Genomic DNA, 72,089 nt, shown 5'->3' with positions numbered 1-72,089 from the left:
TGAATAATGATAGAAAGAATGATGTATTATGATATTAGAAGTATGTATGTACGTAGAATATGTTATGATTGGGTGAGGCGTACCTTTCTCCTGAGGGCTTGTTGAGTAAGGCGAGTGCACTAGTAGCTACAGATGTGGCAATAGTCGCATAACGTACTAGGGCAGAGAGAACCTACTTGTATGAGTGGGTAGATTTCCCTATCCTTTGGGCCTTTGCCGGTAAGCTATTGTTGAACGGTGTGAGTACGAGATTAATTTATCACTTGAGGGCTTACTAAGTAAGGTGACTGCCCTGGTATGCTTTAACTGCGACCTTTGGGTTGCCTAAGTATCAGAGCAGAGGGGTGCTACTTGTATGGGCGGGTAATCACCCCTATCCTCGAGAAATCTTGTGGGTTAAACATTTGCATGTGTTTGATTAGGATCAGGGAATGATTTCGAAAATTATGTTAAAGATTTTCAAATGTTAATAATTATGTTATATATAAACTTATGATGGCCACACACTGCTTTAATATATGGTTTCTTCCCTTATTGAGATGTGTCTCACGCGAATATGAATTTATCTTTTTTTCAGGATTTCATCGAGATCGAGCTTAGAGAGCTCGAGATTCTATAACATTATTGGGAAATAGTAAAAGAAAATGGTATATTTTTTTTTAATTATGGGATGCAAATATTTATGTTTTACGTCCTTATATTTTAAGTCTGTGGAGAAAAGAAAGTTGTGAACATACTAAAATGTTTTGGAGATATATGTAATTATGGAAATGCAGGTGTTGGATGATTTATTATAGATTATAGTTAGAATTAGTAAACTCTAGCATTATGTTATATGGAGATTATCATCATGTTTTCCGCTACGTATGTTATGGAATATGATTTATGATGATATGATCAGGTATAATGCACGGGACCCGAGTTTAAGGGTTCAGGGCGTTACAAACGGTACTATATTAGCAGAGCTTTACCCGCTCTCCTATCAGGGGCTCCTGAAATGTTTATGAAATTCGGGGTGAGACACCTCTCTGTAAGGGAAATAAACTAATACTAGTGTGTGGCAACATGAACATTTTTGTGTTATACATATAATCATATACATAAATATAACTAGTAAAACTGTATGTATCATATCTGGGAAAACATATATACTCATTCAAAAGGAGACCATAAAGGATTTCTGATGGCATAGATCATCTCATATAATAAAAATGCAAAAGCACCCTGGTAGGTTAGCTGACTGTTGTCATGTATTACCCCCACATGACTGGGTTGTGTGGCCCAAAGGTTAGACCTAACAATGGTTGGTCGACCACTGCCAAGTCAAGAGTACAATCTGTAAGTCCGATGGGTCTGCCAGACCTAGTCCGTACACAAGGGGCGCTCACACTTTTTAAAACCACACTGACCATCCAACCTCACGCCACTCCATACAGAAACGTTGACACAAATATCATGATAAATAATGAACACATAACATCGGTACCGTGCAAGTGCTAACCTAAACCAAGCCAACTAGGTTCTAATAGCATATAACATATAATGAAACCGTGATACATGGATATTTCATACTATTAATTATCAAATCAATATCATCATGTCGTTTTGCATATATAAGTATATCATGAAAGTTATAGGCCCGTACGCCGGCAAATCATATCCATAGCTTAGCCCGTATGCTGGTAAATCATATCCATAACTCGGCTCGTATGCCGGAAAATCATATACATAGCATGGCCCGTACGTCGACAAATCATACACATAGCACGACCCGTACACCGATAAAACATATCTATAGCTCCGCCCGTACGCCGGCAAATCATACACATAGCACGGCCCATACGCCGGCAAACATATAAAAATCTCGGCCCATACGCCGGTTTTTCATTTTAAAAATCCATATCCTTATCATATTCCCAGAAAACAGTATTTCATTATAATTTCCACTCATGCCACACAAAATAGGTTTTTTGTATATTTAACATACCATCATTTTCAGCAGTATTTCCCAAATATAAAACATGTATAAATATATTTATTTTCCTGAAATCAGATGTTGTAATAACACACATACATTTTCATAAAATAACTAGCTTAGTTTATCCCCTAACCCGATTCCTGAAAAGCACCTAAGAGAAATACTCCTGCACCCGCACGATTCCCTGCTCAACACCCTGAAAATGATATTCCGCAGAATTAAACTTCAGTATTTCTACGCATACTACGCTTTCTACAACCGACAAGAAGTCAAATATTGAGTAGAAAGCCTTACCCTGGATTTGGGATGAATTCTGAACTTAACCCACCGACGATCCACTCCAGCAGATATGCAAAGAACTTTCCCAAGAGTGTTGTGGTGGCTTTGGATCGTCGATCCGGCGAAGAATGGACCCAGAAAACTAGAGAGAAGGTTAGGGAACCGAAGGGAGAGAGAAGGGAGGTTTCTATGCTGAAATTCTATCAAAAAATAGCGTTTAGAACTATTTATACTGCGGCCTTCATCGACGAGCCACGTCAGTTCGTCGACGAGGTCATGAAGGAAGTTCGTCGATGAACTCTGTTTCTCATCGACGAAATTCAGGGATGTTTGCTCTTCGATATTTTCTCATCGACAAAATGTACACTCGTCGACGAGGCCTGCTGCCTCTTTCTTTATCCCTTCCAATTTCTATTTCCTCCCTCTCTAATATTATTTAATTATTATAATTATTCGGGTCACTACATTCTCTCCTCCTTATAAAATTTCGTCCTCGAAATTTATTGTTCATGTAACTTATCATCCCTTAAAAGAAAAAGGGTTTACTTATTTTATTACTTACCCTCACTTATGGCGGAGAAATACCATGGTTACATTCCAAGTTCTGGGAGATTACATATACAAAAGAAAATTTCCCTCAAAACTAAAATACCACTTACTAACTAAAGTATTACATGTACCTGCAAAAGAAATATCACACTTTTACTTACATTTCTAGTTACATTTGAACTTCTTGGAACAATTGCAGGTATTTCTGTCTAATCTGTTCTTCGAGCTCCCAAGAAGCCTCTTCTACTGCATGATTCCTCCATAGAACCTTTATTAGAGGAATCTTCTTATTACGTAGTTCACGTTCTCTTCTGTCCAAAATCTGCACAGGTACCTCCTCATAGACTAGTGAATCACTGAGCTCTAACTCACCATAACTGATAATATGAGAAGGGACTGAGACGTATTTCCTCAATATAGATACGTGGAATATGTCGTGCATCCTGGATAGTGTAGGTGGCAACACTAGCCTATAGGCCACCGGCCCCACTTTATCTAGAATCTCAAATGGACCGATAAACCTAGGACTAAGTTTACCCTTCTTTCCAAATCACATAACCCCTTTCAACGGAACTATTTTCAAAAATACATGATTACCCACATCAAATTCCAGATTCCTGCGGCGATTATCAGCATAACTCTTCTGTCGACTCTGAGCTGCACTGATTCTACCTCTAATAAGTCGAACCTTATCACACGCTTGCTAAACAAGCTCTGGTCCCACAACTCTCCGCTCACCCACCTCATCCCAAAAGAAAGGAGAACGACATCTCCTACCATATAGAGCCTTAAACGGTGTCATACCAATGCTGGTTTGATAACTGTTATTATACACAAACTTTACCAACGGCATAAACTGAGTCCAATTACCTCCAAAATCCAATACGCATGCTTGAAGCATATCTTCTAATATCTGTATCGTCCTCTCAGTCTGCTCGTTTGACTGAGGATGGAATGTCATACTAAATGATACTTGAGACCCTAGAACTTCTTGTAAATTTCTCTAGAACCGAGATGTGAAATACGGGTCTCGATCTGACACAATAGATACTGGCACCCCATGAGAATGAACTATCTCCTTAACATAAATCTCCGCCAAACAATTAAGGGAATAATTGATCTTGATAGGGAGAAATTGGGCGGTCTTAGTCAATCGATCTACTCTCACCCAAATTGTATTCTGGCCACGCGATGTCGACATCAGTCCTGAGACAAAATCCATAGATATATGATCCCATTTCCACTTTGGGATAAATAGCGACAACAATTGACCCGTTGGCCTCTGGTGCTTAGCTTTTACTTGCTGGCACATCAGACACTGCGCTACATGCTCGGTAATTTCTCTCTTCATACCACTCCACCAGTAAAACTCTTGCAGATCCCCATATATTTTTGTACTGCCGGGATGAACCGTATACAAAGATCTGTGAGCCTCCTCCAAAATAGTCTTCCTAATGTCAGCATCAGCAGGAACACATAATCTGAAACAAAATCGCAAAGCTCCGTCATTTGATAAACAGAATTTTTCCCTCTAACCAGTCTGCACTCTATCTATCACCTCTGCTAATTCTAGGTCTTCCTTCTAAGCGGCTTTAATTCTTTCTTGTAGAGTAGGCTGTACCACTAGGCTGGCGATACATACTTAAGGATTATTCTTGAACAATTCTATGCCGAGTCTCTCCAGATCCATCATAATCAGATACTGGATCTCCATAACTGCTAACACTAATCTTGCAGACTTCCTACTCAATGCATCAGCTATCACATTTGCTTTCCTTAAGTGGTATTGATAGTACAATCAAAATCTTTAATTAGTTCCAACCATCTTCTCTGTCTCATATTCAATTCCTTTTGAGTGAAGAAATACTTTAAACTCTTGTGGTCGGAGAAAATCTCACACCGCTCGCCATACAGGTAATGCCTCCAAATCTTCAATGCATGTACCACTGCAGCCAGTTCAAGATCGTGGGTAGGGTAGTTCCTTTCGTATTCTTTGAACTGTCTGGACGTATACACCACTACCCTACCATGTTGCATCAATACACAGTCAAGTCTTTTCAAGGAGGCATCACTGTAAATAGTATAACCCTCACCCCTTGACGAGATGATCAGCACTGGTGCTGTGACTAGCCTCTACTTCAATTCCTGAAAACTCTGCTCATAGTTGTCATCCCATTCAAATATGGCATTCTTCCTAGTTAGTCGTGTTAGAGGCCCTGATAAAGTTGAGAACCCCTCGACAAAACGACGATAATATCCAGCTAACCCCAAGAAACTCCTGATCTCCTGGATATTCCTTGATCTAGACCAATTCACAGCCGCATCAATCTTACTAGGATCCACAAAAAATTCGTCTCCTGAGATAACATGACCCAAAAACACCACTTTCTCGAGCCAGAAGTCGCATTTACTGACCTTGGCATACAACTTCTTCTCCCTGAGCATCAACAAAACCTACCTCAAATGTATCTCGTGCTTCTCATAGCTCCTCGGATAGACCAGTACATCATCAATAAAAACAATAACGAACTGGTCTAGGTATTGGTGGAAGACTTTGTTCATCAAGTCCATAAATACCGCAGGAGCATTCGTAAAACCAAACGGCATAACAAGAAATTCATAATGCCCGTACCTGGTCTTGAAGGTCGTCTTCGAGACGTCTTCTGCTTTCACTTTTACTTGATAATAGCCAGATCTAAGGTCAATCTTCGAATACACCCATATACCCTGGAGCTGGTCAAACAAATCATCTATATGGGGTAGAGGATATTTGTTCTTGATCTTCACTTTATTAATCTCTCTATAATCTATACACATCCTCATCGACCCATTTTTCTTCTTTACAAATAGAACTGGAGCTCCCCACGGAGATACACTAGGCTGTATAAAGCCCTTATCAAGCAGATCTTGCAACTAATCCTTCAATTCTACCAATTCTACTGGCGCCATTCGGTAAAGTACTTTAGAAATCGGCGTTGTACCTGGAAGTAGATCAATAGGGAAATCTACCTCACAATCGGGTGGCAAGTCTGGTAACTCATCTAGAAAAACATCTATAAATTCTTTTACTATAGGCGTGCTAGTGAGTTTCAATTCATTCTCCGACATTTCCTTTACAATAGTCACACACCCCTAACAACCACTTAGCAGTAGTCTCCTAACCTGAATAGCTGTAACTAGCTGAGGCGGGGATTACACTTGAGACCCTACAAACCTAAATTCCTCTCTTCCTGGAGGTTTGAATATCACTTCTCGTAAATGACAATCTATGCTGGCAAAATTAGCTGCTAGCTAATCCATGCCGAAGATTACATGAAATCCATGCATGTCTAGCACTATCAGATCAGCAGACAAAATTTCCCCTTGAATATCAACTGAACAATCCCGGAGTACCTTACTACATCTCACTACAAACTCAGTCGATGTAGACACTAATAATTCAGTATTCAATAACTTTACTTCTATCTCATACAACTTAATATACCTCAAAGACACGAACGAGTATGTGGCACGTGAATCAAATAATGCAATAACTTTAAAATAAGCATACTAATCATACCTGTCACCATGTCGTCTGCCGTCTCAGCATCACCCAGCATCAACGCAAACACTCTAGCTGAAGTCGTATTCCTCTGCTGGCCTCCATGTGGCGCTTGATAACCTCCTTGGTATGGTTTGGGAGTTGGAGCTACATCTGGTGGTATAGGGCAGTCTCGCACCATGTGCCCTAGTCTACCACAGCGATAGCAGACCACCCCACCTGCTCGACACTCTCCTTAGTGTCTCCTACCACACGTCTGACATATTGGAGGACCCTGCCCTGTCTGCACCTCGTGTCCTCCCGTATCTTGCCTTCACCCTCTATCATGGTTTCCTCTCCTCCACTGATCCTGTCTAGGACCCTGTTGGTAGCTCGAAGATGCAGATCTCTTCCTCTATCCCTACTTCTCTACATCCAAACGCTCACCAACCTCTGCCAAAGCTGCTCTGTCGACTAACTCAACAAAATCTTAGATCCGTAACACTACCACCTCCTTGAATATACTCCGCCTCAAGCCTCTTTCAAACTACCTCGCATTTTCCTCCTTATCAGGGACAATGTATGGAGCGAAATGAGAAAGCTTGATAAAACACGCTGCATACTGCTGGATTGATAACTGTCTTTGCTTCAGACTCAAGAACTCTTCTACTTTAGCATCCTTGATAGTAGTTGGAAAATATCTATTAAAGAACAATTCCCTAAATCGTTCCCAAGTCATGGCTATCGGCGTAGTCCTCTGCTACTCCAAAAGCCTTACAACAATCCACCACCTCTCAGCCTCCTCTTCCAATTTATAGGTGGCGAAGAGGATCCTCTGCTCTTCTGTGCACTGCAACACAACCAGAACCTTCTCGATCTCCTGCATCCAGTTCTCAGCGGCTGCAGGATCAACTCCTCCTTAAAAGGTCGTAGGATTCATCTTTGTAAACTTCTCGATAGTGCATCCATGGCCTACCGATGAACCACCTTGCTTCCTCGAGCTCTTAGCAATCTCAGCCATAACTTGCTGAACCACGCTACGTAATACTGCGTCAGAGTCAGTCCCGCCTACACCTGATGGCCTTGCTCCATCACTGCCACTCGCATAGGCACTACCTCCTCCTAGATCCATCCTGAAAAATAACAAACGTAACTTAGAAATCCTATCCTTATAATTTACCCACCTAACCTCACTATTTTTCCTAACAATTTCAGCTTATTTCTAACCCCAGTCCTACATTCTAGGAACATAACCCGACAATAGTTTACTATGGTTTTCCTGAAATCATCACCCCAGGAAAAACACAGAAACCACCACGGAAGTCCAGCCTCTAGACTATAGAACAAAACCTTAAATCATTTCCTATAATCTGATATCGTTTCCGCTACACTCTAAAGTCTATAGAACCTAACAAACTTAGCTCTAATACAAAACTGTAACGACCTGCTTAATTTCCATAGTTTTTTTTTCATAATATAATAAAAACATAATCCACCTGAACCCGGGGGTACCAGGGATATAACAGAAATATAAAACGGAAGCCTACGCAGTAGGAAACACAAAAAAAATCATAATAACTCATAACACCATACACAATACCATTCATTATAATACCAGAGTTACTACATCCATTATATACACATACCAAATAAGAAAGACCTAAGGAAATTTCCCACAAAATCCAACCGTCCCCACCAAAACTTACCCTTCAAAGAGGGCAGATCAACGGTACTATATCAGCGGAGCGTTACCTGCTCTCCTATTAGGGGCTCCTAAAATGTTTATGAAATTCGGGATGAGACACCTCTCTGTAAGGGAGATAAACTAATACTAAAATGTGGCAACATAAGCATTTCTGTGTTATACATATAATCATATACATAAACATAACCAGTAAAACTGTATGTATCATATCTGAGAAAACATATATACTCATTCAAAAGTAGAACATAAAGGATTTCTAATGACATAGATCATCTCATATAATAATAATACAAAACCACCCTGGTAGGTTAGCTGGTTATTGTCATGTATTACCCCCATATGACTGGGTTGTGTGGCCTGAAGGTGGGACCTGACAACGATTGGCCGACCACTACCAAGTCAAGAGTACAGTCTGTAAGTTCGATGGGTCTACCTGACTTGGTCCATACACTAGGAGCGCTCACACTTCTTAAAACCACATCGACCATCAAACCTTACGCCACTCCGTACAACAGCGTTAACACAAATATCATGATAAATCATGAACATATAGCATCGGTAACGTGCAAGTGCTAGCCTAAACCAAGCCAACCAGGTTTTAATAGTATATAACATATAATGAAACTGTGATACATGGATATTTCATACTATTAATTGCCAAATCAATATCATCATGTCATTTTGCATATATACCTATATCATGAAAATCATCAGCTTGTACGCCGGTATTTTACATTTTTCCATAGCTCGGTCCGTACGCCGGCAAATCATATCCATAGCTTAACCCGTATGCTGGAAAATCATATCCCTAGCTCGGCCTATACACCGAAAAATCATATACATAGCACGACCCATACGCTGGCAAAACATATCCATAGCTCGCCCAGTACGCCAGCAAATCATACACATAGCACGACCCGTACGCCGGTAAAACATATCCATAGCTCGTCCCGTACGTCGGCAAATCATACACATAACACGGCTCGTACACTGGCAAACATATAAAAATCTTGGCCCGTATGCCGGTTTTTCATTTTAAAAATCAATATCCTTATCATATTCCCATAAAACAGTATTTCATTATAATTTCCACTCATGCCACACGAAATAGGTTTTTCGTATATTTAACATACCATCATTTTTAGCAGTATTTATCAAATATAAAACATATATAAATATATTTATTTTTCTAAAATTAGATATTGTAATAACATATATACATTTTTATAAAATAACTAGCTTAGTTTATCCCCTTACTTGATTCCTGAAAAGTTCCTAAGAGAAATACTCCTGCACCCGTAGGGTTCCCCGCTCAATACCCTGAAAATGATATTCCCCAAAACTAAACTTTAGTATTTCTACGCGTACTGCACTTTTTACAACTGACAAGAAGTCAAATATTGAATAGAAAGTCTTATCCTGGATTTGGGATGAATTCCAAACTCGACCCACCGACGATCCACTCCAGCAGATATGTAAAGAACTTTCCTAAGAGTGTCGTGGTGGCTTTGGATCGTCGATCCGACAAAGAATGGACCCAGAAAACTAGAGAGAAGGTTGGAGAACCGAAGGGAGAGAGAAGGGAGGTTTCTACGCCGAAATTCTATCAAAAAATCGCATTTAGAACTATTTATATCGTGGCCTTCATCGACAAGCCACGTCACCTCGTCGATGAGGTTATGAAGGAAGTTTGTTGACGAACTCTGTTTCTTGTCGATAAAATTTAGGGATGAGAGGTTTACTCTTCTGTATTTTCTTGTCGACAAAACGTACACTCGTCGACGAGCCTAATTGTAACTTCGTCGATCCTCTTTCTTTATCCCTTCCAATTTCTATTTCCTCTCTCTCTAATATTATTTAATTATTATAATTATTCGGGTCACTACATAACAAGTTTCTGACTTAGGACACATTAAATAGACCCAACTACGTCGAGTGTAATCATTAAAAATGGTCAAGAAAAATTGTGCCCCAGTGAGTGATGGAACACTGTAACTCCCCCCAAATGTCAACATGTATTAATTGAAAAGATACAGTAGAAGAAATATAACTTGAAGGAAATTCAAGACGAGTTTGTTTAGCCAATGGGCAAATGGAACATATATCTAAATTAGAACAAATGCCTAAAATATGTTGTGAAAGTGAATACAAGACTTTATTGGATAAATGACCGAGTTGGTGATGCCATAGTTGGGAATTCGATGTAGCTACTTAGCAACGTGCAGGAGATGGCTTGCAGAAGTAGTACAACCCATTGTTCTCAGTGCCTTGTCCAATCATCCTCATCGAGTGTAAGTCCTGAATAAAACATAGGTGAGTAGAAAAAACGATTAAGGAATTGAGATTTTGACATAACAGGCGAACATAAATGAGGTTGAAATGAAAGGAAGGAACACAGAGAACATTTTTCCAAAATAAGGGAAGGAGAGAAAACAATGGATCCAATATGTGTTACCACAACATAAGAACCATCAGGGAGAATATAATAGGTTAAGTCAGTGGGAGAATGCACCATGTGATCGGTGGCTCCACTGTTAAGAATCCAAAGATTTTCAGAAGAATGATGGGAGAATATACCTGAAAAAGACTCAGTAGTACCTATATGGTTTGCCATAGGCGACGACTGGGAGTGGAGTAGTGCTGAAAGCTGTTGGCATTGATCCGGAGTAAAAGGAAGACTGCTAGTGGGCGAATTATTGTCAGTGGAAGAGACCTGGTATGCACGTGGCTTGGAACCCGAGCTAGCTTTGTGGGGTTTAGATGGGAACCCATGGATGAAATAGCAGCGATCCATAGTATGACCTTCTTTGTGACAGTGAGTACACTTTGGTCTGGGCTTGTGGAATGACTTATCATCTTTTGGTGTGGGGAGAATACCTTTTGCAACTAATGCAACCCCATCAACAGGGGAAGTAGTTTGGATGTTCCGGTGAGAATCTTCTTGAAGAACTAAACTGTAGATGCGGTTGATCATGGGCAAAGGATCCATCAAGAGAATTTGACCGCGAATCGCACCATAGGAGTCATTAAGTCCCTTAAGAAACTTCATGGTGTACTGGTATTGTTGGTATGAAGCAACATCTCCTTAAAGAGATTAGACTGACAATAGTTCATCCCATAACAATTTCAGCCTTGTAAAATAGGTGGCCACAGATGTATTTCCTTGAACAAGATTATGGATTTCTTATTCAAGATGGTACATCCTAGAACCATTAACTTGAGAAAACCACTCCTTCAAATCTATCCATATATCTTGAGCAAGATCACAAAAGATAACACTAGGAGAAATTTCTTTTGAAAGGGAGTTAAGAAGCCATGTTTTTACCATGTTATTGCAACGATTTCATTGTCGATACTCGGCAGAAGATGTCTTGGAGGGTTTGGATATGGTACCATCAATGAAGCCGACTTTGTTTTTGATGTTGAGTGTAATGATTATTGATGGACTCCATGTATTGTAATTGGTTTTAGTCAAGAGATTGGAAACCAAGACAATGTCAGGATTTTCGAATTACTGAGATAAAATACATGACTTGGATCATCAAAATTGTCAGTGCTTGTAGTATTGACAGCCATGGAGACAAATAGGAAATGTTTGATTTTTTTTTTTTGATTTTTTTTATTTATTATTATTATTTTTTTTGTTTTTATCTCAAGAGGTGCTTCAGTAAAAATTGGTACACCCACGAGTGATATTAGCATTTGCACAAGTAAAAGGAAATTTGAGAAATGGAAAATGGTGGGAGACAAAATTGTCTGGCCTCAAGATTTTGCGGTCTTGGTCTTTGCTCTCCTCTGTGGGTTACTGTTGTGGGAATCTGATATCTCTCACTTGCAAGATCAGATTGGAGACGTAGACGAGCGCCGAAGAACTCTACAGAGAAGACCCGAACGATGCTCCGATTTGCATTTCTGGATCGTGGATTCGTGAGGGAGATTGATTACAGGGATGTGAGAGAGGTGGTGTTCGTCGGGGACGAAGCAGATCTACTACCGGTAATTAGTCTGGTGCGAGGAAGGAGGGTGGCGAGCTCGTCGGCGGGGAACAGGATCATAGAGACACCGTTCCGAACGCCTATTTGCCGAGGATGGGGAAGCCGAGCTTGCTGGCGGTGATGGCAAACTTCTTGAACTTCGATGTGTATGATCTGGGGTTGACGGATCTCCAGTGCAATTTCGATACGAGGAAATTGTTGATTTCAATGGCAAATCAGAGATCGGGAAGGGGTGTTGGGCGGAGAAATTGAAGGCCAGAAAAAAGAAGAAGGAATTTTTTGGTTGGTGAGACAGCGTGGATTGGAGAAGAAAAAAAGGAGAGGGCAATCGCTTCGTCGATTTCAGAAATAGGCACGCTTTGATACCATGTGAATATTTTGAGAAACCACTGCACTACAACGTGGCGTGGATTGTTATATTTATATTTACAAGAAATAATTACAATTAAATAAGATTATAAATATAATAAAAACTAATTTTTTAAAATAAATATAATTATCTATAATTATGAGGGTGAATGCAACTATATTTGGGAAGTTTCGATTGAATGAGTTGTGCAATCCTCAACATTTTTTAGTTTTATAAATATTAATCAAAGATGTTGTTGGTTTTTGGTTTTGGGTTTTCATTTTTAGTTTTTCAATTTTTTTTATAATTTTTGACCGTGATACCAAACAATTCCTTGAAGTCTTGTTATCTTCTTAGCAATAAATTTACGAATTTGAACTTAGTGTTTTTTTTTTAACACTTGCAATACTATAAACCCTAAGGTCACAAGTTTGTTGTCTCATATGTGGTTTACTTGGTGATTTATGAGAGATGTGTTCATAGGCGAACGACAATGTTTTTATTTCCTGATTTGGTGGCACTTGGGCATGTATGGAAGACTGTACAAGTTGGAGTTTCAGTCATAAAAAAAAATGAACCATCAAGATTATTATTGTTTTTATTTACCTTTTAAAAATAGTTAGGCTACATTTTGTCTGTGGAATTTCTATTTTTAGGAATAAATTACTTTTAATAGGTTAATTACAATAAATTATATTGTTACTACAAAATAAATAATAAATAAAATATTTTATGAGTCCATAATAAAAAATAAACAAGGAATAACTATTTCCTCATTTCATCATTAGCACACTCTTAGTGTAAGTTGAATGAAATAATTAAAAATATTTAAGGAATAACTATTTTCTTAATTTTTAAAATTTAAATTATATTTTACGTTATTTTAATAAATAATTATTCTGTCGTTTATAATATTTTTAAAACATCTTTTATGCAAAAACTTTGTTTAAATAAATATCAAGGGATGGAGATTTTGAACCGCATTAGTTTGGAAAATATTTCTCCAGCTGTCAGTCAGTTTGGGAAATGGTGCATTAGGAAAAATATTGTTTCCGGGAAAATAACTCAAATAATTTGCTTAGGAAGCAGCATCCAAAAGAGTGTCTGCAGGGCGCACGTGCGATCGAAAAGCCATAATGTTGCCATTCGACAACTGACGATGTTACGGGTCGAAACCCCTGTTACCCAAATGTTGTCCGTCAGGGCTAGTCGTCGTATGGCAAATCACATTGGTTTCAGACGGCGCCGTTTCATGCCTTCGTAGCGCGACGGAGAAGGAAACTTGTACAGGCGCGCGTTCCAAACCGAGTCGTATTGTTCCAGACTTCCAGTGGAGGCCCCCTTTCCTTTCCAGTCAACCAGTAGTAGTTAAACAACTGTAAACCCTAATGTTTTAAATACCTCTCCTCTCCATAGCTGTCTCCCTCCGCCCTCCCCTCCCCTTCCCCCTCTCCCCTCCCTCCTCCCCTGCGCCTCTTCTCGCTCTCTGCCCTTCATCCCCGTGCGTGATTATCTCAGTTTGATTGAGCTAGGGTTTATAAAATCAGATTCGAACATTCAACCGGATCATCCCGTACTCCATTCTCATTCTTAATACATGGATCTTCCTAGCCTCGCTGTTATCCTCCAGGCTGCACTCAGTCCCAACCCCGACGAGCGAAAAGCCGCCGAGGAAAGCCTCAACCAGGTATTGTTTTTTTTATTTTTTATCCACTTACTATTTTAGTTTCCGCAGAATCTTAGGTTGATTGTACATTAAGAAAGTTAAATTCACTACTATGCTTGCGCGCTTGATCTGTCTGGTCAATTTAGTGACGTCGTGTTTGTTTCTATGGAGATTAATTCCCTTTATTTCTGATCCTTACTATATTTATTTCTTCTGTTCGAGCATCCAGCGTTATCTTATTGATTTGCTGATTCGTTGGAGCTCCATTTGTTCCGGTCGAACATTCTTAATTTCAACTGGGGAAAGATTTTATTAGTCCGGCCAACCGAAAAGAATTGATGATTCCACTAATGCCTTGTGGCGAAATAAGTAATCACATATATTTTTTTTTTATCAGCAAGGCCATAAATTATGAATTTTCAAAAAATATTTTATCAAAAAAATAACTTTCACGTGTAATTGATAAATTTATTGGAGTATGAAAATAAAATGTATATCAAGTTAAATGGATTTTGAGCGACAAATATTTTTCTTGGCTGTCATTGGTGTTGAAACAAGTGGAGCTTGAGTTATGGAATTTGGATCAAGGTCCAATGGGTTTGGTCTTCTTTTGTAGTCCTTAGGTACTTCATGCGTGTTTTATCAGTCCAAATTTATGTTCCCTGAATGTTTGTTTTTGCAGTTTCAGTACACCCCTCAGCATCTGGTGAGGTTGCTCCAGATCATTGTGGATGGCAATTGTGACATGGCAGTGCGTCAGGTGGCTAGTATTCATTTCAAAAACTTTATTGCAAAAAACTGGTCACCCCATGAGCCTGGTATGTATACTTATGTGCAATATGATGCTGATTATATATGCCATGTCTAATTGATGTTGCCTGTTCTTTTACGTAGATGAGCAACCAAAGATCTCGCAGGGTGATAAAGACATGGTGAGACAGAATATTCTTGTGTTTGTTACACAAGTTCCGCCATTGTTGAGGTATAACTGTTGCATCTGTTATTGATAAAACTTCTGTTTGATTTAGTTTGTTATTCCTTTTGTATCAAGTGCTTATTTATGGAGTAATATTTAATCTAGTGCCAGTTGGATTGTTTTTCTCTGGCAGGTATATATTTGGTGCATGTTCTAATTTTGTAACAGTTTTTAAGCTGCCTTCAAGCAATTATCAATTGGAATTCTATTGCTGCATTCATTACTTGTTAAGGAAAAGGAATAAATGATCAAGTGGATATGAAATGCAAAATCATTGAATTTAAGATATCTGTATTGATTTGTTGCTGTAATGGTGGTAAACTGAATTCCACCATAAATAATTTGCATATTGTCCTGTAGTTACATATTGTTTTCAAACTTCTTTTAGTGTCTAAATTTTTTTGGGCATAAGTTTAATCTGCCTTACATGCAGCCAATTCTTTAATAGGATCTTCCCATTAAAAAAGTTGTAAATTGCTGCACTGCAATAAAACTTATAATGGTTAGTTCAGCAATATTTGTGTTGTCCCAATATGGCATGTTTTACAGGGCTCAACTTGGTGAGTGCCTCAAGACAATTATCCATGCTGATTATCCTGAGCAATGGCCAAATCTACTGCACTGGGTGAAGCATAACTTACAAGATCAGCAAGTCTATGGAGCTCTGTTCGTTCTGAGGATTCTTTCTAGAAAATACGAGTATGTACATCGTCTTAAACAATACATACATTAGTCAACATACAGATTCATTTATGTGCAATCATTCTATTTCATAAAATTTGCGAATTTTTTGAAATAAATTGGTAGGTGGTGTGAAATAAGTTTATTTGATATTTTTGGCAAGCTTACAGTGGGGGTTTTTGGGTTTTTTTTTTAATAAATATTAATGCGCATAGGATTTTTGAGGCTTTGAAATAATTGAGGAGTGAGGAAAGATGATCTATTGGCAATTTGCTTGCTCTGCTATTTTTTTTGGCTGTTGTGGAACTCGTGAAATGAGACAGTTTTTTAAGATCAATTTGCCTCAGCTACTCACGATTTTCTTTGCATTGTTTTAGTTTTTAGGCCTTACTCTTTTGTGTTCAAAATGGTCTATGATCGCATAAATTAGCCGAAAAGGATTCATATAGCCGACCCCACTTAGTGGGACTAAGGCTCGGTTTTGTTGTTGTTGTACTCTTCTGTGTTCAAAGTAATCTCCTTGAATTATATGCTCAGGAATCGGGGGGCTATTTTGGTATAATTCCCCTCCTCTCCCCCATATATTTTGTCGGTCTACTTACATTCTTTCTTTTTGTTAAGTCTACTTGCAACTTTTTGGTTCTCTATTTTCTTTTATGATTTTCCCTCTTTTTAAAGTTTTATATTCCATCTAACAAAAATCCTTTCGATTTTTTAGTTCATATTAGCTCCTTTACTTTTTTTCTACTTATTTCTACTTTCTGTTGAACTGCGTTTTCTACCCACAAAATTTTTGGCTGTTGTTCATCTTGAACCATATTTTCCCTTTAAACCTATGTATATTAGAGTTGGTGTTTGATGTGGGTAAATGTTAAAATGAGTTGTGTTTGGGGCATTAGTTTTGGTGCTTGAATTAGTATCATCATTCGTGCTGCCGTAGCAAAAGTGGAAGTATGCTCGGCCTTGTTCACTTGTGGAGAACTGTTTGATTTTCTATCTCCAAAATTTCATATTATTACAAAAATGCCACCTTATTTTCTTGTTCTCAAAATTTTTGTAGGGAAGATGGTAAACATTTTTTATTGTTTTCTTAATTTAATCTATAAATCTTGAAGAAGTAGAAAACAAGGTGGCATTTTTGTAATTATTCGAAAATTTGGAACAAAAACTGTTCCCCCCAACTAAAAGGCCCTTATATTATTATTATTATTATTGTTTGAAAGGTATGATGCTGTTTTTGGAGGAAAAGCTAAGCTGCCTTGCTTTTGAAGGTTATGGCTGCGATCCTGTGAATACATGGGGTTCTCTGTCATCCTTTCTTGAGTTTTTTTAGTAAGGACTTTAGAACTTGTTTTTAGTTCTAAAGTGACATCCAATCTGGCTCACATTTCCATATGCGGATGAAATGATCTTGAACGTTTGTTTTAATAACTTTTTTTTATAGATGAAATGAACATTCGTTTTAATGACGTTTCTGTTTTTGATGAACTATTAATCTTGCTTTTTGAGCTGACATTGTTCGTGAGAAAATCTTCAAATTCTTTCTTTTTCTGCTTAATCAGAGACTGCAAAAAATAGTTTTTAATCAACTTGGGAAAAAATATTTAGTTCTATTTAATATTTTAGTGATTCTATTGCTTTGTTATTTTTTTTGTCAGTTAGCATTGTCTTAATTTTCTGCTGGAATTAATTATACATCAATTAAGATCTTATTCACTGGGTTTTTGCGACTTTTTTCCTGTTGTCTCAGGTTCAAGTCAGATGAGGAGAGGATGCCAGTCTTTCACATTGTTGAGGAGACTTTTCCTCATTTGCTTAGTATATTTACCAGGCTTGTGCAGATTGGCAACCCTTCGCTTGAAGTAGCTGATTTGATCAAGCTTATTTGTAAAATATTCTGGTCATCCATATATGTATGTTCCTAAACAGAAAGAGCTTACATACCTTTTATTTGAGAGATCTACATATGGTGCTTTATGTTCAGCAAGGCGGATTTCTCCTATCAACAATTATAGTTAAAAGTATTGATGGAAACAGATGTTCCTTTCTGAGTTAATAGTCCAAGGCTAATTTTTAGGGTGAAATGTGTTTCTCTTCAGTTCCTTGTCTTTGAGAAGGCATTTTAGAGGAGGCAGATAGACAAGTTGCAAACAATAGCAGTGGAGAAAAGAAGGAATTTATCTTTCTAAAGAAATCATTTTTATTTCTTTGTTTTTTTGCCCATGGTGTTTTATAGATGAAAAATAAATGTTTTCATGTGCATGGAAATAAAAGGAATCTGCTGCCACTGGGAAAACTAGCTCAGATGGGCCATGCATGTTCCAAAAACCACCATTTTTTATTTTTACTCTTAAGAAATTATGACTACAAGATTTTTTCTTTCCTTCTTTTTCTTATTTTTATGAGACTTCAAACTTTTTGTGCAGTATATATTTTCTTGACTAATTGTTCCAAAAATTTTAATTTTGCATAGTTTATGCTTCACCATTCATTTTTGCCTTTTTCAGTTGGAGATTCCAAAGCAACTATATGATCCAAATGTTTTCAATACCTGGATGGTTCTTTTCTTAAATATATTAGAGAGGCCTGTCCCAGTGGAAGGTCAACCTGTGGATCCAGAGCTCAGGAAATCATGGGGATGGTGGAAGGTCAAAAAATGGACTGTTCACATTTTAAACAGGCTGTATACGCGGTGAGATATACTTTTTGTAGTTGTATTTCAGACATCTTGCCACCTCTTGGATATTTTTGAATTTCTCTGAGTCATTGTCTTGACTACAACCTCATGCTACAGGTTTGGAGATATGAAAATTCAGAATCCAGAGAACAGAGCATTTGCTCAAATGTTCCAGAAGAACTATGCAGGCAAAATTTTGGAGTGCCACTTAAATTTATTGAATGTGATTCGTGTTGGAGGTTACTTACCTGACAGAGTTACCAACCTTGTTTTGCAATATCTTAGCAACAGGTTTGTGTTGTATTCCTCCATTTTATTTCATCATGTGAGAATGGGCTGGGCCTGCTGAAGCCTAGCCTAAACCAACACAAAAGTTTATTTTGGGTTTGAGCTTATGCCTGAAATAGGCCTAAGAGATACAGGCACTGAATTTGCATTCAGTCATCAATCTTCGTACACTTTTAAACATCTATTTGTTCCAATGGGGAATCACAAGTTGGTGGATTATGAAAAAAAATACTTTTAGTTCTTTACTTAAATTAGGTTTGATGTTTTAATTATTTTTTAGCTGTCCATTTAACTCATTGGTTCTTATCCCCATGCACTGTAGGTAATCTTTAATAGCTACTAATAGTCATTAGTGAATAATTGTGAAGTAGCATGTAGAAGCATTATGTTACTTCGGTTTAATGCTGACCAAAATTAGTTGTCTGAACTTAGGTGGTAAATTTCAATTTTGACCAAAATTTCGAAGCTTGTAAGTATGAAATTTTTGATTTTGATTTCTATAATGATTTTGATTTAAGAGCGATGGAAATTAGTAGTAAAGCATGGAATTTTTTCATCAAACTTTAGAAATGGTTAATAGACATAATAATGTAACTTTTAGAACTAATATATTACAATTTAAATATATCTACGTTGTGTATGAAGTGTAGTAATTATAATATAATCTGTGTATTGAACATATTCGCAATATAATGTGTTTTAACCATATTCATAATATAATAAGTGTATTAAACATATTTAGTTAATATAAATGAAATTCAAAAATCATTTAAATGTTATTTATTATATAAATAAAGAAAATTTATACATGAATGGTTAAATAAAATGTTGTTGTAAGTTTAATTTTTTTATGCAATTTCAAAAGCCCTTGTAATAATTTTTTGTTTCAATAAAAAAATAAGATAAATTAAGAGAGAAATGTCACTTTGTGTCTAAATCTCACATTTGAATTCTTAGGGAAATTTATTCTATTGTTAGAATTTTTGTCAAGTTTTGCAAAAATTTTGAGATTTTAATAAATTTCGGATGATTTGTTGAAATTTGGATGGAAATTGTGCAAAATGGAAATCGACTGCCATTTTATTTTCGAGGGTGATAAAAAGCAGAAATTTCGATATTTTCATTGAAATTTAAGAACATGGTCTTAGGTGGCCTAAGTTTCACTCTTGGCTTTGAAATATGGCTGTCTATATACAACTGGATCACACCAGCCAAGTTACGGTTTGGGCCTAATCCGTTTGGGCAGCTTAAAATATACTATCCTGTCCGTAATTTATTGCTATGGTTCTGCAAATCATTATTAGCAATTTAAACCTATTTGCATATATATACACTTTTTTTTTTAACAAATTCTTTCAAAAGATTATCTTGAGTATATATAGCATTGTATTGTTGAAGTATATACCAATCTAAGATGGGTTGTTGACTGCACTTAAGGATTTCAATTTTTAGCGGTACTAGGATTAGCTGTAGGAATGCAGGTCATACAAGGGCCTTTTAGTTTTTCGAAGAAAATGTTATTTAAATCAGTGTCGCTCATGGCTGGTCAGTGATAAAAGAAGATGTCTATCCTGGCTGGTCATGGTTAGTTTAGTGTTATCTTACTCTGTTGATGATGTTGGGGAAAAACAGCATAATGAGGAAACTATAGTCATGTTATTTAGATGAAGTATCTTTATGAAGATAATAGCGTTATGTTTGGGAGCATGAATTTTGGACCTTGGATTTGGATTTGAGTGGATTTGGACAAATTTCAGTACAATTTTATATTACATCTTATCCAAATGCAACACAAAATTCAAATCCAAGACCTCTTCAAACATAAGGTAATGGTATTTGTTCTTATTGAAGCTATGTATAATCACCAAAATAAGCCTCGTAAGCGAAGTTTAGATAATGGTAATTCATTATGAAGGAAAATGAATTGCTTAAGATTGAATTGAAGGTTTATTTTCATATTTTTCATCTGTGCCTCTCCCCTCCTACCTTCCCCTCTGTTATGTGGTGGAAGCTTGAGGCATTACCATAAATACAAGAAGTGACCATTGGTTCTTCTTTATAATACTCCAAAAATGGGTAGTTGCTCTAGATTTTGAACTGATTTTTGGACAATTACTGTTAATGTGTGTACAGGTGCCTAAGACATTATGAAAATTGAATAAATCTTGTGCTGGCATAGCTTATAAGTTGAAGCACCATTTCTTATACTTTCGCAAATTCACAGAATTTGATGTTGGACAATAAGGAGAATGAGGAGAGAGAGAAAGAAGAGAATATAGAAAGAACAGCTTGAAGTTTGAAGAAGAGAAGGGGTCTTCACAGGAGTGAGAGAGAGGATGAAACGTGTGAGTAATACAGTTGAATTCAATGTCTGTAGAGTATACAAGCATAGTATTATAAGAATCTAACTCCAGCTCAAAATTCAAAATTAAAAAATTACAAAATAGCCCAAAAATAAATGAAACACCTAAAATGACCCTAAGTAGACAAAAAATCCTCAAATATCCAAAAATAGGTACTTGCTCTAGATTTTGATCTGATTTTTGGACAATTACTGTTAATGTGCGTACAAGTGCCTAAGACATTATGAAAATTGAATAAATCTTGTGCTGGCATAGCTTATAAGTTGAGGCACCATTTCTTATACTTACACAAATTCACGGAATTTGATGTTGGACAATAAGGAGAATGAGGAGAGAGAGAGAAGAGAATATAGAAAAAACAGCTTGAAGTTTGAAGAAGAGAAGGATGAAACGCGTGAGTAATACAGTTGAATTCAATGTATGTAGAGTATACAAGCATAGTATTGTAAGAATCTAACTCCAGCGCAAAAGTCAAAATTAAAAAATTACAAAATATCCCAAAAGTAAATGAAACACCTAAAACGACCCTAAGTAGACAAAAAATCCTCAAATATCCAAATTTCCAAGCAAAAAGTTCCTAATTTTTAAATCTTAAGTAGAATATGGTTGTCTGGAAGCATCCGTCAAACTCCCTCAGCTTCATAAAAGTTGTCCCTGAGTTTTGAAATGATGCAGTAGCGACAATTGGACGATGTGAACAAGAAAGCCATTGAAAAATTGGCATGAACTGTATCATACTTTATCAACATAGGAAAGTAGCAAATAGATTCTCCAACAAAAAATCCATCACTAAAAAGCTCCGCATAATCCATATCATGGTTTAAATGAAACACCACCAGTAGCAATGACACGAGATCGACCATTAGAAGCACTAGGTGATGTAGTGAAATCATTAGCAAGCATGGAAGGCTTTAGTGCCCTTTTATAAAAAGTAACAAATTCTCAAATGAGAAATTAATTTAATATCTACTTTGATGCAAATACATCAAACTAGCATGCCCAGTAACCCATGTGTGGTATTTCAAACTTCTTTCTAGTTATATTGTGAATCTAATGGCAAATCAACTACATATGGTTAAGGAATATGTGGAGGGGAAAGAAACTAGTGATGGTGGCATTTGTTCAATGGATGGAGGTGAAATAATGTGAAGTGTCAAGGAATTTTCACCAGCGGGCCCAATAATAGAGTAATCTTTAAGAAAGAAAGGCAGAAAATTGTGCTTCATGTTGGGTGAAAAATGAGAAATTATGGTTTGGGAATTGAGTCATAGACTAGCATTTCGATCCTTGCAATTGGTTGGCAAATGGCAATTCAACTTGAATTTCAGTGCAAGCCTCGGCGACCAAGTTTGGGAACAAGCCAGCATAAAAGAAGCATCAAATGTGTCTAGGGTCACTAAACACTAGTCCAGGGCTTGACTTGATGAGAAGACTCATGACTTGTGCTCTCCTAACGGTCAAGAAATTGTTTACTAAAAACGTGCAAGTCATTAATGTAACCATGATAATTGCACAATAATTCACTTATGGACTTGAAATCGTGGCTTACTGATCTTCAATAAGTTCGGAGTCCTTTCTTGAACATTCCAAACAAAGATCATGGCTTCTTCTTGACCACTTAAAACATTTTCCAGGGTTATGAAAATCTCTGACATGTGCATCAATGTTCTTGTGAGTAGAAAGTTGGAGAAATTGCTTAGCTTACACATTCGTTTGATAAACCTCGACAAATTGGTTGGGTTCTTTGCATTTGGGGTGGAATTTGACCCCTAATTTCTTGTCTTAAACACTCTTTGTCCATGCTGATAGTCAATCTTCTTTGATCCATTTAATACCTAATGTAAGATAATTAAATTTAGCAAAATTTTCAGGCACTCTAGACATTTTTTTTTTTTCACTAAAAGAGGGCGGCACCTTCATTTATTTATTAATAAACCCTCACTTTTGGCGGAGAAATACCGTGATTACAAGATAAGAAAAATGGAGATTATAGAAAAATAAAATAAAACCCTCCCAGAAACAACACCAGCAACCAACCAAACCAAGACAACAAAACTAAACAAAACTAGCAAAGAAGATAGAGACACAAAAACAACCATAAACAAATTAAAATTCACCAAACAAAACTTGAGGGTTGAACTAACGACGAACGGAAGTGATACCCCACCTATCCATTCGAAGAATACGTTTCAGATAACGTGGTAGAGGGTGTTGTTCTTCATAGATTACGTTGTTTCCCATTTCTCCTTCTTTAACAAGAAAATCAGCCGCACTATTGCCTTCCTTATATTGATGTGTCACCATGACGTTCATTCCTTCTAGGTCCACCATGAGCTCCTCCCAAAAATCCCAAAGATACCACAAAGTACATCTACCTTTCCGAAGCCAATCAACTACAATTCGCAAGTCACTTTCAATGATCACATTAAATAAATGCAATCGTTTGCACAAGCAATGCTTTCCCTGATTGCTTTTAATTCTACACTATTATTCGTATCATTGTCAAAATATCTTGAAAAAACCGCTTTTGCCATGCCATGGCAATCCTGAATAATTCCTCCACTTCCTGAAGTACCCGTATTGCCTCTACAGCTCCCATCACAATTAAGTTTTAACCACCCTGCTGGAGGTTTAACCCAAAAAATAATTTTTCTAGGCCTATTGCAAACTCCCTGATGCTTAATTTGAAACTCGTTCAAAATCATAATGTTCGACTTCTTCAATTTTTGAAAAGAATTGGTGCTCTCAGCTGTAAAACTAACCCATAATCGAACACTTCTCCACATCTGATCTGCACTTTGATAAACTCCTTCCATTCTCGCTTTACATCTTTGATTCCAGAGGCACCATGTAATCAAACACGGAATCAGCCCGATTAAAATACCTTTAATAGACGATTTTCAAGCATAGTGGAACCAATTTTCCATTTTGTTTTTCCCAGGGATCGTTGGAAAGGAATCCCCAACACCACACTAGCCTGACGCCAAATCTTTGAAACTCCAGACATATTTGTTAGAATCTTACGATTCACGATTTGATTCATATGAATCGTATCAATTCTGCACCAAATTGATTCGAATCTTACTAGCCAATCTAAAATCAACTTAACCGTTTCCGAATCTCTCAAATCACCTTGTGAATCTATCAAATCGATATGAAACCCGACTAGTTTGAAACCCCCAAAGCAACATTTCTTTCTTTGTTATTGCTTTTATTTTAACATGATTACCTTCCATTTATGCCAGTTTTGCATTTAAAACGGGAGAAAATATAACTTTGGACCTTATGTTGCCTTCACAAAGCCATTCTTCGCAATAGGAGTATAGTGCTCTTCCATTGAGAAGAAGGGGCGGAACACTCACCGGCTAAGGTGTACTCATGTTTCGTTGTGTTTAGATGTTTTCAATTATTATCAGTTTGTCCTCTACAATTTTTCTTTTAATTGTTGATAAACATCAAAAGTTCAATTTTTTTCCTTGATTCCTTCCCTTAAATAGCATAAAATTCATTGTTTTATTAATATTTCCTAACTTGTACTCTTACTTTTCGTCTGTTTAGGGACCGCATCTATATTATTATCAAAATTTAAATGTATTTTATTATTTTGTTTCTTGTTTGTATATCAATATATGCATGTCATTTAGAATTGATTTTGGAAAATTTACGGAATCTTATACTCGACTTGATTATGTTCTCCATTCCTAAGATTGAAATTTCAATTCAAGATTCTAATCTTGATTTGACAACTATGCACCAGAAGACTTTTTTTTATAAGTTAATTCAATTGATTTTCTCGCTGTTGCCGATTAGAACTTGGACATATTTATCAAGATATTTCATTTTAAACCAATCAGTATTGATTTAACAAAATGGATGCATTGTCTATTAGAAATTCCATACTAACCAAAATGGCTATGTCAACTAGCCAATCTAAGAAAAAAATGAGGATCTGAGCTATCATCAAAATATCTTAAGGGCACATAGGTGCAGCCAATTATGGAGAATTATCAACTACGTGACAGATATTCGTATTAAAATGAATTTTTTTTCTTGGAACTTGGGCAGAAATAAACAGTTAAGGGTGGGTTTGTTAGGATACGACTTAGGCAAGCAAAATTAAGATTCAATGCACAAAAGCGTGGGCCTAGTGCAAATTCATAAGTTCATCAATCAGGTAAGAAACATTAAAATAAATTCCAATAGAGTACAAGCACATCCTAGGCCCATTAGCTTTTCCAAAGTGGTGATAAGTTGTCTTTTTGCATTTCCAGGATTCCAAACAACTTTGGAAACAACCTTCAAATTCTCACAGCAACATTCAGTTTCTTGCTGGAATAATTGAAAATATTGTGGCAGATACTCAAACTAATGCTGGAAGGAACAATTCATCTTCAAAAGTCATAAAGTCTTGCAGTGTTTACTCAATTTCTTGTTAGTATCTTTGAAAATCTCAGTGGTTGTTGAAATATCTCTCCCGAATCTAAATATTGTACTCAACAAACTGTGTTGTGGACTAAGCTCAATTTCTTGAGACTGATATCATTCTCCAAGGGTGGTCAAAATTTCTTCTTTCTCATCAATTCATGGTTGGGCTATGGGTATGGTTAATGGGTTGGATAGTTATGGTATGTGCTTTGCTAGGAAATTAAATGGTTATTCAAGTTCCCTATTGCAGATTTGGAAGTTGTTGAGATTTTCAATGATGGTGGCTGCAAGATGGAAGGATTTCTAGCAACTGTTGTGGTATTGGGATAATGTGATGATTGGGGCTATCAGGTGATGGAGACATGAACTGGATGGGGCGATGAAACTGCAAGTTGAGAGGAGGGATGTTGGGTTCTAATGATGAAATGTGGATTGTCATTGTCGATAACAATAAAGGATTTCTAGTGAGGTTCTGCTGAAGGGTGTTTGTCGCCCGGGGGGGGGGGGGGAACTGTCCTTGCATTCCACAATTTCCATCCGTAATTTAAAACTGGCAGCAACAAATTTTCTCCTGCTTTCTTGTTTCTTTGTGCTTCAGCTGTTTTCTTCTTTGCTGCGAGAACATTTTTCCAGTGGGAGTACTGTTGGGTTGTGGATTTTAAGGGTTTGGGTAGCAATACTGTGACAGCAGAGGATTTGTGGGTGGAATGAAGCGTTCTTTGATATGCTCTGATGCCAAACTGAGGTAGAATATATTGAGAGAAGAGAGGAAGAAGAAGAGGAGAAGAAGAAGGTGCTGAGGTGTATGGAGAAAAGGGACAAAGAATTCTGATCCAAAGTTCAAACTGGATCCTAACTGTGCCACAGCATACACATATACACCTTAAAATAAGTTTGTTGAATAAGCAGCCTAGGTGGTGGTCCCTGTCAAGTAGTTCTCTAATAGTAATAATTTTTGCTTCTTGCCACTTCAAACAATTTTATTTATTTTGTTTTTTGAATATCCCTGTTCTGTTCTGGACAAAAAGTTTTCATTTTTCCTTCCTTAGAATTACACAATACCATTTTCCACCAATTTTTACTACATTTGTATGGTTGTGGAAAGAGTGCTTTTCAAGTTTTCTGCACAAACTCTAGGAAAACAAAGTGCAATTTTTTTAGTTTTTTGAGGAAATTGAAATGGAAAAATAAGAAGACTTATGCACAACTGAATGGGCCCTTCTTCTTGTTTCTTTTCCTTTCTTGGGACAAGTGGACTTTGTCGAGTGCCATTTTTCAGAATTCCTAGAAGCTTATCATTGGTATATGTTAGTGCAAACCTATGTTATCGGGGGTGGGGGGTGGGGTGGGGTTGTTATAGTTACTCATATTTATAATTTAGGGACTTTTATAACTGTCTCCAACTGGACATCCCAAGGGTTTGGAGTTTGGTACTTCTATGCTGGACGTCTCGGGTTCAACCTTGGAGGGGGTGGAAAAGGGTATGAGATGGGAGATAGACTACCTCCCATCCCTTTTTATTGCATATGGAGAGAGAGAAATATTAGGAGGCATTGGAAGGGAAAGGGCCTACATTTAAAAGCCCAAGGATAATTTGAGGTCTTATTTTTCATAGCTTTTTAAAAAAAGTGTTTTCAGGTCTTATTTTTTTCATATTATTTTTGTTGAGAGTGATATAATTTAAGAGGAAGAAACAAGGCTAGTGCAAGCAAAATTAAGGGTCATTTATTTTTCCTAACATTAATTTTCTAATGATTTTGCATGTTTTGTAAGTAAGATCATCTACTTGAGATTTGAGGGCTGTTTGGTGTCATTTTTTTTTTCCTATTTTCATTGCAGTATAGTGAAGAAATAGAGTATGATAAAGCATTTATTTATGTTGCTAGTTTTCTGTTTCATTTGCTTGGATTTTTTCTTAGCCAAAATTAAAAACCAAAATTTGTGATTTTGAATTGTTTTAACAACTTCTTGTCACAATACTCTAACATCCACAATTCATTTTTGTGGCTTATATCATTTTATACATAATTTTTAGTCAAGTAAAATTACCGTGTGAATTTGAAATATAATTAAAATAAGCATACCATAAAATTTCTAGAGATTTGGAAAAAAATAATAAGTCCTTCAAAAAATATTTTTATTAATTTTCAATTGTCATGTATAATCAGATTGTTTTTAGATAAAAAAGTGATTTTTGAAATATAATACTTAAGTAAAATAATTATAGTTAACATATTTTGTTATGATATTTTTTGATTTGTATTCTTTTTATTTTCATTTTTTCAGTCATATTTTTAGTTGTTATTTGATTCAAAGACAAAGTTGAGTATTTGTTCAATTTGGTTTTTAATTTGTTTTAGTTCTAGAAAATATTGACCAAATGGGTTGCTAGTTTTCAGTTATATTTAGCTTTCGTTTTAGTTTGTTGTTATTTTTGATAGTGATACCAAAGACCCCCTTAGGATTTCTAGAGTTTTTAATTTTAAACCCTCTTGAGTGCCAAGAAATTTTTAATGTGTAACATGTTTGTTCTTGAGAAACGTTTACTTGAGATTTTTTTTTATCTATTGCATAACATGTTCAAGAAATCACTCAATGAAGTTCCACTGAAATATCAAAATCTGTAGCTGAAAGAAAAGCTAGGAATGTTGCTCTCTCCCAAAGAGAATGTCCCACTGTATCTTGGTCATCAACTCTATGGTTACTCTTCTTTCACATTACTGAAAGGACAACAAACCAAGAACATTGCCATAATGTCTTCCATTTCATTTATATATCCTAAAATTTTCAGCCACCAAACATCTCTCACACTAACCATCTCACATTCAATTCCTTCATAATAGCATACAACCTACACCAAAGCTGAGTACCCGTGTAAACCATATTGCAATGTGAAACAAAGCTCACTCCTATTGCATTCTACATGCATTACATGATGGCAAGATAGAGTGCTTTGTTAGCCTTCTAACATGCAAATAATGATAGTTCTAATTCTATTAGGTACTGAAGGCCTAGGTGAATGCCTTGTCATATTTTAGAGAACTTTTGCCTTGTCTGATGGAAAGCAGTGTTAGTAGAAGATTTCAATTGCTGTAAAAAAATAACATATGTGAGCAATTACAAGAAGCATCCCCTGTCTATCCTGATATCTTATGTAGAATTAGGAAGAAAAGCTTGAAGACCATCCATCGAATTGGCAAGTTTGTTGATTTCCCTGAATCTGTATGTTCTTTGTTTTGATGGTTCTGAATCTGACTCATTTATTTTTACATTTTTCTTTGTCCTGGAGGATTTGGAATATACTCTCTGGTTTTAGTAGGGAAAGTTGGGTTTTCCTGGGGTCGGTGGAGGATATGTTGGCTATTTCTTTTTCAGGGTTTGGAAGGGGCAAAGGTAAATCAGCACTTTAGAGATGCGGGTTGTGTACTATGTTGTGGGGAAGAAGACTTCATGGTCTTTGGTTTTAGGATAAAATTCAATATTTGACTTCTCTGTGGGCTGTTGCTGCTGGTTGTTTTGAGGGTCTGCTTTTTGAGGATGTTCAGTGGGATTGATATTAATTTTTTATTTTTATTTTTGCTCTTTTGTTCGTTTTTGGAGGATTTCTTATTCTCCAGTCTTGTATATTCATTCTCTTTATTACTTTTCTTCTTTTTTGGATAAAAAATGTGCTTGATTTCCCGTTTATTGAGATTTCCACCAAAAAATACTATGAGAATAACTCCCCTATATAGAATAAAAAATCAAAGCCATAGCATATTATGGAGGTGCAAGAGTCTGTAAAGATGAGGGAAAGATGCTATCCTATGAGAATAATTCCCCTTCATCGTATAAAAAATTGAAACCATAGCAATATGATGGTGCGAGAGTCTGAAAGATGAGGGAAAGATGCTGAGAAAGGAACATCCCCAATCTAAATGTCCTCCTGGAAATGATACACCATATGCAATTTTGTTCCCTGGAAGTGGAAATCCGAGACAACATCCAAGGACTCGCGTGTAGCATGGATGACTGTCGTATCATTCTCCCATTTCATTGAAGGCCTAATCTATATATATCGGAGCCATGGACTTGTGTGTAGCATAGTCCCCACTTTAGGAACCCACCCATTACCCTGCATTCCAAATTTACTTCTAATACCAAGTTTGAGGCGGGCAATGGAATGTGTATTCATTTTTGGGGAAGACCCTGGGCGGAAGATTTGGCTCTTTTCATGTTGTTTCCTCATTTCTATTGTCTTTCTCCATTTCATAATGGCCTTATTTTTTCTGTTTTGCTTTCTAATGGGTTGAATTTTTTGTGGGATTTTCATTTCCTTAGATGCGTCTTTGTTTAGTTAATTTGGGGGATTGCTGTCCTTCCAGTGGTGGGGATGTGAGGAAGTCTGTGCTGGAGTTTTCAGGAGAATTTTTTTTGCAATTCTTTACGAGTTCCTGACCCGAGAGAATATGCCATTTTCTTTCTTTCATATGATTTGGAAGGCCAAAGTTCCATCTAAAATTAAGGCTTTTAGTTTGTTGTTTGTTCTTAATAGAGTTAACTCTAACAATCTGTTGCAGAGTAGGAGGCCTTTTAAGGCATTATCGCCGGATGTATTTGGTCATTGCTTTGATAGTTCTGAAACTGCCTCTCATTTGTTCTTTCTCTTGGAGGATTTGGAACAAGTAATTTGGTTTTATTAGGCAAATTTGGATTTGTCTGGTGTTTCTGGACAATATGTGGGCTACTCTTTTTTTGGGGTTTGGAAGTATCAAAAGCAAGACTGCTTTATGGAGATGTAGTTTGTTTGCTGTGTTGTTTGATATTTGGATGGAAAGGAACAATCACATTTTTAAGGGGAAGAACACTTGTTGGTTTTTGTTTGTGATAAGATTCAGTATTTGTCTTTATGGGCTGTGGCTGCTGGTTGTTTCAAGGGATTATGTCTTGAAGATGTTCAGGGTGATTGGTTTGCTGTTTGGTATTAATTGTTTGTTATTCTACTCTTCTTTTTCTGTTTTTTCTCCTTTTTTTGGAGGATTCCTTATTCTCCTGTATTGTACATTATTTTTCTATTAATATACTTCTTTTTCCATCATTAAGAAAAAAATTTTGTGCTGAAGGGAATTTTCTTAAGGGACAACACCATGGCCACTTACCCATTAGAGCAAAATGTTTTCAGTCACCAACTACCCAAGGTCAAACCCCCTCCTTTTTAGGTGTAAAAGCAGTTCCCTATCTAACCAAATGATTAGCTTAATCACCTTGGTATGATCCCTCTTGGGAATGAGAGATGTTTTTTTGGATTGAAAAAGAGAAAATTTTATGTAAGAAGAAGTAGTAAAACAAGGAGAGTAAGTAATCCTCCTTAAAAGATACAAAATCAAAATAAATCAAAACAACAGCCAACCAATCATGCTGTAAATCAGTAAAAGAAGACCCTTTGAAATGCACTGCTGCAAAAACCCACGAGGAGGCCGAATTCTGAATCCTCTTCCCCGTAAAAATATGAGCATTCAGTTCCAATCAAATCCCGCACAAAACTGCAACGATTGCATCACCTCCACAAGTCCAAAGCATCCTCACCCCTTCCAAATCCTGAAAAATGGGTAGCCAAAAAATCTTTCACTGGCTCTGGATGCATTCAAGTCTCTCCAAATAAACCAAAAAATTGCTCCACACCCTTCAAGAAAAGGTGCAATGAAAGAGAAGGTGAGAAACAGATTCTGAATTTTGAAAATGAAGAGAACATCATAAGATAAAGCCTTAAAAGGCCTTCCACTCTGCAACAAATTGTTAGTGTTAACTCTATTAAAAACAACCAACCAAATAAAAACCTTAATCTTAGATGTGACTTTAGCCTTCCAAATGGATCTATGAAGTGGCAAAGGAAAGCTTTTGTTGGTTAAATGCTCAAAAAAAGATTTACATACTCCCCAGAAGAATCAACAATCCAAGAATGATAATCTCTCCTTTGATAAAATGTTGAATTCACTCTTCTTCGCTAGTTCATCACTTTGGAACTGATGGAACACGTCTGAGGATCATCCTTGATATCCCCTCCCAACTAGCATTAAAAAGCGACATGGTAAAACCATTTGAATCCATTGGATTTTCTTTCTCAATGTCAAGTACAGTTATTCTCACTTCCTTTTATCAAGGTCACCCCAACCAAAAGTGTTTTCATTATCAATTGGATTTCAGCCAAGCCCTAAATCATGAGCTGTCCGTTTACAACACCTTATAAGTCTCTCAAATCCCGTCCACAGCTACCACAATTAACCTTTAATCACAAGTAAGTACTTCTGAATCTAACTCAAATTCCAGAATATTCGTTGTCTTGCCATTGGAATGCTCAAACAAAAGAGTTCTGCAATCACCCTTAGCCTTAGTAGTCTATTTAATTTGAGATTTTGGCCTCCAATTATGCTCTTAATAACGACCTCCTCCAATTTATTTTTTGAATTACCTCTTCAAAAAATTTATTAGCTGATATACGAATTTGAAATTGTAATAAGAGTAAGAATATTTAACTTTTTGGAGAATTGCTTTGTTCCTCTTGTGTAACCAAATCATAGAGGAGAGTTGAAGGATAAAGAGTGAACTTGGCAACTAAATTTTGTATGTGCTTGTAATGTTGACAAATAATAGTTTTTTTTCTAGATTTTTATTTTGGTAGTTTACATGACATTAGAAAAGCTTATTTCTTGTTTTTTTGTGTCTTTTAATGTCACTTTAGTTTGGCTATATAATAATCTATTGTTGAAAAAGAAATTTTAATCCGGGTCCTGTCTATTTTATATTTGTGTGCAGTATCTCAAGGATTGCTATGTATCGGTTGCTTGAACCACGGCTTGATGTTGTTCTTTTTGAGATAGTTTTTCCACTCATGTGTTTCAATGATAATGATCAGAAGCTCTGGGATGAAGACCCACATGAATATGTTAGGAAAGGTTATGGTGAGTACTTGGAATCAGACTTGTCATTTTAGGGGCAATTCTGTTTCATATCTTTGTCTAGACTTGCATTTTAGCTTATGCTTCGCTGATTTTTGGCAGATATAATTGAAGATTTATATAGCCCTAGGACTGCATCCATGGATTTTGTGAGTGAATTGGTCAGGAAACGTGGAAAAGAGAATCTACAAAAGTTTATTCAGTTCATTGTGGAGATATTTAAGAGGTATGAGATATTGTGTCGCTTTTTATCATGTCCTGTGTTCATTTGTTGTTAATGGAGCATCTCTTTTAATATATATATTTTTCTAAACCAGATATGATGAAGCGCCAGTTGAGTACAAACCCTACAGACAAAAAGATGGTGCCCTTCTTGCAATTGGAGCACTGTGTGATAAGCTCAAACAAACTGATCCTTACAGGTCTGAGCTTGAGCATATGTTGGTGCAACATGTTTTCCCTGAGTTCAGAAGTCCTGTTGGCCATCTCAGAGCCAAGGTTTGTCACAGCACATTCTTTATTATTATTATTATTATGGTTTTTTATCCTCCACCATGTTCAATCCTCTGTTAGTATGCAATTATATTGCCAGATCTGCAATTGTAGCATGTGGACAGTATGATTAGATATTCTTTTCCTATTATGCATTTCTTTCTATTGTATATGTTTAGTATTAGAATGTTGCAGATACTGCATTTGGAAGATTTTCTTTTTAACTGGCAAGGGAATCTTCACTTGAAGTAATTTTGCTTGCTGTACATTGGGGAAGAAAGAAAATCAGAACTGGGGGCCCCAAGATGATCCACTAATCTATAACAAAGAAATGGGTTGGGTTGGGATTGCATAATCCACGATGTTTTTATTTCTCCTAATCTGAAATGTTTATACACTAGTTGCATCTTAAGCTTTCTGACTTGAACTTGGTATGACTGGGCCAAGGGGTACCTAGTTGTTGTGGTTGTTGCTAGGGAAGTCAGCAGGTTGAATATTGGGGTGGGTGACCCTTCACCCATGGAGACATTAGTGCCATCTTTTCCTTCTTCGTGTGTGTGATAATTTGTATCTTCTACATTCGGCCTGCAGGTGCAACTAAATACTGCGACTCCTCCCACACCGTTCCATTCTGCCTGCTATTTTGAAATTCTTGTTAGATTTATAAATTTCTTGATTTTCTTGATGAGTTATCTTTTCGAAAAGACAATGTAATCAAGTTATCTTTTAAAAAAGACAAAGCAATCATTTTGTTGTCTAGGATTATTATGGTAGAAGGAATTGTTAATGTGAGCCTATGTAAGGTAAGGCGGTGCCTTAGATTGGGAAAATTACTTGCTAGAAGCAATTTGGTGGGGTGTGGTAGAGCTGGCTAGTTTTGTTGGTTGTGGAACTAATTTAATATATCATAAATTAGTTGGGAGAATCTTAAAAAAATGTTGTTCCATACCCCCTATTAAGCGAAAATTTCCATAAAAAACTCAGCACAGTTAATTTTCATTAGGAGTATGTTGTGGCTCCAAAGAATTAATCATGCATGGACTTGTGGAATAATATTAAATATTGAACCAAGATAGTGATCATCTCATTTTTCGATAAGCCTTTTGCATAATATGATATTTCTTTTAAGTTTGGCATGTTAGAAATTTGACTGAATCTTTTCCAAATAATATTGTGCAATTTTAGGCGGCATGGGTAGCAGGACAGTATGCTCACATCAACTTCTCAGACCAGAACAATTTCCGCAAAGCACTGCACAGTGTGGTTTCTGGGTTACGTGATCCAGAGCTACCTGTTCGTGTTGATTCTGTTTTTGCATTGCGCTCTTTTGTCGAAGCTTGCAAAGGTAGCTGTTGTTACGACTTCAATCCATTGTTCGTTCAAATATTATTTATGCCCATCAGAAAAAAAATGTGATAATGTTGATTTTGCAGATTTGAATGAAATACGGCCAATTCTTCCTCAATTACTTGATGGTATGGGGCTTTGATTTGGTTGTATTATTGCCAATCTTTTATTTGACAATTTCATGAATATTTCCCTTATTTTGTTGAAGAGTTTTTTAAACTTATGAACGAGGTTGAAAATGAGGACCTTGTGTTTACTCTTGAGACTATTGTGGACAAGTTTGGGGAGGAGATGGCACCATATGCTCTTGGATTATGTCAAAATTTGGTAATTCCCAGTTCTTTAATATCTATTTTTATTAGATCCGCAGTGCCATCACATCATGCTTTTGTTGAAAGTTGATTAATTTTTATTTCCAGGCTGCTGCATTTTGGCGGTGTATGAACACTGCCGAAGCAGATGATGAAGTTGATGACACAGGTGCTTTGGCAGCCGTTGGTTGTTTGCGTGCCATAAGCACAATTCTTGAGTCAGTCAGCAGGCTTCCTCACCTATTTGTTCACATTGAGCCAACCTTGCTACCAATTATGCGGAGGATGTTGACGACTGATGGCCAAGGTATGTGTGTGCTGTTTTTGAATCTCCCCATCTATCTCCTGTTTAGGCCTTAGAGTTTTGTGTGGGTATCTTATGCAAAACCTCAGGGTATTATTTTAATTTACGCGTTTCAATTTTAGTTGATAACAATAAAAAAAAGAGAGAGGAGTTACAAACTAGTCAATAGGTGCTATCAAATAGGCTTTACAAAAAAAAATATGGGTTATTTTACTGAATTGTCTGAGTTGTCTGTTGTATTCTTATTCTAATGTGTGTTTTATAGAATATATATGCATGTGTATGTATATATTATTTACAATTTGTGATCTAAGCAATGTGAATGAATGTTGTATTCTGGTTATCATATACTTCGTAAAATACATAATTTAGTTACACTTGTAATATGCATGTACCAAATTAGAATATTTGGCTCTATAATCTAATCTTGCCATGCCTCTTTGGGATGAACATATTATGTTTTTTGTACATGTAGGCATGAACTATTAATACTCAAAAAGTTTTGGTTGAGATGAAGGAAATGGATTAGGGGGGTGCCTTTGGTCTTTGATCATCTCTGTCTAGTAAATGGGGAGCCTAAATGATGATTTAGTGTCCCTAGGGGTCTAACGCAGGGCGATCCTCTTTCCCTCTTGCTTTTGCTCTTATTGTTGATGCTCTGAGTAGAACGATTGGTTAGGAGGTTAATAGAGGCTTGGTGGAAGGGGTCAAGGTGTGCCATGAGAGCTTACCCCATATTGCATTTGCAATTTGCTGATGACACCATTCTCTTTATTTCATGGTTAGCTTTTCCAATATGCTATCTAGTTTTTAATGGAGTGTCAGGCCTTAGGATTAATTTCTCTATGAGTCACATTGTGGGTGCTGGTATCAACTATCAACCCATGTCCTTTTGATACTTGATAGGTTAGCTATAGTTGAGGTGTTCTGCGTTGGCCCAATCACGTATTAGCTGTTCACTCAGGTGGTAATCCAATTACTGATTCTTTTTGGTGCCTGGTTTTTGATAGAGTTGTCAGGACGTTGGATGGGTGGAAAAGGAGGATTTTCACTCTTAGGGGGGGGGGGGGGGGGGATTGTATTGCTCTTTCATGCCTTTCTTCTATCCCTGTGTACTTCCTCTCCCTTTTCAATATTCCTGTGAGAGTGGCTTGTAGATTAGGTAAGTCGATGAGGATTGAGGAGTGTCTTGTGGTTGGGAGTTGCATTGTGTGATCGAGATCATCTTGTTAGCTAGGGTGACTGTCAGTAGATTCAAATGGGAGAGATGTCTTGGTCTAGTTAATTTGGTGTCCAAAAACATTTCCTTGCGTGACTTCCTTTGGAATTTCTCTCTGGAACAGGGTAATTTGCAATGTATTTGGATGACTTTAAAATGGTAGGATGCTAAAGTTGGGGTCAATATTATTCAAATCCTTGGAAATTTTTGTCTCAGATTTATAACTCTTCCCTGCAGTGTTGGTAATGGGAAGATCATCCATTTCTGGGAAGATAGTTGATTAGGGGAGTCTCCTTTGGCTAATACGTACCCTTGTCTTTATCATTTATGTTCTTTTCATGATTCCTTCATCTCTACTTTTACATTTGCAAGCAGTTTTGTGATTTTTACTTGTGAGGAACCTTAATGAGATATAGACCAGTGAGCTTGTCCTTTTTTCAATGTGCTTTGTTTCTTTTCAGCTCCAACTGGGGAGTGACAGAATATTTTGGGGCTTTGATTCTTTTAGGGATTTTAAATCCTTCTTTTCTCATTTTACTCATGCTCCATGCCCTTTGCACCTCAATTTTTCGTTTGGAAAGACAAGCGTTCTATGGTTAAGGCCTTTTTGGGGATAGCAATCTTGGGGAAAAAAATTAATATCAATGGCATGTTTCAGAAATGTAAACTCATTACTGCCTGATATATGTGTTCTCTGTTGTAAGAATAGAGAGAACTGTTCACAATTGTTCGTACATTGCCATTTCTCTTGTACCCTATGGAGTAAATTGCCTGGAATTTTTTTGGAGATTTGGGATTGCGTTTCCTTCTTGGAGGTGTTTTGTACTTGTTTGGGGTTTTGAAAGGTGAAGGAGAGAGAGGCTTTCTGCCAGTGCTCAATTTTGTGTATGTTTGGGTTTGGGTGTATTTGGTTGGGAGAGAAATGCCAGAATCTTTAAGAACTTGGATACCTCTCCTTACTTGCTTTGTAATAGAATGGTGCTTCTTGCATTGCTGTGGGTTTTGGGGAATGGTTTCTTTTGGTATTTGCCTCGGTCAGATCTACCACAGGACTGGGTTGCTTTGCTTGAGTAGAGCTGTTTTGTAATATTTTTTCTCTGGTTTTTGAGTTTGTTCTTTTTTCTCTTGTATCAGGAGGAAATCTTATGCGCACTGTTTTCTTCTATTTTCTTGACACACTTTCTCATAAATTTCTTTGTTTGTCAAACAAAGAAAACTTAAAATATTCACTATTTGTAAACTAGATAAATAAGTGATAATCCGCTGCCTGTTTTGTTGTAAGTGTTTTTCTAGGACTTGTTCTTTTGTGACAACAAAATTAATGTATGTTTAGTATTGTTCTTATTGTTAAACTTGTGATATGAGATCTTTGTATTTGCCTTTTTTTCTTACAACAAATATGAAATCATAAACCCAGATGTGCTTGTATTACTTTGACCTACCCTTGCTTCTATACTTCTTTATTTTCTTAATATTTCTCCAAGAACCCGGTAGGATAGTGAACAAGTTGGAGAGAGTATTTGAGAGATTTTCTTTGTTAAGAGTAGGTCAGAGGAGGGACCATCTAGTGAGGTGGGAGATTATTTGTTGATCTAAGGATGAAGGTGGCTTGCGAACTTGTCTTGAAGTATTGCTCCAGTGGGTAAGTGGTTATGGTGATTCCCTTGGAATCTAACTCCCTTTGGCATATGGTTATTAAGAGTAAATTTAGCCTGCAAGAGAAGTTGCTAATATTGGGTCTAGAGTTTTGCATGAAAGCCCTGGAAATTCATTTCACAGGCATCCCTACATTTTTTCCCCTTGGACTACATACAGAGTGGGAAATGGTCGTCTGATTTGTTTTGGAGGATGTTTGGATAGGGGAGCTTTGTTTTTCTGTTGCCTCTACCTCTCTTTTTCTTTAAATTCGATCTCCTGGAGCATCTATGTCTTCATTTCTAGTCATTGATACTGATGCTGTTTTTTGGGACTTTACTTTCATGGAAATCATAATGATAGGGATGTGGAAGAGCTTGCTGTTTGGATACTTCTGGTGTTTTCTCTTGCTTGCCCTTCTATTCTCATCTTATTTGCTCTTTCTTTTTCCCTTGCTAACCATTTGTAGAACTGAGATCTCTTCGTAAGTGTTGTGCCTTTATATGGATAGCCATTCTTAGTAGAGTTCACACCAGTTATATGGCGTGTCATATGCTTGTGTCTAATCAAGGTTCATGATTTTATTATTATTATTTTTAATTTTTAACACTATTTAGTGGCTTAGAGTTCAGAAACAAGCTTTTTAACTTGTACTAAGAGTCATGGGCGTGCCGTTGTTTTTTGGAGGCTTTACTTTTAGAGGTTTTGGTTGAACATAAGAATGTGAGGATTTTGTGGTGCTGTGCAATGTTTGTTATTTTATTGCCACTGTCTTAGTGAAGTATGTTTATTTTCTCAAGCTGTGTATCTGCAGTGTGGTTGTTTTCTATGCTTCATTGTGGGTTTTCTTGTCTTCTTGTTTTGGCAGAGTGGCGTTCATTCAGTGTATGGATTTGTTAACCTGATTTTTATTTCATCTTTTTGGTGTTTGTTTCTTGAGATCTTTTGATTTTTCCCAGAGCATCTCTCATGTTCCCTGTATATTTTTTCTCCTTAATCAAGTATTCTTTTTTTGTGTGTGTGTGTATATATATAATTTACTTGACAGTAATGTTTACCAAACATGTCTTGTGCAGTTTTAAAAATCAGAAAAAAAACACAAAGCAAAACACAAAAACATGGAACAGGAAATGGGCCTGATAATGATGTTTCGTATATATTTTTATTTATAATCTGAAGCTAGAGGTTTGATTTCTAGCCATGGGCCTTGTGTGAGGGTAAGGCTTAGGACGACTAAAGTAGAGAGGGAATCTTGCTCCATTGTGGCATTGCCTTTGTTTCTGTAGCAGATCATCATTGTTTCTCTGGTCTTCATTTTTGTCCTCTGGTGGTAGATTGTCTTCACCTTTATCTTCACCTTTCAGTCCATTGATGCACAACTAGGAAGTAGAGAAAGAAGGGCTGAAGGGTGACCTCTCCCACTGTTGCTTCTTTTCTCCCATGAATTTTGCTTTCTGATTTCCTGTTCTAGGGATGACAATTTGATATGATGGAGAACATCCCTTCATAGCAAAGTAACTTTTGACTTGAGGCAAGAGAAAATTGAGGGGGAGAAGTTTGTGATTATATGCAAGCAGAATTGGTGGTGAAATCGTTGGGCGAAGCTGTCCATGTTGGCTGTTTGGTAGAACCTTCATAATCTGTCTTTAATTTGGATTCAGTTGGGTAGCTTTGTACGCAAGAGATGATTTGGTTGTTTCGAGTATCTGTTGGTGATTAGACCAACTTGAGTTGAAAAATTTAGGTCGTAATTTGATATCACAAGGTGTAGGTTATTTGATTTTCATTCCTGGGAGCTTGCAGGGCCATGGTTGGAATATTTTTGTGAAAGCTAATGGTGTTGATATGATTGATTGGTGGGAAAATGATATCTTCCAGGGAGTAGATTCTCAGGCTGCCTGCGAATGATGGCTTAGGGCTTGCTGTTTCCAATGGCAGAAAGCGGAGGTGGCGGTGCTGGAAAAACTAAGACTCACTTGTTCCATGGGCAGAAAGGAGGAGATGGGTTGTGTTGGGTTGGATAATATGGGCACTTTTGAATAGCGATTGGCTGCATATGGTTGGTTGGTTAGAGTTTTTACAGATGCATGAGTGAGTGTTATGGGACTTGGGGCTGTATCCAAAATTCCAACATATTAAGGCTCTGTTCTTTTCATCTGCAGAAACAGGGTTATAATGTTACTTCTTTGAGTAGTCAGGTTAGGCCATCGTGATACAATCTTGGGGTTCGCAGCAGTGTGATATTGGGTCTTCTTCAAAAGGAAGTGCAGGAGTCTAAGAAAAATGTTGAAAATTTGACGACATGATTTGGGAAGGGAAGCAAGTGTATGGATTCCTCTAATTGATCTTCAGTTAATGGCCTCTGGCCTGGGGGGTTCGGCGGAGAGAAGAAGAGATCCAATCAAGGTTTACAGAAGTTGGTTTCAAATTGTGAGTTTGTTGATGATTTAGTTGTGTGTTATAAACTACTAACAGATCTATAGTAGGAGTAATGTTTCATTTTTTTAAAGAGTCTTGAAAAATGAGAGATCATCTAGCTTATCACCCTGCTTTCCGTGTTGCACCATTTTGTTCTTACCAGGGAGGATGAGAGACAGTGGGAGGGTGATTCTTCAGGGCTGTTCTCTTCAAAATATTTTTTCTCCCACATTTTTGGAGTCCCTTCTTCCATTTTTTTCCTTAGGTGCCACTTCATTTGGAAGGCTAGGGTTCCTTGGAAAACCCGTACCTTCATGTCTATGATTCTAAATAGGATTAAGAAGCATGAACAGAGTAGAAGGCCCTATATGTCTCTCAGTCCTGACATGTGCTTAAATGTGCTGTGAGCCCAATTAAAACGAATGCTTACCTCTTTCTACACTGGAAGGTGGCAGCACATGTTCGGAATGCTCTTTTCTCTAACACATGTGAAGCCCATAGTTGTTAGAATCGTATGATCCTCAATAATAAAAATGAATGCTTACCTCTTTCTACACTGGAAGGTGGCAGCACACGTTCGGAATGCTCTTTTCTCTAACACACTTGAAGCCCATAGTTAGAATCGTATGATCCCCAATTTGATTTATACAATTCATATCAATTACATGCCAAATCGATTCGAACCTTCCTAGAGAATCAAAAAACAACCGAATCTATCAATTCGCTCTGTGAGTCTAACGAATCAATCTGAATCTAGTAATTTGCATGATTCCTAGGCCTATCAAATCTTGGCTGACTTGATTGGTTTAAAACCTCAAAACAGCATTCTTTTTATTGCTTTTATTTACATGATTGCCTTCCATTCCTTGTGTACATAATTTCTGTGCTAAAAAAAAGAGAAAGTAGAACTTTGGGTCTTATGTTGCGTCTTCAAAATCATTCTTTGCCCTTGGAGGAGTATAATGTTCTACCATTGAGAAAAAAGGGGCATCTCAGAATGTGGAGACTTTTTGCTCATGAAGCATAGGGGCTGTGGCTCGAGTAGAAAGGGTGGTGTATTTGGAGTGGTGCAATTCTTGCTACCTTTTGGACCCTTGGATCAAGAGGAACATGAGAAACTTCAGGGGCTGCACATCTTTCCCCAGTTTATTATGGGCTAAAGTGATGTTTTTGGCTTCGTTATGGGCCCACTTTTTTGGCATATTTTGGGGTTTATCACTGTCCGATCTTCAAAGGGATTGGAAGGCAGCTCTTATGTAACTTTTCTGGTCATAGTTTTGTTACCTTGAGGACATCGTGGCCACTTCCATTGTATACTATTTTGGTTCTTAACACAAATTTTTCTCGTCCAAAAAGATGGAGTGGGGGATGTATTGGGTATTGAGTAGGAATTTGGTGAGCAGAGTTACATGCGGTGTTGCAATGCAAGAAATGGTCGAGACATGAGTTAATTTTGATGCGAGGACGACAAATTCTTTAGAAGGAAATATGATTCATAGTTTTTCTATATTGGATAATTTGACAATTTTCAGGTGATAAAAAGTCTCTTTTGGGGTTGGGAGTGTTTACTTAAAGGTTTAAAATGAAAAATTTAATGGCTCTTAAGTTAGTCAAAGAAAATGCTGTCAATCACGTGAATTGGTAGAAAAAGATTCATATAGTGGGGGTTAAGGTTTGTTGTTGTTGTTTTTTATGGGGAGGAATTCTCTTGCGATTTCCATTTTTGTAGGACTCTTAACGATAGGGAGGTGTTGGAAACTTGGAACTTGCCTCCTTATTAAGTTTGTTGGAGGGTTGTTAGTGACTATCATGGATTTTTGATTTTTCATCCACGCAGGGGGTTTGTGGGTTAATCTTTAAAGTTAAGGAGTTGTCCGAAGAGGGGGAGGGGTGAATTGGGTTATTAAAATTTCTTTTAATTCTTTTTAAGAATTCTTTGAACTCTTATTAATTCAGCTAATACCCAGCAAAGCTTAGTTAATTATTCAAACCACAAACCAATACTTAACACAACACAAATAAAATTGGTTTATAATCACAAGTTCAACGGAAAATTAATTAAGTTATAAACCTTTATAAATAAGTGTAAGTATGGTAACTTGAATACTTTGTCGATTTTTAGATATTCTTCCAACAATTCAATTCAACCAAAATGATCAAAACAAGATACACAAGTTAGATTGATTCCAGCAGTGCTTTCAAGATTCAGCACTTTAATAACTCAAAGTAATCAATCACAATATACAATATGCAGCACTTTGGCAATTTTCAGCTTTGTTTGTAGCCCTGTGTATATGATTGATTTAAGCTCTCTATTGATGGAGTTAATTTCTCAATATGATGCTCAATATGTAATCCAACACTCTTTCCAAAAACTTAGACCTTAAATAAACTTTCAGTTAATAAGTCTTGAACCAATCAACGTACTCCCTTACGGTTTTTGCAATTTGTATTGATCAAGTAACGTAATTCCTTTCGGTTTCCGCAAATTCCCAAAAAAAAAATTAAACTTTAGTTTATTTAATATCTAATCCATGTAGTATATATGATCATAAATTAAAACACAACCACGCAGTTAATATTTGCTGAAAATTAAAGAGAATAGGGAAAGAGAGTGACCACATTTTTTACGAGGTTCGGCTTATCCCAAGCCTACGTCCTCGCCTTTGGCCAATACCACCAAAGGATTCCACTATATCATACCTTTCTGGGCGGAACAAACCTTTTACAAGTGATACCCCACGACTAAACACTCCTTAAGTAGGCTAGAGCAACGCCTCTCCTAGTGATATCCCACACTCGGTCAACAATCCAACAACCTGGAATCGTCAAGAAACAAGAAACAATAGCTGCGTACAATAATACTCTCACAAAGAGCAGATTATTACAAATTCAATTACTATGTACTTCAATATTAAATATTAATATGAAATACAATGAAGCTCAAGAGAATTTATCACCGAGTTCCTTCTATATGAGAATTAGCAACTCAGAACTCAGAGGTAGGATGGATCAACACTTTAGAAATTCAACAATTCAAATTTTGTAAAGTGTTGAGCAAGTGAGAGCTTTGATTGTAAGATAGTTTTTAGCAGATTTTTTCAGTTCTTTCTTTCTTTCTTTCTTTGTGTATTTTTAATTTGATTTGCAAAACAATGTATTTATAAGCTACTAAAAGTAATTTCGTGTTGCCCAAGGTTACTTGGAGTGTCTTCCAAGTTTTTAGAAATTTTGGGGCACAAGAAACCATTATTTGAATTTTAAAACATTTAAAATTTTTTACCGTTAATAGTGTTCAGACGACTGAACTATCGGGTTCAGTCTTCTGATGTTCCTTAATACACTGGAAATTTTGAACTAGACACAGGGTCATATGACTGAACTGAGAGTTCAGTCTTCTGAAGTTCCAGCTCAGACGACCGAACTGAGGGTTTAGTCTTCTGAGGGTGTTCTGCCTATTCTGTGTTTCAACAAATAAATCTTTAGCAGACTGAATTCAGTCTTCTGAAGAAATTCTTTAGACGTCTGAAGTAAAACTTCAGTCGTCTGAGGTACATCTTCAGACTTCTGAGGGTACACCTCTGTCGTTTGGGCAGACCAGACCAAATCCAAAATTTTCATTTTAATTTTTAAAAATCCTTTTTGTTCTCTTGCTTTGATTTCTTATAAAACATTTTTTGGGGTTTGAAATAAGGTCTCTAAGTCAATAAATTACCCCTAGAAGAGGTTTCATCATATTTTCATAAGATATTTAAATACGAAGTACTTACATAAAGACTTCTTATGACTTTTGACATTCTAAGCTCGTAAGTCTTCATGCTTTTCTTTAGGCTCTCTGGCTTTGTCTTTCTTTGGCTTCATCTTGTCTTCAAGCTTCAATATTCTTTAAGCTTTTTAGCAAGTCCTCTTTAACATCCATGCTCTCATGATCTTCAAGCTTTATTAGGATATCTTTGAATCCATGCCTTGACTCTTTAAGCTTCATTTGATCATCTTTCTTTGAAGTATAAGCTTTGAATGATTCTTGTGAGCATTTGACCTTGTGTTCACATACTTGAATCTTGAAATATCACCACTTAACAAAATATGTTAAGTTCCTCTTGTTTGTAATCATCAAAACAAGATTTTAAGCCTTATAAGGCCAACAAATCTTGTGAGCCCCTTTTTGTGCATTTAACCAATATAAGCATGTCCTTCCCACTTCATAGTTCTATCTAAAAGGCTAAGGTCCCTTCAAAGAGTAAGGCTTTTATTTGGTTGGTTGTTCTTAATGGAGTTAGCACTAACAAAATCTGAGTGCAGAATAGGGAGCATTCTAAGGCTTTATCTTTGGATGTTCATTCTCTTTTATTTTTTTTGAAATCTTTTTCTCACCTGTTCCTTCATGGCTTCTTTTCATGGAGGGTGCAGAATAATCTGTCTTATTTGGAGAGAATTGGGTGTGTCTGGAGTTGAATAGTTGATTCAGGATTTTTTGGCTATATCATTTTTTTTGGGTGTTTGAGGGGGGGGGAGGGGGGGTTGTTGCAGATGATTCGGCATTGTGGAGAGGTGTGATTTTTGCAGTTTTGTGATGGATTTGGCTGTAGCAGAATGCTCAATTTTTATGGTAAAGAGGTCGTGTTCTATGCTCTGGGATAAGATTCTGTATCTGGCCTCTTTGTGGGCTTTTGCAGCACGATGTTTAAGACCTTTTTCAGGTTTGCAGCATGATTGTTTGGCTGTGCTGCTTTGATATTTTTTATCTTTTCTAATAAAAAATAGGGTGATATTTCCAAGGAAGAGAATAAGTTTGTGTGTTGCTGGTTTATTAGTGTATGGCATTTGTGAACAATTTGCATATGCTATAGTTTCTTCAGATTTATTGGGTGATACTTCTCATGCTTCACCAACTATGATAGAAAGTTTAGAAGGTATTCTGATTTTTTGATGATCAGGGTTAAGTTCAATAGCATATGGATAAGATGGGAGTATGGTTGTCTGATCCTGGAGGAAATGAAGTTTGGCTGCATAGTGGTATGACTAGTAAGGCAGCAAAAGATCTGCACTAATAGCTAATTTGAAGTGCCCCAATCAATTATGATGAGAAGGGTCCTTATGCTGTTTTTTTTAGGTGGGTTAGGTTTATATATTTATTTTGTATATGCATTTTTTTATTTTTCAATTTTTTGGTCTTTTCTTGTAAGAACTTATTGTTGTCCTTGTGATTGTAGTTTCTTCTTCTTTCTGTCAATAGCTTTGTTTTGTCATCTAATTTTTATATTTATTATTTTTTATTCGTATTGTATAATTACTGCTTTGTTAATTAATAAATCATAATTGTGAATCTTCACTTTTAAAAGGATAGTAGAGACACTGATTTCTTTTAAATACCAATAAATTTAGTTTTCTAAAACCTCGGCTGTGACAAATTATTCATAATGTTCATATATTCTTAGATCTTTAATTTGTGGCAGGATAAAGCAAACATGACCAAACAAACTTGAAATTTTTAGTGTTATTGATATTAACTGTTTTTCTAAATGAAATTCTTTGAAATGTTTAGATTATAACAATGTGAAGTGTCCATTCTTCAAGCGCTATGATTCGGGTATTCGTACCCTGGATGGTTTTGGACCTGAAATTTTGACAATTTGCATTAATGTGGTATATTGTTATACATAGATACTGCTTGACTTGTGAAATTTATTCTTTCTTGTATCATATTAACCATCTCATGCGACTATGAATAAAGATTCATTGAACTTTGTAAAGCAAGAATATATTTATATATATATATATTCGTAGAAGATGTTTCAACCATCTCATGCTGATTGTATGCCATAAAATTGATCTCGTTCTAATGTGTTTGTCAAGCAGGCCCTTGTCGACTTCTGTGCATTTGGCATGAATATACTTGAATTAGTTGAAGATTGCTCCCATATGTTTTCTTTTGGTTTTCTACTTTTGTTTCTAATTGCTTTATTTTGATATTTATTTGGTGTTTGTTCTCCTTTTCTGTTAACAAATATTTTTTTATTAGAAATGTAAAATAAAAAGCTATACCTTGTGAAGTTATGCATGCAGTTAAAATGTTGAAAAACATATTGGAAATACTCTTAGTGATAGGTCCTCCTTTCTTATTTTGGTTGCTGGGAAATAATCATTTTGATAGCTTAACTTGTATTGTTTCTTTGATGCATTTTGTTTTGATATAAAAAAACATAGTTACAATTATATTTTAGCTAATGCCACTTATGGAATGATGCATCTTTTATTTTTTAAATATTGAAATTTGGCAATATATGTTTTTGCAGAAGTTTTTGAGGAAGTTTTGGAAATTGTGTCATATATGACCTTTTTTTCTCCTACAATATCAATGGAGATGTGGAGTTTGTGGCCGTTGATGATGGAAGCATTGGCTGATTGGGCTATCGATTTCTTTCCAAGTAGGTTTTGTCTACTTTATTCTGCTGTTTTTTTTTCCCCTTCTAATTTTATTTTTTAACGGAAAACACATAAAGTTAATTTTTAATTATCATTTGCATTTTCTCCTTATGTTTAAAAAGGTTTTTGGAGTTGGTGACTTATGGTGTCTTGGGCTGAGTGAATTGCAACTAGTTCGTGTGCTTGTGTACACTTTCATGCCCTTTCTCTTGTTATTTGGTTCATTTGTTGCCGTGTGATGTGCGTGATTCACTTTATGCCGAGTGGTAAAATCAATTCTAAACGATTTAAAGACTGTTGCACTCTCCAAAGTTTGGCTTAAATGGTTTGTGTGTTTATATTTGTAAGAGAACAATTGATATTTCGCATTTAATTTCTGAAGTTGACAACATAAGAACTGAGCCAATCATACAGTAAAAAATAATCTCCTGCTGTGACTACTTGAACTTGTATCAACTGCTCTGAAGTTTTTAATTCCTGCAGCTGTGCTTAACAAGACCAAGATATTTTGCATTGTACCATGTAGTGGATTCTAGAAAGACAGATGTGGGCAAAATGAGAATTTTTTAGATAATTACAATTTTGAAATATTGAGAAAAATATTTTAAATTGATTGCAAAAAAAGTGCTAAAAAAGGGTCAACATGATTCAATGCATCATTGATACATTTTAATGTAATATGTATCTCGAAAATGAATACATTTCTGCAGTATGCAATGTTTTACTTGTGAGATGCCATAAGATTCTGGTAAGAGATACAGAAATGAATCATTCAAATTTCAAATGAATGAGGAAAACAAGTTCTAAATATTTGACTACATGCATTTGAGCAATGATATGGATAATGCATGCAATATGCTTTCTTTCAATTATAATTGTAGTGCATACATGTGAACAACATTCATGCATATATATATATATATATATGCATGTATGTACATATGCATGTTACCTTCTTTAAATTTATAAGCATGCCTGCAAGAGGCTATCCTGAAGCATGCAGAACATTTATCTTAAAATGTTTAGGCCTTAAGGAGCTGACTATCGATTTTGTTAATTTCCTTGTGATTGGTAATTAGGAAATTTGTATTGCGGGCCTTAGTGTTGGATCTACATAATTTGACCTAGCAGACCTGCCCTTGTTGTTCTCTAGGATTATGTCTTGAACTCATACATTGATGCATCATCTCATACCTTGAGACAACTGGTAGATGTCTGAGATGTTTTGAGTGTTGGATCATTAGTCTATATCCATCCTTGCCTTGGGTTTCAATGTTAACTAAATTGACCTGAGCCTAGCCAAAAGGAATGTAAGCATTTGAATTTTCCCTTCATTGTCGTGCCTTATTTGGTATTTCCTAGGGTCTTGGGTTACTTTTAGTTGATGGAATGCGTATTCCTAGGAATAGATTAGTTATAATAGGTTAGTTACAATTAGTTATATAAAAAATATGTTACCATAAAGCAAATAACAAAGTGAAACATTTTATAAATAGACAAGGAATAATTATTCCCAAATTTCACCGTGGGAATATCTATTCATTTCTTATTATGAGCTGGATGGATGGAATAATGAGGAAGCATAAAGCATAGCTAGTGCCTCTATTCCCAAAAATCTTATTGTATTCCATCTTATTCCAAGGATCAACTATTTTGGGGACCAAATGTAGCCTTGGGTAAAATTATTTTTAGTTGAAACATTAGACATAGCACTTAAAATGCACAGCTAGTTTTGTTTATTGTTTATTACCATAAATTGGCATTTGTCTATGTATCACTATCATGCATTTTGGCCCTCATGACCGTCAATTTTCCTTTTATCATTTAATTCTCTATAGAATCTACTTTCGTGCACTTTCTTACGTTTTGCAGTTCTCACAAATATATATTTTCATGCAGATATTCTAGTTCCCTTAGACAACTACATATCTAGGAGTACTGCACATTTCCTTACATGCAAGGAACCAGACTATCAGCAAAGCCTCTGGAGTATGATTTCATCTGTAAGTTGCCATTACCATTTAACCAAGATTTAGATTTATGAAGCATAGATGATCAGGACATGGGTATGGACACAAAGACAGAGTATGATGTGATGGAGGGCCAACATTGCCGCCACCACCACCACCACCACCACAGAGGCCCCCTGTTTGGCATGCTTATTTTTGCTCACATAGAAACTAGTATTTGCGTATTAAATTGAAACAAATCTTTCTTGTTTTATTTTTTCTTCACTTATTTAGGGGTTAATGTGTACTTTTGATGCATCAGATGTAGCTAAATTTGTCTTTAGGGTGTGGATAAAGATACAGGCCTTTATCTCCCATATTTATCCCTTCCATAGTGTTTGACAGGGACACCAAGTTTGTTATTACTTTTGGAAGACACTATGGAAGGCATGTTGCATTAATTTAATACTTTCTGCTTTTCATATCCAAATTGATGCTGAGACTAAGGTTGTTAACTGTTGATTGGGTGATCTTCAAATAGTTGAGTTTGCTCATAACAATTGTATAAAGTTTTCTGTAGGAAAGAATTCTTTTTTTGAATGTGTACTCGTTTGCAAACCCCATGCATCTATTTACCTTGTTCTTTTACAAATATGTGCTTGTATTTCTCAGTTTGTATGATTTTTGTACATCATATCCATAGCATAATGGTTCATATTTAGACCTGAACACTACCCTAGAAATTCCTTCCAAAAAATTCCATGACTCTGTCTCAGGCCCCATTCTCCATCATTAGGAAACTTGGACGTAATGAATCCTTGCTTGGTTTGCTTAATCATTTGAACACGAGTCTTCTTTTTTGTATGGAACTCAAACCCATTTATTGTTGATTCATAGCCATCAGGGTAGAAGGCATAAAAAATGATGTTTGTGAAATTCAGAAGAGAGAGCAGAAACAAATGGAACTCAAACCCATTTAGTTTCTGCCATTGCTGGCAGTACAGGAGTAAAAAGGATAATTGACTTATGGTGCAGGTTGTTTTAAGGACGTCAACTGAGGCTTGTTGGTTTTTTAAGATTTTCTTTTATCTGTTTTCACAAGTGAGGACTTCTTGTTCTCCTTTATTATATCTGTTTCCCCTTGCTAGTTTCAATCAACTTTCTTTTTTTTTTTTGTTCCTATCCAAAAACAAAAGATAAGTGATAGGCAATGGAGGGTCTTTGTCAATGGTGGCACAGTTGTTTGTAGGATGGGAAACATGGGGATTTGTTCATTTTTTGGTATTATTGACAGAATTGTGGGAGAGAGGAGAGTCGGGAGTGTCCCTTGTACAGTTGGTCCTGGATGGCGAGCTTTACCCAGGTCAGTTTTGGTTTTTGGGTTATGGGTCATTGTTTGTTGGATTTTTTATTAAAATTATGAAAAAAATTCAATTTTTTTTTATGATTGTGCTTAGGTGAGTCATTGCAATAACCCAAGGGTCTAAGTGCACGAGTACAGATGTTTTAAAATTAATGTACCCAATTTAATGAAATTAAATTTTAAAAAATTCATGTTAAATTGAGGAAGAAAAGAAGTAAATTCTGTTTTTTTTTTTTTTTTTTTTTTTGAATTTTTAAGATGAAAGCAGCTTATTTTTTATTTTTAATATTTCTAGTATCACTAGAAAATAAAGGTAAAATACAAAAGAAAAAAAAAAGCTTAAATTAAAATAGTTTGCTTTTAGGTCTTGGTAATTTTAAATTTTTAATAAAATAATGGAAAAATAATTTCGAAAAATTAAGTGTGTTTTTTTGGTTAAAAAAAGAGGACACAGCATGAGAAATAAGACGTAGGGCAATAGGCAATAGGATTGAGGAGAGAGAAGCCTGATATTAGGAGAGAATTAAAATTTTAAGGTTTTAAAGCTGAAGTTGAGTTTGGGGGGGTTTATGTGCACAAAATTGGGGGCTGGAACTTTTGGTTGGGGAATATGATGGAGGACTGTTGCCACCACTTAGCTGCCTATTCAATGCATATTTTAGGTGCAGGCTTAGGAAACTAAGAATTCATGCATTAAATTAAAACAATTTAAAAAAAAAATTAATTTAAGGATTAATGTGTAATTATTTATTTAATATTTTAGCTAAGAGCAGTGTGTATAAATAGAGTAGTTGGCACTTTGAATTCAATCAAGGAAACTTCCTCTCTTTCTCTATCCTTTCCCATCTCCCTTCTGTACTGCATAACAGTGTTTGTGGGACATGGAAAATAAATAAATAAATGAGTATTTGGTTTATAAAATTTATAGAAGACTATACCTGGTTTATAGCAATTTTAAATAAGCTATTGTTATTATTGTTTTTATGAATAAAGGAAAACAGAAGTAAAATTTGTTGTAGTTTAAAATAAGCTGTTATTATTCCGGTTAAACAATTGTTCTAATTATTTCATGAATACAATAAAAGGCATGTCTCATTACAGTATGCCATTATTTTGAAGAACTGTAGAAAATCTTTGGTGAGTGACTTGAGTGTTGTGTTTGATAGTTGTTCCATGTGGACATTAGTTCATGGTGGTTTCCATTCTGCAGATGTAGACTAATTGGCTGTTTGAATGCTGCTTTTATGTTTTTCCTCTTGTTACAAGATGTTTTTCTCTATTGCTTCAGGTTTCTAACAAATGTATGCTTCGTCTTTTGTTGTCATGCAGATCATGGCTGATAAAAACGTGGACGATGGTGATGTTGAGCCTGCCCCTAAGCTCATTGAAGTGGTCTTCCAGAACTGTAGAGGGCAAGTTGACCAATGGGTTGAGCCATATCTTAGAATTACAGTTGATCGGCTGCATCAAACTCAGAAACCATACTTGAAATGTTTATTGATGCAAGTGGTAAGGGACAAGAAAAAATCAGCTTGACCCTTAAATGAATGAAAACGTAATTTGTGCCTTCATTTTTCTTTTAATGAAATAGTGTACCAAGGTTGGACAATGGCATTTTTTGTTCACCTTTGATGCTTCTTGGTGTTAATCAAGATTTATTTCATGCACTTTCTGGCCACCTTTGCTTTACACCTTGAAAATGGCTTTTATTTTATTGATTAAATACTCAAATAAATAAAAAGAAACCAACTAATGGTATGTGAATATTCTTGTTATCACTGAGTATCTATCTCGAGGCAAGTGCAGATGCATTGGCATGCAAGGTAAATGCATGCTGCAATTAGGGGACAGACGGCTTGTACCTTTGTTGCATTGCTAGTAGTTCAAAATATGAGTTGAAAAATGTTTATTAGCTACTGCAGTACCATTGTTTTCTCCCATTAGAAGTCCATTATGATTGTTTTTATGTTTTTCGCCATCATTTGGCACATTCCTTGGCATGCATGCTGGTCACTACAGATCTCAATATGAGCATAGGATACTATATTGACATTGGATGATATGTATTTGTGAGTTGTGTTTCTTCTATGCACTATGTTTTCACACATGTGCTTGCTCATGTTGGGATTTGCTATTAGTGTTCCTTCTGACATTCATTGAGAGAAGACATTTGAGCTGTTTGCAGATTGCTGATGCTCTATACTATAATGTGACATTCACACTGGGCATACTGCAAAAGCTTGGCGTTGCTATAGAAATTTTTGATCTTTGGTTCCACATGTTACAACAAGTCAAGAAGAGTGGTGTCCGTGCTAATTTTAAGAGGTGAGCATTTAAATATTGTTATCCAATTTGAAATTTTAAAATGATTCCCTCAGTGTGTGCTTATGCAGAAGTGTGCATCTGTCTCTTTGTCTCTCTGACATGTCATGTTATTCTTTGAAAACTGCAGGGAACATGATAAGAAAGTTTGCTGTTTGGGATTGACTTCATTACTTGCACTTCCTATGGATCAATTACCAGGGGAGGCTTTGGGGCGTGTTTTTAGGGCCACTCTCGATCTATTAGTAGCCTACAAGGAACAAGTGGCAGGTTGATTCTAATTTCCTCCCCCTCCACATTTTTTTGAAAAGAACAACAATTGTTAGTGCTTCTAGCTTCACTGATGTTTCTTGGCTTCATTTTTTTCAGTATACTTTCTTCAGGAGGATATATGGTCCTCTTGGCATTCTTTTTTCTTCCTTGACAAATTCCTTTGTTCGTTAAAATATCTTACTTTGGGTCTATACTGTGGTATTCGAACTTTTTTATTTTTTGCAGGGTTGAATATCAAGTTCTTGTACCCCAATTGTATGTTAATTTTTTAATATCTATTATTGTATCATCATCATTGTCATCTTGTTATAATGATTCTATGCTTACATGGACAGAAGCTGCAAGGGAGGAAGTGCCTGAGGAGGAGGATAATGCAGATGTTTTTCAAACAGATGAGGAAGATGATGATGGCTCTGGCTCAGACAAGGATATGGGAGTGGATGCTGAGGATGGAGACGAAGCTGACAGTATTAGACTTCAAAAATTAGCTGCTCAGGTTGCAATAATTTTATGCCAATGCAAATGCTGATCATTTTTTGCTGAGCCAAAATATTCTGTCATGTATATGTTTCTCTATACTATAGTTCCCAATGTTGATAATTTGTTCTCTCGTATAATGGAGATCTGGTGAAGAATGGGTGGGTCTACCGTACATAAAGTGACTAGCTATAAAAAAGAATGATGTAATGTTTCCCTTTTGGCTGAAGTACTTCTATTGATCTTTTCAACCCTAATTGCAGAACTGCCAATTGTCTAGCCCTGAGTTTTATACTTTTACGTGCTGAATTTTTGAATATTTGTTGTGGATCTTCCTCTTATCTTTGTTGACTTGGTTTTATAATTTTCTTGACTGTTCTGTAGTATAAGGTATTTTACCCTGATCATTTCTTGCATTTTGCGGAGCTACAGGCACATGCATTCCAGCACAATGATGATGACGACGATGACTCAGATTATGATTACAGTGATGATGAAGAGTTGCAATCCCCAATTGATGAGGTTGACCCTTTCGTTTTCTTTGTGGACACAATCAAAGGTATACTGGAGAGGAAGTGGTTCATGATATGTTTTGAGCTTCTGACATTGTTTATAGTTGATGTCTAAGACCTCTTCTTTTTAATACTAACCTTTTTCCTTCATTCAAGCAATGCAAGCTTCAGATCCTTTGAGGTTCCAGAACCTTTCACAGACGCTCGACTTCCACTATCAGGCGCTTGCTAATGGCATTGCCCAGCATGCTGAAAAGAGGAGAGCAGAAATTGAGAAGGAGAAAATGGAGAAGGCTGCTGCTGCTGCTGCTGCATCATGAGTTTTTGGTGGTGGGGGCACCATGTTGTGGCTTTAATATTTGCTTTGCTCACCTAGTTTGCTTATTCGATTCAATTGGCAATGGTTTGGAGAAACCGAGAGTTGTTGCAAGGTCCCTATGGAGTTTTTGTTGATTCACTTGTCATGGAGGTCAGTGAACCCTGAAGGATCTTCCGGTCCTCATTCATCCTGGTTGTGAAAGAGGCAGAATGTTGCCGAGGGAACTTTGGGTATTCCCATTTTCATGAGCATGGGGTCAGTCTGGTGGGTCTAGCTATTCTACAGCAGAAGATGCTTGGCCCGTCAGGATATGTTTCGCTTTCATTTTTGATGTATTGTATTTGTAGTTCCCATTTCATAGGGAATTTCGGTATATTTGATTTGGAAACCCTTGGTTCTGTTTTCTTTGCTGAAAGCAAGAAGGGTTTCATGCATAGAGGGTCTTAAATGTTTTGGGATTATTGATCAGGGTAGGTGTCAGATGAGTTCATGATGGCTGTATTTATAATTTTTGGTGGAGGGTTGAGAAATTTTTTTTTTTTTAATTGGATATAGTGCACAGTTAATTATTGTTCGAGGTTGGGAGTTCTTGGTTCACTGCAGTGGGCTCTCAAGGGTTTGCTTGCTGCTGAGTGTAAAAACTGTGATTATTCTTTTTATTTTGTTGATTACTGGGGAGGATTGGGTTCATCTGTAACTCTTTTTTGATTTAGTACTCTTCCCCACACCCCTAATAAACAAAAAATTAGGCGAGACACTTGGTGGCAAAGAATGATGTTACATCTTTCAATCCTTTCTGATGGCGTCTTTATTATTATTATTATTATTATTATTATTATTATTATTATTATTATTCTGTTTGTGGATTAGCTCAGTACTGGTGCATGGTTTGCCTCGAAAGCCTTGCCATAAAAAAAATATTTCGCTTTCTGCAAGCACTGCATTGTGCAGTAATCAGGTACAAATTCATAATGATTCGGCTTTCTCATGAACAAATGCTAAAACTTTTGACCATTGTATGCTGCTACCAGCCCTATAGTTACTGTTGGATTGCTTGCAGACCTATAAGCCTATACCTGATGATCAATTCGTTCCATTTTGTAAGCAGAGGCTCTAACTTAAGGAAAACATCTACTGGTAATCAAACTGTAATATCATTCCAAGGAAATTAATATGGTGCATTTTATTTTTTATATATTTTTTAAAATATTTTTTATTTACCCATGCACCACCTTTGGGAGCCTATTGCTCGTTAGATTCCTTTTTAAAATTCCTGGAGACACGAGGCAACAGGGTACAACGAAAAAATTAAAATAATAGGTGTCCTTGCAACCCTAGAAGTCCGCTTGGTGTACGTGGTGAAGTCTTGGCATGTAGGGCTTGACCTTGTTGGACTACTTGTTATGGGGGTCTCTTGTTAGGGAGTGAAGGCTGTGAGTCCTTAGGTTTCATAGTCTAATTTTGATGATAATAAGTTACTGAAGAATTATTTACTTAAGAAAATGAGAAGAAAGGATATTGTTCTAGATTTGTAGCCTAGGGAAGTCGATTGGACGCTATAGGTCGATCGATTGAACTTGATAGAATGGGCTAGACGGTCTTTCGCCTTTCTTGCACTGGCTAACTAACTTAGGTAGTATGCATGGAGGAGCGGTTGACCTACCAAGGGGTAGTCGACCAGTTCTTTTTAGAGATTATTAGGTTGAGTGACCTTTGAAAGCAGTTGATCCCAAGGGGCATAAATGATTAGTTTGATCTCATTTCATATAAATATGCCTTCTAGTCCAATAAAGAGTAACTAAGCATTTCACATTGGTATTTGAAAGTCTCAAAAGTTATTCTCACAAAAAATCTATTATTTTCAAATTTGCTCACATTTGAAAATCATTTATAAAGCTTTTGTGTTGTAATTGTGCTTACTCTTGTAAATCTTTTCTATTGAGGAATTCTCATCTCTTTTGTTTAGACTGTTGTAGTTGGTGTCCTTACCATTGGGTGAAACAAGAGGATTGTAGAGTTGAGTTTGAAGATTTTTGTAATGAAAATGGGTATAAACAAGATGTTTTTTTAGCACCTAGAATATCTCAACAAAATGGAGTAGTTGGAAAGAAAAATAGAATACTTCAAGAAATGATTGACAAGAACTATGCTAAATAAGCATAATTTACCTCAATAATTTTGAGTCAAGCCATTAACACGTCTTGTCATATTTTAAACAAAGTGTCAATAAGACCAATCATTAAGAAACACCTTATGAACTCTGGCATGATACAAAACCCACCATAAAAGATTTTTGAGTCTTTGATTGCAAATGCTTTGTCTAAAACACAAAAGACAATCTCGGTAAATTTGATACTAAATAAGATGAAGGAATCTTCCTAGGGTAGTCATCAACTAGTAAAACATATAGTGTTTAACAAAAAACTTTAATAGTTGAAGAATCAATACATGTTGAGTTTGATGAAAATTTGCCCACAACTTTGACTAATTTTGATGATGATGAAGAAATTGAAGGAGGACAAGTGAACTCTAATGAACTTTTAAAGAATAGCAATGAACCATCTAATGAAATTTCTACTCAAAATTAATTTACCTAAAGCTTGGAAATTTGTTTCAAGTCACCCTAAAGGTCAAATAGTTGGAGATCCATCATTAGAGAGTAAAACTAGATCAAACTTGCATAAATTGTGAATAATGTGACTTTTCTGTACAAATTGAACCCTAAAACATAAATGATGCTATAATTGATGAAATTTGGGTAATGACTATGCAATAAGAATTAATAAATTTGAAAAAAAAAATTGGATTCTTGTTAAAAGACCTAATGATTATTTGGCAATTGGAATGAAACGAGTCTATAGTAACAAACTTGATGAATCCGGTTTTATAATAAGAAATAAAGTAAGACTTGTGGTCCAAGGTTTCAATTAAGAAGAAGGAATTGATTAAGATGAAATTTTTTCTTTGGTTGCTAGATTAGAAGTTATTAGTATGTTGCTTGCCTTTGATAGCCATAAAAATTTCAATTTATATCAAATGAATGCTAAAAGTGCTTTCTTGAATGAATTCATTTGAGGAAGGATTATATATTGAGCAACCTCCCGACTTTGAAAACAAACAATTTCCAAATCATGTTTTTAAGCTCATAGAGCATGCTATTAAAGCCGTTATGAATTTCTCTTTGAAAAAGGTTTTAAAACGAGGAACGTTGGTACAATATTGTTTATTAAAACAGAAGATAATGGCATGCTTCTTGTGCAAATCTATGTGGAAGACATTATCTTTGTTGCTACTAATGAGCTTATATGCAAGGAATTTTTAAAAGAAATAGAAGATGAATTTGAGATGATCATGATGGGGGAGCTCACCTTCTTCTTTATAATTCAAATAAAGCAAAAGAAAAATCAAATCTTTATCAACCAAACCAAGTACATTAAAAAACTACTTAAAAGATTTGCATGGATGTAGCAAAGGAGTTAGGCACTATCATAAGTACCTCAATCGATCTTGACAAGGAAGAGCAAGGTATAAGCCTAGATGTCAAGAAACATAGAGGTATGAGTGGTAGCCTTCTTTCTTTAACTACAAGCGGATCGAATATCATGTTCAGTGTTTGCATGTGCACTAGATTTCAAGATAATTGTAAGGAATCACACTCAGTTGAAAGACATATTTTTTGATATCTTGTTGGGACTCAAAACTTATGACTTGTGTATCCAAAAGACACATCTTTTGAACACTTAAGTTATTTGAATGCTAATTTTGTTGGCTGCAAATCAGTAAGAGTACTAGGGAGATTTGCCACTTCCTATGAGACTCACTTGTAACTTGGTTTAGCAAGAAACAAAAATTTGTTGCACTTTCCACAACAGAAGCCAAATACATAGTAGCCAATTGTGGATACTTCCAACTATGTATAGAAGTGTAAGAAGTTGGATCTCTACCGAACAAATCAAGAAAAGTATATTTTCTCATATATATATGTAATATTTTTCTTATATAAGTACAAGCACACTCAAGAACCAAACACGTTGAAATTATACATCATTTCATAAAAGATTATAATCAAAAAGGGGACATTGAACTTATTTTTGTGTCTACTGAAACATCAACATGTTGATATTTTTACAAAGCTCCTTATTGAGATATTTTTTGCACAATTAGGAGAGAATATGAGTTGTATATTCTTGATTGATTGATATTCTTTTGGTGCAAGTCATTCTTGGCTATTTAGTTGTGTTTTATTGTGCTTAGTTGTTGCATCTTCTTATTATTTGAACCCTCTTCCTTCTTGAATCGAAATTTGGCTATGCTTCAATTCACATGAAGGATGGTTGATCAGGCTAGGGAATACGATTGACTGGATCAATGGGCAGTCAAATGGTCATTTAAACATGGTCTACTAACCTTGGCAATAGGGGTGGGGCGATTGACCCGAATTGTCACACTAGCTAATTAAAAGACTGATTTTTGCCCCATTTCCCCTCTCTTGTACGCCAAAACCCCCTCTCCTATCCTTTGTGGAGACCTAGATAATAATAATAATAATAATAATAATAATAATAATAATAATAATAATAATAATAATAATAATAATAATAATAATAAGGGGGAATCTGGTTTGGTGTAGGACCAAATCGTCGACAGTTTGGTAGAGCTCAGGAAAACTGTCGACGGTTTCGTATTACCGAGGGTTGGTAATGTAAAACGATAAAAATCGGTTTGATTAAAAGCCAAACCATCGACGATTTCAGGGAAACTGCAAACGGTTTCATCTGGGCGAGCAGCCGATAATTAGACAGAAGCTTATTTTTTTTTTATAGAAAAACTCTCTCTCTCTCTCTCTCTCTCTCTCTCTCTCTCGCTCTCTCTCTTCAATTTCTCTCCAAAACTCAGCCAAATTGATAAATAAACACCATTTTTAGGTCCTAACTCCGATCCTCAGAGCATTTTAACCATGGTGGATTTGTTGGTTGGGCATTGTAGACACCACTCCAAAAATAAGGTAAGGGGAATAAATTATGTGAGCTTATTTTTGAAATTTAATTGATTAAAACTGAGATTATGAGTACAGAAATATTGTATATGATTTTCTGAATGATTTGAGTATATGGAAATTGATTATTACATATTTATTTGGGAAAAACCAAGTGAGTAGGGTAATCATCTCATTTTTCCTGAAAAATGTATATTATGGGTTAAAGTATAATTGTGGAGATGATCATACTCTTGTTTTCAGCAAAATATATTTTTCTCAGACAGTTTCTCGGATTATGATTTAAGCATTTAAATTGTGTGGCATGAGAATAAATGGTTATAATTGTATAAATAAATTGGTTGGAATCTTTTGTGATATTATATAGAGAAATTGTGATTTTATGCAGAAATGTGATTTTATAGTGAGTTATGATTATATGCAAAGTTGAGATTTTATACAAAGTTGTAATTACACACAAAAATGTGAATTTATACCAAGTTATAAAAATGACGGTTTAATACCGAGTTATAGATATGATGTTTTGATATTGAGTTGCGAATTTGATAGTTTGATACTATCTCATAAATGATTAGAAATTGTGGACATACTGATGTTTGTTAAAGTAATTACGAAGAAAGGAAAAGGGGGACGGCGATATGAAACGCCTTGATTCTTGGGATTTTAGCCCAAGGGTTTGTTGAATTGGGGGACAACGATACGAAACGCCTCAATCTCAATGAGTACTTGATATGAATTGCTAAATTGGGGGGACGACGATACGAAACACCTCAATATCAGCGAGTGCTTGATATGAATTGCTGAATTGGGGGACGGTGATACGAAACGCCTCAATCTTAGCGAGTGCTTGATATAAATTGCTGAATTGGGGGACGACGTTATGAAATGCTTCGAGTGCTTGATATGAATTGCTGAATTGGGGGACAACGATACGAAACGCCTCAATCTCAGTGAGTGCTTGATATGTACGGATCATATAATTTGTAGATTTTTTTTATGAATGGGGCTTTTAAGCCAAATTATGAACTGAAAAGAAATATGTGTTATGCAATTATATAGGTGTTAAGAACACTCATGGTTCTCCTGCTCCTTCCCAACGTTCTTATAATCCTCCCTCGTCTTCGTGTGATAATGACCTTGAGGAACCATGTCCCTTTGATGATCACACTGTGCTTTATAATAAGCCCATAACCCTTCCTCATCTTATGTTTTTAAGAATTGCTGATATATTTCAAGCTATAGTTTGGTAAAATTTCCTTGTTTTGTCTGAGTATGTAAGCTTCACTCTTGTTCGGGAATTCTACAAGAACATTGACATTCATAGGAGTGCCAATATTTTTCCTTTAAGGCTTGAATCGGTCTTTAGTTGTAAATTATGAGTTTATTTGTTATGAACTTTGTTGACCCTTTTCGCACTTGTGACTAAGTTTATGCCGCATTTAATCATATCAATAAAATGACCTTGTTACCTTCTAAAGACCACATTACAAGCCTCATCATTGCCCATAACATTATCCATAAGAGTGACCAATTTGAATCTCTCATCGGCCTTTCAAGACAAAATCTTTCATCAAATATGAATTAATCTTGGCCATACCATTCTAAATTACATGATGGATGCTTTTGAGTCCCCTTCTTCCTTTAGGTCACCTCTTTGTTTGCCATATGGTATCTGACTTACTTGTATCTTTCATCATTTTGGGGTCCCTAACCGTTACTATCTGGCTTTTAAACCTAGTGGTCATGATTGCCTAATGCTTGACTCTAAGGCCGAAGAAGAGGATGGAGATAACTTAGACAATTATTAAGTGACACGCAATGACATGACTGAGATGAGCAATGGGATGGAGGAACTAAGGATAAAGAAGAGCACTATGAGAGAACACATGGACACCATCATCATTGAGTAGTAGTACGTATGAGGCCAGATGACTACCATCATTGCTGAATAGCAACACCAAGGGGAGGAACTTTACCTATTTTTCTAGGACATGATCTTACATATAGATTAGGTACACTTTGATCGTTAGTACCATTTCAAATAGATGATTCAATTCCTCATAGATTAGTATCCACCTCCTTCGCCGGCTTGGATGTGATTGACCTTTTATATTGGCTTTGATTGGTTGTTTGTTTTTCTATTGATGTGGTGTCATCTTGGCACTTTTATGCTGTTATGGAAATGATTTATTTCTTTCTTTGTGTATAAATTGCTCATCTATGTAGGTTAACTTTTATCTTCTCCCATTTTGTTTCTTTTTGATGGAAAAAGTGGGAGAGATATTGAAAAAATAGGTTATGTATGCTGGATTATGATTATATATCATGAACATCAGATTATGAATGTTGACTTGTGAAAATGAATTTTGATTGAGTATTATGTTGTTGTATGGCTGTTATGAACTCATGGATTGATGTTTTGTAAACAAATTGGTTAAAATGCTGAAATGAAGTCTTTAATATAGACATAAGTGTACAACTTGATCAATGTAAATGGATTATTAAGATTTTAAGCTAAAACTCTATCAAAATTTCTACAAATTGAATATTCATATATCTAGGACGCGCCTTTTGCCTTCATTTCTCAAAAAGGAGTTTTTAATCATCAAAAGGGGAGATCGTTAGCCCCAAGGTTTCATAACCTAATTTTGATGATAACAAACTATGTAAAAACTAATTACTTTGAGCTTAAGTGTGAAGCCCAACTTGTTATTGAATTCAAGCTTGAAGGGTATTTTTAAGGACTTCGAAATGGGAAAAAGTTTAAAGAATATTCAAGGCCATTTTGATTTTGTATTTAATTGCATTTTATAGGTTGTATTACATAAAATATTTAAGAAAATGAATGATCATTGCATAAAAGTAACTATAACAAAAAAAATGAGGAACGGAAACTGTTCCATGCTTGCAGCCTAGGGTGGTCAACCAAGCCCTATGAGCTGATTGATCGGCCTTGGTAGAAAAAAACTAGGTTGTCTGCTATCCCCTTGGGTTGGCTAAACAACCGAGGTAGTATTCATAGACCAGTTAATCGACTCAAGGGTGCAATCAATTGATTCAACTTTTTAGAGATTTCAAAATTTTTATTTTTACTCTAATGACTAAGCCAAGTCGACTAGCCTATGAAAGCGGTTGACCAGATTGACCATAAATCCAGCCCCAACCGACATAAATGACTAGTTTGACCTTATTTCAAATACATATGCCCTCTAAAGCCAGTGAATAGTAACTAAGGATTTCACACTAATATTTGAAAGTCATAAAAGCTCTTCTCTCTAAAAAACTCTATTGTGCTCAAATTCGCTCACTTTTGAAAAACTCTTTTGCCATAAACTTGATCATTCCTTGAGATTTTTATTTTTATATGCTTACACTTGTAAATCTTTCCTTTTGATTAATTCTCATCTTTCTCATTCAAACATATTGTCATTGATGTCCTTGCCATCTGGTGAAGCAAGGGGACTGCAAAGAGTTTGGTATTAGTGGAACCACAAGACGGTTTGTTCCTTGAGACAAGATATAGGCTTAAGGAAGTCGAACCACTATAAAGGGTTTGCATTTTTTTTCTTCCTATCTTATTTAATTTCTTGTATATTTGCATTAGTTGTTTGTGTGCATTTGTTTCTTGCCATTTAGGTTAATTTTTTGAATAACCCAATTCAGCCCCCCTTTTAGGTTGCCTTTGGGACAACAAAGGTGGCCTATGAGGTTGGGCTATTTTAGTAACCCTGTTGTGGTTGGGGGCCAGAGAATGCAGAGCTTATGTTGTCATTGGGCAATAAGGGGAGTTTCTACTCTCTAAAAATATGGACAAACCTACATCAAGGTGGTGGTGAAAATAGTATAAAAGTAGTATCTATGGAGACTATACTTTTGCCAATATATGTGCTAATCTTTGTCCCTTTTGTTTGGGACGAAGGAGAACCCAAGTAGTCAATTCAATCGGCATTGAAACTAAAACATTACACTAAATGTTATGTGACAAAAGAAGCTATGAGAACTACATACACTGAAAAGTGCCATTTTGTTTTTTATATTCTTTCATTTTCGGCCCATGATGGTTAAGTGTGCAGTGGCTTTATTCTTTCTATAGTGCGATCCTAAGAATCCCTATGCTCATCTCCTTGTGCAAGATGCCATCGGCAGGTCCTTTAGATTTAATTTCTGATACTGATGGGCTCATTGCTCCCCATTTAGTACCCATACAACACAGTGTTTATGGTGAAGGTTCTTGCGTGGCAACATTGTTATAGGGAAGATGCAAAATATATGAGTAGTTTTGTAAGGATACATGTGGTTGGAGATTGTCCAAGTTGGTTGCATTGGAAGTAGACTCAATTGACTCATTTCACATTAATGGATCTATATCGAAATAGATAGAAGATGAATGAAAGAGATATAAGATGAAGGTCATACAATTGCAACCAATTAGTGATGGGGTAGGATTAGACATATTGGGCATTCATAACCTTTGATGTCGACAATGGTGAGTGTGGCCTTGGCATGGTGACTGTTAGCCCTAGTGGCTAAGGGTTCTCTTTCCAACTTATTTTGATGACAACAACCCATTAGTGGTTCTTAAATATGCTAACATTTTTCCTCAAGTTCAGTTCAGATATATAGGACAGTTCCAAGGCAAGCATGAGGGTTAGACATATATCGAACAAGAAAAAAGAAAATGATCATCAACAAAGTTTCACACATGGCACATCCGTAGCTCAACCACCCAAACAAAGCATATATATAAAACTCTACATTAACTGTATTTTTGTTGGGTTATGTGTGTGAGAGGTAGGATGTATGATACAACTCTTGTGAATATGTTGACCTAGTTGGTCATATCCTAGTTTTGATAATGACAAATACTCTTGGTACTGATATTTGTCATGAGCTTGCATGCAGGTTCACTCTACGTGTGAAATTGAATAGATTGCTATATCATGATGGCGTATGGTGATCACATGGAAGAGTGAAGAATATTGTATTGTATTTGTAATAGTTTTATTATATTCTTCATTCAGGATTGTAATTTAATTATGGACTGTACTACAATATAGTCTGTAATAATCTTCATCTTGCATGGTAGGACAATATGCTCAAAATAACCTTAGTTGGACCTTAGGTTCCCACACTTAAGTGCACAAAGCCCTAAAATAGTTCTCATATTATCAGGGGATATTTCAAAACAATGAAAATAACCATAGGTAAAAATTAGAAGGCATTCGGGCGACCGAACTTGGCAGTTCAAATTGCCTCGGTTGACCGTGTAATGCCCCAAACCCTTAAACCCAGGGTCCGGCGCGTTATACCTGATAAAATCCCTGATAATCCATTATCAACATATACGCAGCGGAAAACATAAATATAATCTCCCAATTACATAATACCAGAGTTTTCTAAATCCATTTACCAACCATAATAAATTAATCATCCACCTGTATTCAAATATATACATATCTCCAAACATTATTCAGTATTCATAATACCATTATGTTTCACAACCTTTCATAATATCTAGAAGACTTAAAATACAAAACATAAAACATAACATATACATCTCAAAATTAACATAGAAATATACCATTTTCTTTTTTCTATTCCCCAATAATGCTATAAAAACCTCGAGCTCTTAAAGCTCGATCTCGAGGAAATCCTGAAAAAGATAATTTCATATTTGGGTAAGACACATCTCAGTAAGGGAATAAACAATATATTAAAACAATGTGTGGCCAACATGAGTTTATATATGACATATTATTTAACATTTGAAAATCGTTAACATAATTTCTGAAATCATTCCTTGAACCTAATCAAACACATGCAAATGTTTAACCCACGAGATTACCCAAGGATAAGGGTGATTACCCGCCCATATAAGTAGCACCCCTTTGCTATGATATTTAGGCAACCCAAAGGTCATAGTTAAAGCATACCAGGGCACTCACCTTACTTAATAAGCCCTCAAGTGATACATTGATCTTGTACTCACATAGTTCATACAAAAGTTTACCGGCAAAGGCTCCCAAGAATAGAGAAATCTACCCGCCCAAACAAGTAATTTCCCTTTGCCCTAACATGTTATGCAACCTACTACTACACCTGATACAACCAGGGCACTCGCCTTTCTCAGCAAGCCCTCGGGCGAAGAGTTTGCCTCGCCCAAACGTAACATGTTCTACTAGTATAAATACTACTAATACCATAATACATTCTTCTTTCTGTCATTGTTCAACCATTCACCTATGTTCATTTTCATAACTTTAACATTACAATTCATTTCACTTTAAGTGACTCTTTCCCATTTTACATTGTTCACATTTTACATTTCATTTCCATTTCATTTCATTTCCTTTTTCATTTCATTTCATTTAATATCCAGCATCTTTCAGCTGTTTTACCCAACATCTTTCAACTGTTTTACCCAGCATTTTTCATCTGTCATACATTTACTCAGCATCTCGTTGTTTTACTCAACATTTTTCAGCTGTTACACATTTACCCAGCATCTTTCAGCTGTTTTACCCAGCATCTTTCAGCTATTTTACCCAACATTTTTCAGCTGTTTACCCAGCATTTTTCAGTTGTTTACATGGTTGCATTAACAGACACAAACAACATAGTCCATATCATGTTTTATTCGCAATGCATTACTTACTTAACCTGCATCTCATACATTTAACATATATTTGCACATAACTTACATTTACTCATGCCACACAATTTAACAATAAAATTCATACACTGCCTGTAAAATAAGCCAACCAACATTTAATGTTTATATACTAAAAATACCTTTCATTTCTTACATAATTACCATGAATATATATTTCCACTTTCATCAGTTCATTTTCACATATACGTATCTAATAAACACCCCTAAACTCAAAAAAAACATAATTTAAACAGTTGACATTTTAAATTCATACCGAAACATATACACGTACATATAACATAATTTATTTTTCATTAAATTCATAAAAATTTTGATTTAAAATATATTTTTCCCTTTCCCTGGTTTCTTGAACTACGCCAACAAGGACCCCAAAAAGATGCTTGCGGCGCTCACTTGGACCCTGAAATTAAAAATTCTAGTTCCATGTAATTAATCCTGAATAAAATATTATTTTAATATTTCCTAAACCTATAAGTTCTAAATAAATAAATATACTCTTAAATATAGCCAAATTATCAAATTTCCCAAATCCCACTCTCGCTTTGGAGTGGGGCCTAAAAAACCCCAATTGAAAATTTATCCACCTCAAAATGACAGCAATCGCGACTAGGACCACGTGGTGGTATCCGATCGCCGATTTAACAGCAGATTTAAAGCAAAATTGAGAAAATGAGGAAAAATTACCTTTCCCCAGGAGTAGGGCCTAAGCCGTTCCCATAACAAATTTGCTCCAATAGAAATGTCGGCGGCGGAACTAGGAATCCAACGGCACCTTCCATTTCCCTATCCGACGCAAACCCGTCGAGAAATTGAGAGAAGGAGAGAAACAGAGACGGAGGTGGCTAGAGCTCGCAGGAACTTGCAAAGGGGGGGGGGGCATGAATCCCTTCTATTCTTCTTCTTCTTTCTTCTTCAGGTAACTTTATATATATATATATATATATATATATATATATATATATATATATATATCTTATTTCAATTAGTTTTTTTTTTAAATCCAATGCAAAAATGTTTAATTTAATAACTAATTATTTAATTATTTAATTTATCTTAATTTAATTTAATTTCTTTAATTTTAATTTTTTTTCCTTCTTTTTCCTACCCCATTCCTTTTATTTATTTATTTTTTATTTTATTTATTATTTTTTTTCTAAATTATTTTAATCCTTTTAAATTTTCGGGTCTTTACAGACTGAACCATGGACAGGTCAAAAAGTTGACCTAAGTTCGGTAAACCGAACCAAAATGAACGTATCTTCCACGGGCGACAAATCTGTGTCAAAAACTTTTCCACTAACTCGGCAGCCCGAACTTCATGTTCATTTTACCCTCAGGTGACCGAACTTATGAGTTCGGCATACCGAACTTTAGATCGGATGACCGAATCGCGGTCTTTTTTGGGAATCGCCTCATTTAGCAAACCAAAGTAAATTTTAGGCACCCAAACCTCGAAAATACCTGTTCTTGTTGTGTTTATTCAGGCGACCGAACTGTAACTTGGGCACCCTAAACTCTCGGGTTGGTTTTATTTTTACCTCGGTAATTTGGGGTTAAACAGGGTTAAAATCCTTAAACTCATTTAAAACTTTTTTAATAATTCCCTATGAGTCCCCAATGGTCATAATTTGGGCTAAGTCTATATATAGGACTTCATTTGCAAAGATTAAGACAGATTAACAAATTCAAATAGCCAAAAATCCTCTTAAATCTCAAGTGATTATTTTTCCTATAATAAGACTATACACTCTTTATTTTGCTATTCCCTTGATAGATCAAGTTCCCAAGAGTGTTATTGAGTGATTTATATTGCTAAAACTTTCCTTGTTTTCATTGATTGTTATTTTCGTTGAGAGTTCTTAGCTAGGGTTCTTCCTCTAATTTAATCAATAAATCTTTGTGTGGGAAAACCCTTGTAACTAGTGAGTCTTTACATCTTGGTTGCAAGACTCATCAAGGTTGTGTGATTTTGATTTGCAAAATATTTTTCACAAGCTTACATATTTTTCAAATATCTTTTGAACCATTATTTTGAGAAAATCTTGTTTGAGATATTTTGAATATACTTGTTGAAACACTTTGAAACTTGTGGTGATTGATTTACATTGTTTATTTGTTTCAAAGTTTGCTTGCAAGTACACACTAGATCTTATCTGTTGATTTACATTAGCATGAGTGTTTAGCACAATATTAAGCATTGAGCATATTTACTATCATTCGTGCTTACATATTATTTGGATTGTATCGTAGTACATATTCGCTTGTTGAGAAGCATATTTTTGTGTACACAAAAATTGTATTTCATATTTGTTGTATTCCAAGTGTGGGCCTGAAGAGGGAGACTAGTCTTATGGAATAGTCCCGGATTGACTTAGACCCGATTAGGAAAGTTATGTGCACTCTCCTAGTAAGGTGCGGTTGTAGGTTGAGGTCAACCCTGTGAATTGACCTGGTTGTAACTGGTGCCGCTCCACCTGTTAAGTGAGCCATAGTGGAATCCTTGTGCTAGTGAGCCAAGGCAGGGACGTAGGTAGTATTGGCTGAACCCCGATAATATATCTGATGTTAGTTTATTTTTTGAACTTTATTTTCTACACCTGTATGTTTATGCTTATTGGTTAAATATCTGTTTGGGCTTGAAATTACTTAGACTACCCCTAGGTTGCGTAATACTGATTGTTGGATTAGATAAACATAGGAAGAATTTTTTTAAATATCCAATTCACCCCCCTCTTGGGATTGCACCAAAGTTAACAATTGGTATCAGAGCCCTATTACTTAGACTTAACAGTTAGTTAGTAAAAAGATTATGATGGCTCGTGTTGGTGCATCCCCTTCGTGTGAGGGAAGGTTAGTTATGAACCCTCCAGTGTTTTGTGATGAGAATTTCGTTGTATGGAAATTTTGGATGACCGTATTTGTTAAAGCTTTAAATTAAAGGTTCTGGAGAGTCATTGATCAGGGAGATTGTATACCTATAAAAATCATTGATTGTGTTGATGTTCCTAAGTCTGAACCTGAGCTGAATAATAATGATAGGAACTTGATACAAATAAATTTTGATGCTATGAATACCTTGTTGCATGCTTTAGAATCTAATATACTATGTGAGGTTATGACATGTAACAGTGGTAAAGAGATCTGGGAGGAACTTGAGAGGAGATATGGAGCAACTACGGAAGATAAAGTGATGACTCCATGTGACTCAAGCTCTACGGATCTTGAAGGAGGTAAACCATGCTTTATTTCCTTAATCGATGATGAGGTAATCTTGACTCCTTCTATGTTGTTAGATAAATCAGGTAATGATTCATGTGATGAATTGAATGATGCATATGATACTGAATCATATGATAGTTCTGATAGTGAAAGCATGTCTACTTATGAAGAACTGCAAATTGAATATGTTAGAATTCATAAGTCACTTGTTAAAGCTAATGAGAGATATATTTTTTTGAAAAACAAGTATGAGGCATGTGTGAAAGAATGTGAGTCAAAAGTTCTTGTTGAAAGGGAAAATGGTTTAAAAATCAAACAGTTAGTAAACAAGAATGAGAAGTTAGAAAAAGAGTTGAATGCAGTAAGATCTCAAACATCGAGTGATAATAATAAAAATCTTCTCATTGTAGAACTTGAATATAAAGCAAACAACATGACTAAAGAGTTTATTAAATTACAAGATGTTTGCAAAGGTTTTAAGAACTTAAAATGCAAAAGTTAGAAAAGAAAGTAGAAGGCCAAACTAAGATCATCTACACGTTCACCAAAGGCAAGGACAACTTTAATAAATTGTTAGGATCACAAAAGATGACGTTAGATAGGGAAGGTATAGGATATAATGGAGTTATAAATAAGAAGAAGAAAAATCTGTATATAGGGTACTTTGTGAGAGAGTCCGATCATTATGCTAGTATCTCCTCCAGTCCTTATACTTATACCTACTGTGTTTTGAGTAAGAAGAAGAGGCACACAAAGTTTGATTGTCCGTTCAAAAGGAAAGGTGTCAAAATGAAGCAAGTGTGGAGAGTAAAAGAGAAATCCGACCCAACTCTTCTTGATCTGAAGATGTCCTAAGCGTCAATAGGATAGAATAGGAAGACTCCATAAACCTTAGGTCTTATATCTGAATAATAGGGGGTCATGTATATTAAGAAAAAATCAAAGGAAGAAGAAATCAACATAGTTTGGTTGGCTAAACCATTTTAGCTTATTCCATTCGGGCAACCGAACTTGAAAGTTTGACCGGCACATTGACCTCACTCGGGCTGTTGAATTTTTCAGTTCAAAACCGTACAGGCAAACGAACATGGTTTGGGTAACCGAACTTATTTTCGAGTAACCGAATCAATTGATTCAGCTAGTCGAACTAAAGTGAACAAATTCGGTTCTGGCTACCGATTACTGGAAAACTGAAAAGACGCTTGAAATTCAGCCAATCGAAGCTGTGTTCAATCAAATGAACAAACTCAGAGTGCTAGGTAATTATTATGGTTTGGGCGACCGAATCTCAATTCAGGTGACCGAACCACACTTTATATATATCTTCACCTGCGAAAACAGCCTCATTTTCACTTCATTCTTGAGAGCACCTCCGATTTTCTTCTCTTCTAGCCTTTCCATTTTTCATTCCTAGCCCAACACTTCCTAGAAAAACCCTCTCCTAACCATGTCGAGAGATCAAAGATGCATGGAGGCAGGCATTGCTCTTAAGCAGTGGTTCCGTATGCCTGAAAGACAGATCAAGTATGATAAGGTCTTCTGACTCAAGGAGCCCATTCTCGGTAAGGTTTTGGACATTCAGTTTATGCAGACATATTTCAATAATGTGTTAGAAATGTTCAGATACCAAGGATGGTATGAGTTTATCAGCTTCCAGCCCAGGGGATCAACCCCGTCGTTGTCAGTCTATTCTATGCCAATATTGGGCAGGACGATCAGGGATGCTACTCTAGGGTGTTTGAGACGAACATTCGATTCGATGGTGCATACCTGGCTGAGACGTTTGATATTTAGAGAGGTGGCTTTGACTGTCCTGAGTCCACCTCGACCTGGATTAATGAGCAGGACTGCACTATGAGTACATTCGTGAATTTAGTCTTGTCTCATCCTATTGTGGATTTGAATCACACACCTAGCTATTGTTCGTTGACTTTGAAGGTAAAAGTAGTACACCACCTGATATCGTATAACATATTGCCAAAGTCTAGGTCTAGGGATCATATCTTGTAACTAGGCTGTTTTGTGATGTGGTATTTATTCACGAGGAAGAGCTAGACCTGCCTTGACTGATCCTTAGGTGGATGTTCGTGAAGGTTGTAGGGAAGAGGATCACATTGGCATATAGGGGCATCCTATCTAGGATGTCTGTCAAAAAGAGAGTCACGGGGACTCCATATACAACACTAAAGAAGATCAAGAGCGCGAACATCTTCTCCTCCACTACTCTAAAGTTAATAGGGTATAAGCTCGCTGGCAACATGTGGTTGCCTACCATACCAGAGAGAGGTCCAGGGCCTCTGGAGGTTCCACAGGAGTAGCCCCATATGCCATTGAATGCTGAGATCATGGCTTCCATTATCGGTCTCACTGCATCTATTGAGGAGCTTAAGATCTCCATTCAGGGTGAGATCAGGGAGTAGGCCTCCTCCTCCTAGGCCAGACATGATGCGTTCTACACTTGGTTCACCGAGTTCCAGTCTGATATGAGGGCAAACTTCCACATACTCGGTGAGCTCCTGAGGGACATGAATAATGAGGACATTGGCGAGGATCAAATGGAGGTGAGTGGTGATGAGGACAACGAGCATGATGATGGTGAGATTTAGAGGAGTCCTTGGGGTTTAGCTGCTCTTTACCTTTTATCTATCTCATCTTTTTACTACACACATATATTTACATTTGGGGTCTGTAATAACTAAACAACCTTTTATTTTGCTTTTTGATTATGCACTCTCACAACACACACACACACACACACACACACACACACGCAGATACTTACATATACTATCATGTGGTGTTTGACGTTTGCTTACATATGTATATATATATTTCTGATGGTTTTTTGGCTTGCATGCTTCTATATATATATATATATGTTTGCTTGATTGATGCCTCCTACATTGCTAATGCAGTTGATGTGAATTGCCTGCTGGTAGAGATATTAGGTTTTTGCATGCTCAAAACTGTATGATATACTGTACGCTTGAGAACTTTTTGTGTTAATTGATATAGGAAATGTCCTGTTTACAGACGGCATGCTGCCGGATTTTTGTTGACATTTTCTTAAAAATATTCAAACTTTTTCTAAAAATGTTAATGGATGTGCATGAAAAATTTGTATTTGAATTTCAAAATTCTTGCACTTAGCTCAATTCAATTTGAATCATCTAAAGTGTGTGCACATATTTAAGTGGTTTGTTATTGGAAAGTATTTATGGGAAAAGTCATATTTTTAGGCGAAATGCTGCCAAATTTTTTTCAAAATCACTGTACATATCATATGTTTTTATAAAAACTAAATATTCTTGAACTTAGGTTGTATCTCTAAAACATCACTTCTTGTGCATCATGATTATCTTAAGTATGATTTTTTCTAGTTCACTTCACTCTTTTGGCTAAACTAGAATTCATTATCTCTTGGAAAATTGTATCCCCAAAACCATAT

The 72,089-nt window shown here is 36.0% G+C and overlaps 1 protein-coding gene across 1 annotated transcript; it reads left to right on the top strand.

Annotated features, from left to right (window-relative positions):
• The first annotated feature begins 13,584 nt into the window (after positions 1–13,584).
• LOC131152418 (importin beta-like SAD2) lies at positions 13,585–54,522 on the top strand. The gene is made up of 22 exons (XM_058104286.1): positions 13,585–14,062; positions 14,724–14,859; positions 14,936–15,023; positions 15,567–15,716; positions 17,449–17,611; positions 18,206–18,390; positions 18,493–18,666; positions 32,244–32,389; positions 32,489–32,612; positions 32,704–32,884; positions 34,064–34,223; positions 34,312–34,353; positions 34,434–34,552; positions 34,645–34,843; positions 46,409–46,540; positions 48,438–48,541; positions 51,180–51,359; positions 52,036–52,175; positions 52,303–52,442; positions 52,781–52,941; positions 53,355–53,481; positions 53,591–54,522. Exons 1-22 carry the CDS (start codon positions 13,973–13,975, stop codon positions 53,752–53,754), a joined length of 3,105 nt encoding a protein of 1,034 aa, XP_057960269.1. The 5' UTR covers positions 13,585–13,972; the 3' UTR covers positions 53,755–54,522.
• The last annotated feature ends 17,567 nt before the right edge of the window (positions 54,523–72,089 follow it).

This window comes from Malania oleifera, chromosome 3 (genome assembly GCF_029873635.1).
Source record: "Malania oleifera isolate guangnan ecotype guangnan chromosome 3, ASM2987363v1, whole genome shotgun sequence".
NCBI lineage: Eukaryota > Viridiplantae > Streptophyta > Magnoliopsida > Santalales > Ximeniaceae > Malania > Malania oleifera.
Note: the sequence above shows the minus strand (reverse complement) of the source record. Positions and strands in the feature narration are given on the sequence as shown.

What these genes read in the sequence shown, in the direction of transcription:
- LOC131152418 (XM_058104286.1), top strand. Translation starts at nt 13,973, where the DNA reads ATGGATCTTCCTAGCCTCGCTGTTATCCTCCAGGCTGCACTCAGTCCC. An exon ending in CTGGTCACCCCATGAGCCTG is followed by an intron (nt 14,860 to 14,935) that starts GTATGTATACTT and finishes TCTTTTACGTAG; the next exon opens with ATGAGCAACCAAAGATCTCG. An exon ending in ATATGTTAGGAAAGGTTATG is followed by an intron (nt 32,390 to 32,488) that starts GTGAGTACTTGG and finishes GATTTTTGGCAG; the next exon opens with ATATAATTGAAGATTTATAT.